The sequence below is a fragment of the Marmota monax genome, unplaced genomic scaffold (assembly GCF_021218885.2).
Source record: "Marmota monax isolate L192 unplaced genomic scaffold, Marmota_monax_Labrador192_F-V1.1 WCK01_AAM20220418_F8-fsc00061, whole genome shotgun sequence".
NCBI classification, from domain to species: Eukaryota; Metazoa; Chordata; class Mammalia; order Rodentia; family Sciuridae; genus Marmota; species Marmota monax.
In genome coordinates, this window is record NW_026695230.1 from 17,508,431 (window position 1) to 17,580,519 (window position 72,089).

Sequence of the window (72,089 nt, forward strand, 5' to 3'; positions counted from 1 at the left end):
GGAGAATAATGGTGAGCTCAGTGTGGGAATGACTGGTTCAAAAATGACTCAGGCATTATGTTTGCCTCCTAAGTGCCCATTCACTGCCATTCCATCCTCCCTTCAGCCTGACCCCTGTTTAAATGCAGCAGAGACCCTGAAGCCTGCATATTTTTTAAAGCAACAAATCAGAAATACTCATATTAGAACCAGAAAGCCTGTTTAGGGTTATTTGGCTGCTTCCAGTCAGGCAGATAGGAAACCTGCCTGAGGGAGAGGGAGAGACTCATCTTGGAGGTCATGGCAAAGACAGAACTGGCTCTCAACTCAGTAGAATTTCCAAGCACACAAAAGCCCTCAAACATCTATAGAATCTGGTATTACAAGTAAGCTCTTTTTATTATGCCTTTGATTTCTTTCAGGTATTATGTTCCTCAAAGCTAGAGTGTGGGTTTTCCAAATTTTAATATTTATTTCTCCATGCATTCAATAAATATTGGCTTAGCCTCTATTTATGTCATCTACTACCTGGTCTAGGCATTGTGAATGCAGCAAGGATTAGAAGGAAGTTCTCATCCTCCTAGAGCTTACTTCATTCTAGAAGGAGGATTTAGATACTAACATAAAAACCCAAATAAATATGTTTTATTTCAGTTGCTGGTGAGTGTTATGGTGAAAAAATAAACCAGGGAGATGAGAATTAAGAGCAGCTATTGCATACAGTGTGGTCATGGAAGGCCTCACTATTCAGTTTATGGCACAAGTTTATATGTAAGTGTACAGAGGCCCTCTGCAGTAGATGCTAAATCAGTGTTCATTGAGTAGGTAATGATTAATGAGCTTCCTAATATATGGGGGGGGGGCTGTGGAGAGGGGAAGGAAGAGAGAGAAGGAAAGAGAGGGATTAAACCACAGGATCAGAATGATCTTAATGATTTTCTGTAGCTCTAAAAGTCACCTCACCTTATGACATAATTATTGATAGGCTATAGAGAACAGACCTCTAAACTTTCTCACTGAGGCAAATTTCAATATTATTAGCCAAGTCCAGACTGACTAAAAATCAATATCCTTAAAGCCATTTTACTTATGTTCACCTAAGAAAAATGAATCTTCAATTCAACTCCTTTTGAACATTTTTATATCTGGGTATATTATTTTTATTTTTCATGTTTAATAAGATAATATAAATGCCTTTGAACTTTGGTATTTATAATAAATATTGACCAAAAAAGTGTTCAAAATTGGGATTATCATTAATTTTATTTTTTCTGCATTTATTGCTATTTGTATAATTTTAAATTTTATTTCAAAATGCACATATGATGATAAAATTAAAAAAACACAGATGCATACATTAATGTACTGGACAATGGATTCTAAATAACACAACATTCATACATGCTTTAAGAATAGATTTAATTTTTTGCTACAAAGCAAAAAAGTTGCCAGAGAATATCTGCTATTATTCTGTACATTTTAAATAAGATTTCCAAGCTAAAATTCTTCACTTCTTATTTTAAAGATTCACTGTTATGAGTTTTTGACCATTCTTCAAAACTGCCAACCTGATGTTCTCTCAAAATGTGTGTGTCATTATATCTTCTGACACAAAGAACAGACTTGATTTCTCAACATCTGGACTGTGATGTCAATTTTCATTTACTATGTCTGCAAAAACAATATAGGGCTCTAGCAGTACAATGAGAAGACAAAATCAAAGCTCTGTGGTTGAATTCATCCTCTTGGGCTTTTGTAACTTTCCTGAACTCCAAAAGCAGATCTTTGGGGTTTTCTTGGTTATTTATCTGGTGACCCTGATGAGAAATGTCATCATCATAGCTGCTATCTTTCTGGACCAGACCCTCTACATCCCCATGTACCTGTTCCTGCAGAATTTGTCTGTGGTGGAAGTGAGATTCAGTTCAGCCATCATGCCTGAAATGCTGGTGGTCCTGACTACTGAGAGAACTATAATTTCTTTTGTGGCCTGTTTTGCACAGATATATTTCATTCTATTTTTTGGTGTGACCAAATGTTTACTGCTGGGGGCAATGGCTTATGACAGATTTGCTGCCATCCTTGGACCTACCCCATGATTATGAACAAAAGGGTGTTTATGAAATTAGCAATGTTCTCATGGGTATCAGGGATCATGGTGGCTACTGTGCAGACCACATGGGTATTCAGTTTTTCCTTTTGTGGCCCCAATGAAATCAATCATCTGTTCTGTGAGACTCCTCCAGTGCTGGAACTGGTATGTGAAGATACCTTCTTGTTTGAAATCTATGCTTTCACAGGCACCATTTTGATTGTTTTGGTTCCTTTCTTGTTGATACTCTTGTCTTATCTTCGAATTTTTTTTGCCATCCTGAAGATGCCATCAACAACTGGGAGACCAAAGGCCTTTTCCACCTGTGCCTCTCATGTCACATCAGTCATGAGAGGCACAGCCAGTATGACTTATTTACAGCCCAAATCCAGCTACTCACCAGCAACCAACAAACTGATGTCATTGGTTTACACGTTGCTCACACCCCTGCTGAATCCACTAATCTACAGCCTGCGAAACCATGAGATGAAAAGGGCTTTGGTGAAGTTATGGCGGAGAGCACACAGTCTGACTTGTTGAGAAGCCATGTGAGATTTTCTCATTCCCCAAGTGAACTCTATTTGAATTTAATAAATGATAAAACAGATTCCATTTCTTGATATTTGTGTGTTCACACTGTTGAATTTGTTGAGTTTGAAAATATATCAAGAGATCCTTCTCTTTTAATACTGTAGTCTTGTCATTTGTTCTTAAAAGATACATAAGTTTCCACAACACATGATACAACAGTCTATTCATGCCTTTCTCTATTATGGGCATCGAGGTTACTATCAGAGTATTGTGATTAAGATGATGCTTTAATAAATATCTAGTTTAATAGGTTTCTATGTATTGATGCTTTTATTTCTGTGTGATGGACTGATAGGATGAGTAGTTTGGTGCTTATATATTTTAATAGCTATTATTTTAGGAGTACTAGGAAATGTAATAGGTTACTTTTCAAAATGATTGTCACTACTTCAGTTTCACTTGAGGGCCTACTGAGCCTCACAGAGCTTCAAGAGACCAACATGGTGATGTGATTTTTATTTCTGGAGTCAAAATTGGTTGCAGAAAAGACTAAAAATATGTTTATTTTGGGGGGTTCAAACTATATTTCTCTTGGTGCTTTTATGAATTTTTGTGTAATGTTGTTGATTAGAGAACTACATGGGAAGTTTCCTGAGTTCTCACCTGCCAGTGTTGGTATCATTTTCACTTACATACTGTTTTAGAGACTTTCTTTGTATTACCATTTCAATTGCCCTCAGATATTTTGTTTATAACAAAAAATAATTCTTTTTTGTGTGTTTTATTGTGGGAAACAAATGTAATTGATTAATTGTGGCCCTTGTATTACATCACTAATTTTGTGACATATTCAGAATGCATAATTTCAAGGTTACAAAATTTGCAACATTTCATGCTTGCTTTCTGTTTCAATGTTGCTCTTAGAGAGTAGAGAGGGACCAGTTTATCAACTTTGTTATCAAATCAGCTGTACTGCCCTTAATTTCTGCTTTAGGGATAGCAACAAAGGAGTAAAACACAATTCTTTTTCATGCTCTGACTCAGTTATGGGAAAAACCATCTTTATTTACAAGTATTTCTGCCCAAAATTAAAAGTGGAGGTATAACATGAACTGGATTTTCACTAAAAGCAATTTCATCAGAAAGTTGAAACCAGTTTGAGTAATATTTGAATGTTGTATATTCCTTCCATCACAGACTTCAGTAAGCATTATTATCCAATTCGGTTTTTGGATTCTGTCCATTGGTATCCTGAAATTTTCTCATTGCTTTTAAAGACATCAATGAAATGAGTCTATTAAGAAATAAAAAAATTTTTTGAAAGCTAAAAAGCCAAGAACAATGTACAACTTAAAATACACATCTTGGGCTGGGTGTAGCTCAATTGTAGAGCATTTGCCTGGCATGTGTGAGGCCCTGACTTTGATCACTAGCACTGTAAAACAAAGCACTAGCACTGTACCAAGCCCACAGTCCCTGATCCTCATGTATACATTGGGAGAATAATAACAATGTTTTCCTTTTACATAGAAAGTAATAGAAGGCAGAGAAATTCAGTGATGTGCTCCAAGTCCTATAAACCAGTCCAGATCTTTTTACTCTAGTCAAGAAGCTCTATGCATGAAATCAACTGTAATGATGCCTTCTCTCAAAAATATCAGTGGCTCTATATTTCTTCTGGAAAATATGCAAGTTCGGGGCTCAGGAGCATCCAGACTTAAATCTCAGAGGCTTCAATCTTCTTGCCTTTACTTAATTCCCACCATTGCCCAAACTGTGCATTCTGTCCAGTTGAATTCTTCATCTGCCCCCTGCCTTTGCTCACACCTCCCCTGACTCCTCTCTTCTTTCCCTGTTTACAACATTCATTCACCCTCTGATTTCACAAAACTCCTACTGGGAGAAGTCACATTGGAGTTGAGTCTCATGTGTACAAGACCTTCAATCCCTGTGGACACATGGAGGGCTGGCACTCCATGTGTGTTCTCTTGAGCTTTCTTCCCTGAAGGACCAGGACTGAATTCTTCAATTCTCTGTAGCTCTTATACAAAATATGAGAAGGTCTGTAGGAAGCATTCCAAGTTCTCTCTGGAGGGATTCTCTGGGGCACATGATTCTACGTCATAGGAGGTTAAAAATCAGTGCAGTGAATCACTGAATTGCATATATGGACAAGTGTGTCTTTTGATCAGTGGTGAGAGTGCTGTTAAAGTAGCAGGCAACTGAGAGTCAGAGTCAATGGGTAAGGCAGTGCAGCTCCTTCTTGTGTGCCTGTTAAAGTTTTTTTTTTTTTTTTTGCTGAGGGTTGGTGACGCTGTTGAAGACATGCCTCAGGGATCAGTAGGCACAGCTGAAACATTTGAATCAGAAGATTTTTTTTGGTTTGATGCTTGTCTGTTTCTTTTTTGTTTGTTTTCAGAGAAAACTGCAGACCATAGTACATGCTTAAGGACTTTGCATGCACTAATCATGAAATTCTAGGGAACTTTGTCAGTAAGTCCCACACTAACTGTATATGATTGGCAGGCTGAAACCTAAGGAAAGAAGCAAACTGCTTAAGTCCTACTTGTTAGTCTTTTAATATATGAGAAAAGAGGGAACATTTATGATCAATTGTTCTTTACCACTATTCATAGTTTTCTTCTTATTGTTGTTTTTGGTGTTATTTATTTTTTTAAATATATATATATAAATCAGAACATGTTAATTATACATACTTATAATGTAGTGTGACATTTTAAAACATGTATACAGGTATGCAATGATCATATCAGAGTAAGTGGCACTTCTATCACTTAAAATACCTATTAGAAAAAAAAAAAAACAACAAACCAAGCCAAAACAAAAATCCACTTTTTTTTTTTTTCTTTGTGTGTGTGTGTAAGATTCTAAATAATTTCTGCTAGGTATTTTGAGTTGTGCAATTAGTTACTGTCAACCAGTAACTACTTAAAAAAAAGATAATTTTATTATGTTATGTGCTTTTAATCAGTTCTATAAAAGTTTCCTAAGATTTTATAATAATCTAAATTATATAAATTTCAAAACCTGTCCATTTTTCTAATATTTGGAATTGAATACATGTTGTACATTTTTTTTTGCTACTAGAAATGTCTTGAATATTTTGTACTGTAGAGTGTACTTTACTAAATTTAGGAGGATTTTTCATATCAAAAATATGTAAATAACTTGAATTGAATACATGACTATGGTCCAACTCAGGAATAAAGCAATTTGCCTTCTGCTGTTGCTAATGCCCTTACAGATCTGCACTGAAGACATCATATACCTTCATCTGGCTGGGATTCTGGCTTCCTCGGCTCTCTCTTATATTTCCTCTGGTTTTCAGAACATCATAGAAGAAACAGTGTCTCCGCTCTAGCCCTATTGTCATCGAGGACCTCGGACTTAAGCAAGAGCATCCTGTGCTGTGCCTCCCTCCTCCCACCCACTGGCCCTTCCACCCACAGCATCCTGTGAATATGGTTGTCCCCATCTCCCATCACATGTAATCTTTCCCTGATTTAAATTGTCTAAAGCACTTATTTTTACTTGCCAGTTGTTTCCCTATTGTGTCATGTACTAGCTTTACTTTTCTTTTAGACACTATATTCTTTAAAGATAGAGTCTAATTTTCCTAATATCTTCTATTCAATTGTTTAAAAAAATACTGTCGTCCCCACCCAGTACTGGGAATTAAACCCAGGGATGCTTTACCACTGAGCTAAGTCCACAGGCCTTTTCATTTTTTAAAATTTTTTGTTTTGTTTTGAGACATGGTATTGTTGAGTTGCTGAAGCTATCCTTAAACTTTTGATCGTCCTGTCCAGCTTCTCAAATCATTGGGATTACAGGCATGAGCCACCTCCTATGGCAAAAACTTGGTGTTTTAACATCTGTCATGAGCCAGCTATTGTTGTAATATTGTGTAGTTAGCACAGAAATAAAATCTTCCCACTCTCAGGGATTATACTGTGGTTAAACTTTTACACATACATATATAATGTCAATGTAAAAATTAAAAAAACCTAGTGAGGTGTAAGAGGTTCATATAGAGTCCTGAGGTTTGAGGGGTTATATTTTGTAACTTACTGGTGAGGGTCATAGTTATTTTAGGTAGTGTGCTTAGGTCTCTGTTGAATGCTTGACTCTACAGTGTTCTTGACTACATAGAGTTTGGAAAAAGGTAGGTAGGTGGTCAATCATATCTTATTGAATAATTAGTGATTCCATGAACTTCTTAATGAGGATATTGGGGACAGGGAAAAGAGAGAGTGGTGGGAGAGAGTGGAAATTTTGAAATTATAGTTCCAGAATGACTAAAAAGTGGGCTTGTCCTTAAATCATCATGGTTGGAAGGATGGGCCTTGGAGCTCTGACCCTAAAAATTTTACATGCACAGAAATCTCAATAGAATTGTCCAGAAATAAAAAGAAATCAATAAGCCTGGAGCCAGTTCACGTAGTCTACAGGTGTCACCATAGGTAAATGAGTCTAAAATACACCCTCTCTAAATGTTCCTATGAAATGTTGTCACATTTTAATGTCGTATAAAACTCTATTCATTTTTTGAATCTAGTGACTATTTCAGCAAATTTACATAAAATTCACTATTACTGATTGTTAGGTTACTGTCAGAATTTTGAGGTTAGTTTTTTCCATCTATCTATTTTTTGTGTGACTTTATATATATTTACATAAAATTGATTAAAATAGATGATAGCAAAGATATGGAATTGAAACCAGTGTTATAAAATATTTGTATTTACTTTAAAGCTATATTTATTTACAAACTATAAAGTGTGCAAGCTGTAACAGAATTTTGATAGCATTTTGATTTCTAAACAAGAATTCTTCACGTTTTCTTTTGTATTTGATCCACTAATCCTAGTATTTTGATATTCTCCAAAATTTTCAGCATAAGTTTTTGTGAGGATGGATTCCTCTCTTCATTCTCTGCTAGAATTTCTGATTTAAATGCAGACTGTTGCTCTCAGCTATTGGACAGTGACTTCATTTTTTTTTTTTTTTTGCTTATTATATCTGCAAAAACAAAATAGGGCTCCAGTACTACAATGAGAAGACAAAATCAAAGCTCTGTGGTTGAATTCATTCTCTTGGGTTTCTCTAACTTACCTAAATTTCAAGAGCAGATCTTTGGGGTTTTCTTGGTAATTTATTTGGTTACCCTGATGGGAAATGCTATCATCATAGCTGCCATCTTGCTGGACCAGACCCTCCACATCCCCATGTACCTGTTCCTGCAGAATTTATCTGTGGTGGAAGTGAGTTTCAGTGCAGCCATCATGCCTGAAATGCTAGTGGTCTTGACCACGGACAGAACTACAATTTCTTTTGAGGGCTGTCTCGCACAGATGTATTTCATTCTTCTTTTTGGTGGGACTGAGTGTTTTCTCCTGGGGGCAATGGCTTATGACCGATTTGCTGCCATCTGCCATCCTCTGACGTATCCCATGATTATGAACAAAAGGGTGTTTGTGAAATTAGTCATGTTCTCATGGGTCTCAGGGGTCATGGTGGCTACGGTGCAGACCACATGGGTATTTAGTTTTCCCTTTTGTGGCCCCAATGAAATTAATCATCTATTCTGTGAGACTCCCCCAGTGCTGGAACTGGTATGTGAAGATACCTTCTTGTTTGAAATCTATGCTTTCACAGGCACCATTTTGATTGTTTTGGTTCCTTTCTTGTTGATAGTCTTGTCTTACCTTCGAATTCTTTTTGCCATCCTAAAGATGCCATCAACAACTGGGAGGCAAAAGGCCTTTTCCACCTGTGCCTCTCATGTCACATCAGTCACCCTCTTCTATGGCACAGCCAGTATGACTTATTTACAGCCCAAATCCAGCTACTCACCGGTAACCAAGAAACTGATGTCATTGGCTTACACATTGCTCACACCCCTGCTGAATCCACTAATCTACAGCCTGCGAAACCATGAGATGAAAAGGGCTTTGGTGAAATTATGGCGGAGAGCAGTGGTTTTACACACAGTCTGACTTGTTGAGAATCTGTGTGATATTCATTAATTACCCAACTGAAATGTATTTAAATTAATAAATAGTGAAAATATATTATATTTCTTCGTAGGAGTATGCTTAATTTATTTAGTTTCCCATGTTTGAAAATATATTAGGAGATACTATTTTTTAATACTGTACCATTATTATTTTTTTTACATTTCTATAACATATGGTAAAACAACCTAGTCATCAGTTTTGCAATTAGGAACATTCATGTCATTACTAGACAATTTTTATTAAGATGATGCTTCAGATTCTAGAGAGGGAGGGAAGATGGCGGCGAGGGGAGTGCATTACCCCCGTGTGCTGCTTCACTGTGTGGGAGTATGACAAGTCAGGACGGCTAAAGGATATCTTGTTAGGAATTTCCAGCAATAGTGGGGTGCGCCGGAACCTGGAGGAAGGATTTCCATCGCATGAGGATCGGCTACGGGGACTCAAACGCGAGAGGTTTGTCGCACGGAGGGTAATACTGCTTATTCAGCAAATCGCCCCGCGGCTAGAGTCTGCAAGGCGCGCTGGGATAGAGACGCAGGGTTACAGCGCTGCAGTTTCTGCCAGACGCGCAAGCACCGCACTCAGGGCTGAATTCTGGGTTCGAGACGGGGAAGGAAGCGGTCCATCTCGGTTCTCCACACCGGTCAGACCACAGAGGAGGCCAGCAGCCACCATGTTGGTAAACTGACGTCACCACACCTGTTTTTGACTGACCGCAGCTCATTCAGCCATAGAACAGGTAATTTCAGGCTGCAATTCGCCTGCGGCTTGCAGACAGATTGCTAGGGTTCAGCGCCTGGGGGCTTCTTAAAATCTGATCTTATCGGAGTGAACACGGAGCGCGGGGCGGCCGAGTCCCGGCTCCCGGAACCGTCCCGGAACCGCCCTGGCTCCGGGCTGCGGAGCCTGCGGAGGCTGCTTCTTGGACCCTGCTAATATCAGAGCAAACACGAAACACCAAGAAGCCGAATTCCAGCTCCCGGAACTGAGCCCGCGGGGGCTGCTTCTTGGAGCCTACACTTATAGGAGCTTACACCGAGCACGGAGCGGCCGAGTTCCGGCTCCCGGAACTTCCCTGGACCGGGGCTAGGAGCCCGCGGAAACTGTGTCTCGGTCCGGGTCCTGCTGAGGGCAGGTCAGGACTCACCCATTGCTTGGGTTGCCTGGCAAGGGGAACGAAATGCTGCCATTCGCATAGGATACCAACATGGCAGAGATCTGATGTCAGCAGAAAGCGGTGGAGGAGAGATCTTCATCAATACCAGCGGTGACATAAGCAGTTGGTCTCCTGGTAAGGGGGGTGAGGCTCAGTCACCCGAGTCTCCTCAATTTGTCCTCGAGCCAGAGGGGAGGAGCCGGGCCGCCGCCAGCGCCCGGAGCAGGCCCAGCGGCTCGCCAGCGTGGTGACCGCGTGACCCCAATTGGAGAGGGGGCGGAGCGGAGCCGCCACCCACACCCGCCAGGTGGGCAGACCCACGACCCAGTAGTACATGGGCGTGGTAGGAGGGGCAGGGCAGAGCCGCCCTTCCCGCTTGCAAGGTAAACAGACCTGTGACAGCCTGGCGGGTCAGGCCCAGTGGCCTGCCAGTGTGGTACACACGTCACCCCAACTCGAGTAGGGGCAGAGCAGATCCTTATCCCACGCCCGGATCAGGCCCTGCCGGTGTGGTGGTCACGTGACCCCAATTGGAGTGGGGGTGGAGCGGAACCGCCACCCGTGCCCGCAGGGTGAGCAGACCAGTGATCAACCTGCAGATCAGGCCCAGGGGTCCGCAGGCGTGGTAGGAGGGGCAGGGCAGATCCGCCGCCAGCGCCTTCAAGGTAGGCAGACCTACAACAGACCGGCGGATCAGGCCCAGGAGCCTGCCGGCGGGGTACAAACACCACCCTAATTGGAGTAGGGACAGAGCAGAGTCGCCTCCCTTGCCAGGAACAGACCCAGCATCCTGCAGGCGGGGTAGTCACGACACCCCAATTGGAGTAGGGGCAAAGCAGAGCCTCCACTCGTGCCCGAAAGGTGGGCAGATCTGCGACGGACCAGCAGGACAGGCCCAGTGGCCTGCTGGTACGACAGACACGACACCCCAATTGGAGTAGGGGCAGAACAGAGCCGCCACCAGCTCCCAGAACAGGCCCAGTGACCTGCCGGCGTGGTAGCCACGACACCCCAATTGGAATAAGGAGAGAGCAGAGCCGCCGCCCGCACCTGCAGGAAAGATACGCAAGCAGTATGAAAAGACAAGGAAAGAAAGGACCACAAGCAATGCAGGTCAACGCAACTTTAGAAGAGGTAACAGCTGCAGCAGATGGAATGTCAGATAAAGAATTCAGGATATACATGCTTCAGATGATCTGGAGTATCAAGGAAGACATTAAACAGCAAAATCAGACAATGAAAGATCACTTCGACAACGAATTACGCAAACAAATCCAGGAGGCAAAGGATCAACTATACAGGGAGATAGAGGTTATAAAAAACAAGCAATCAGAAATCCTAGAAATGCAGGAAGCAATAAACCAACTTAAAAACTCAATGGAGAATACTACCAACAGAGTAGAACACTTAGAAGATAGAACATCAGACAATGAAGACAAAGTATTTCAACTGGAAAAGAACATAGACAGCTCAGCAAGACTGTTAAGAAACCATGAGCAGAACATCCAAGAAATATGGGATAACATTAAGAGACCAAACTTAAGAGTCATTGGGATACAGGAAGGTACAGAGCTCCAAACCAAAGGAATGAGCAGTCTATTCCATGAAATAATACAAGAAAACTTCCCAGACTTGAAGAATGAGACAGAATCCCAAATCCTAGAAGCCTACAGGACGCCGAATGTGCAAAATCATAAGAGATCCACACCTAGACACATTATAATGAAGATGCCCAACATACAGAATAAGGAGAGAATTTTAAAAGCTACAAGAGAAAGGAAGCAGATTACATTTAGGGGCAAGCCAATCAGGATAACAGCTGATCTTTCAACACAGACTCTGAAAGCTAGAAGATCCTGGAATAACATATTTCAAACACTGAAAGATAATGGGTTCCAACCAAGAATTGTGTATCCAGCGAAATTAAGCTTCAGGATGGAGAATGAAATTAAAACCTTCCACGATAAACAAAAGTTTAAAGAATTCGCAGCTAGAAAACCATCTCTTCAAAACATCCTAGCCAAAGTATTACAGGAAGAGGAAATGGAAAATAACAATGAAAACCAACAGTGGGAGGTAGGACAGTAAAGGGGGGGGGGAAACAATCAAAGAGGAAAACAAACAATGTTTAGTAACAGAAATAAACAAATATGGCTGGAAGAACAACCCATATCTCAATAATAACCCTAAATGTTAATGGCTTAAACTCACCAATTAAGAGACACAGGCTAGTAGAATGGATCACAAAACAAGACCCAACAATATGCTGCCTACAGGAGACGCATTTGATAGGAAAAGACATACATAGGCTGAAGGTGAAAGGTTGGGAAAAATCATATCACTCATATGGACTTCGGAAACAAGCAGGCGTGTCCATACTCATATCAAATAAAATAGATTTCAAGCCAAAGTTAATCAAAAGAGATAAAGAGGGACACTACATACTGCTTAAGGGAACCATACACCAACAAGACATAACAATCATAAATATTTATGCCCCAAACAATGGTGCAGCTATGTTCGTCAAACAAACTCTTCTCAAGTTCAAGAGTCTAATAGACCACCACACCATAATCATGGGAGACTTCAACACACCTCTCTCGCCACTGGACAGATCTTCCAAACAAAAGTTGAATAAGGAAACTATAGAACTCAATAACACTATTAATAACCTAGACCTAATTGACATATATAGAGTATACCACCCAACATCAAGCAGTTACACTTTTTTCTCAGCAGCACATGGATCCTTCTCAAAAATAGATCATATATTATGTCACAGGGCAACTCTTAGACAATATAAAGGAGTAGAGATATTACCATGCATCTTATCTGATCATAATGGAATGAAACTGAAAATCAACGATAAAAGAAGGAAGGAAAAAGCATACATCAATTGGAGAATGAACAATAGGTTACTGAATGATCAATGGGTTATAGAAGACATCAAGGAGGAAATTAAAAAATTCTTAGAGATAAATGAAAACACAGACACAACATATCGGAATCTATGGGACACACTGAAAGCAGTTCTAAGAGGAAAATTCATTGCTTGGAGTTCATTCCTTAAAAAAAGAAAAAACCAACAAATAAATGATCTCATACTTCATCTCAAAATCCTTGAAAAAGAAGAGCAAAACAACAGCAAAAGAAGTAGAAGGCAAGAAATAATTAAAATCAGAGCTGAAATTAATGAAATCGAAACAAAAGAAACAATTGAAAAAATTGACAAAACTAAAAGTTGGTTCTTTGAAAAAATAAACAAAATCGACAGACCCTTAGCGATGCTAGTGAAGAGAAGAAGAGAGAGAACTCAAATTACTAGCATACGGGATGAAAAAGGCAATATCACAACAGACACTTCAGAAATACAGAAGATAATCAAAAACTATTTTGAATCCTTATACTCCAATAAATTAGAAGATAGTGAAGGCATAGATAAATTTCTTAAGTCATATGATCTGCCCAGATTGAGTCAGGAGGATATAGAAAACCTAAACAGACCAATATCAATTGAGGAGATAGAAGAAACCATCAAAAGACTACCAACTAAGAAAAGCCCAGGTCCCGATGGGTATACAGCAGAATTTTACAAAACCTTTAAAGAAGAACTAATACCAATACTTTTCAAGCTACTTCAGGAAATAGAAAAGGAGGGAGAACTTCCAAATTCATTCTATGAGGCCAACATCACCCTGATACCTAAACCAGACAAAGACACTTCAAAGAAAGAAAACTACAGACCAATATCTCTAATGAACCTAGATGCAAAAATCCTCAATAAAATTCTGGCGAATCGGATACAAAAACATATCAAAAAAATTGTACACCATGATCAAGTAGGATTCATCCCTGGGATGCAAGGCTGGTTCAATATACGGAAATCAATAAATGTTATTCACCACATCAATAGACTTAAAAATAAGAACCATATGATCATCTCGATAGATGCGGAAAAAGCATTTGACAAAGTACAGCATCCCTTTATGTTCAAAACTCTAGAAAAACTAGGGATAACAGGAACATACCTCAATATTGTAAAAGCAATCTATGCTAAGCCTCAGGCTAGCATTATTCTGAATGGAGAAAAACTGAAGGCATTCCCTCTAAAATCTGGAACAAGACAGGGATGCCCTCTCTCTCCACTTCTCTTCAACATAGTTCTCGAAACACTGGCCAGAGCAATTAGACAGACGAAAGAAATTAAAGGCATAAAAATAGGAAAAGAAGAAATTAAATTATCACTATTTGCAGATGATATGATTCTATATCTAGCAGACCCAAAAGGCTCTACAAAGAAACTATTAGAGCTAATAAATGAATTCAGCAAAGTGGCAGGATTTAAAATCAACACGCATAAATCAAAGGCATTCCTGTATATCAGCGACAAATCCTCTGAAATGGAAATGAGGACAACCACTCCATTCAAAATATCTTCAAAAAAAATAAAATACTTGGGAATCAACCTAACAAAAGAGGTGAAAGACTTATACAATGAAAACTACAGAACCCTAAAGAGAGAAATAGAAGAAGATCTTAGAAGATGGAAAAATATACCCTGTTCATGGATAGGCAGAACTAACATCATCAAAATGGCGATATTACCAAAAGTTCTCTATAGGTTTAATGCAATGCCAATCAAAATCCCAATGGCATTTCTTGTAGAAATAGAGAAAGCAATCATGAAATTCATATGGAAAAATAAAAGACCCAGAATAGCAAAAACAATGCTAAGCAAGAAGTGTGAATCAGGCGGTATAGCGATACCAGACTTCAAACTATACTACAGAGCAATAGTAACAAAAACAGCATGGTACTGGTACCAAAACAGGCGTGTGGACCAATGGTACAGAATAGAGGACACAGAAACCAATCCACAAAACTACAACTATCTTATATTTGATAAAGGGGCTAAAAGCATGCAATGGAGGAAGGATAGCATCTTCAACAAATGGTGCTGGGAAAACTGGAAATCCATATGCAACAAAATGAAACTGAATCCCTTTCTCTCGCCATGCACAAAAGTGAATTCAAAATGGATCAAGGAACTTGATATCAAATCAGAGACGCGCCGTCTGATAGAAGAAAAAGTTGGCTACGATCTACAGTCGGTGGGGTCGGGCTCCAAATTCCTCAATAGGACACCCATAGCACAAAAGTTAATAACTAGAATCAACAAATGGGACTTACTCAAACTAAGAAGTTTTTTCTCAGCAAAAGAAACAATAAGAGAGGTAAATAGGGAGCCTACATCCTGGGAACAAATCTTTACTCCTCACACTTCAGATAGAGCCCTAATATCCAGAGTATACAAAGAACTCAAAAAATTAGACAATAAGAGAACAAACAACCCAATCAACAAATGGGCCAAGGACCTGAACAGACACTTCACAGAGGAGGACATACAGTCAATCAACAAGTACATGAAAAAATGCTCAACATCTCTAGCTGTCAGAGAAATGCAAATCAAAACCACCCTAAGATACCATCTCACTCCAGTAAGATTGGCAGCCATTAGGAAGTCAAACAACAACAAGTGCTGGCGAGGATGTGGGGAAAAGGGTACACTTGTACATTGCTGGTGGGACTGCAGATTGGTGCAGCCAATTTGGAAAGCAGTATGGAGATTTCTTGGAAAGCTGGGAATGGAGCCACCATTTGACCCAGCTATTCCCCTTCTTGGTCTATTCCCTAAAGACCTAAAAAGAGCATGCTACAGGGACACTGCTACATCGATGTTCATAGCAGCACAGTTCACAATAGCAAGACTGTGGAACCAACCTAGATGCCCTTCAATAGACGAATGGATAAAAAAAATGTGGCATTTATACACAATGGAGTATTACTCTGCATTAAAAAATGACAAAATCATAGAATTTACAGGGAAATGGATGGCATTAGAGCAGATTATGCTAAGTGAAGCTAGCCAATCCCTAAAAAACAAATGCCAAATGTCTTCTTTGATATAAGGAAAGTAACTAAGAACAGAGTAGGGACGAAGAACAGGAGAAGAAGATTAACATTTAACAGGGATGAGAGGTGGGAGGGAAAGGGAGAGAGAAGGTAAATTGCACGGTAATGGAAGGAGACCCTCAGGGTTATACAGTGGAGGGGGTAGAGAGAGAGGAGGGGAGGGGAGGGGAGAGGTGGGGAGGGGGGAGGGTGGATGATGGGAAAGGCAGCGGAGCACAACAGACACTAGTATGGCAATTTGTAAATCAATGGATGTGTAACTGATGTGAATCTGCAATCTGTGTATGGGGTGAAGGTGGGAGTTCATAACCCACTAGAATCAAAGTGTGGAATATGATATGTCAAGAAATTTGTAATGTTTTGAACAACCCACAATAAAAAATTAAAAAAAAAAAAAAAAAAAAAAGATGATGCTTCAATAATTATCTATATGTTATATATTGATGCTCTTATTTTTTGTGTGATTAGATTTCTCAAAGTGGACTGAGAAGATAATTTTTTTTGTAAATGTATATATAAATATATGTATATATGTACACATACATGTGTCTATGGAGAGAGAGAGAGAGAGAGAGAGAGAGAGAGAGAGAGAGAGAGAGAGAGGGAGGAATTGGGAATCCAATCCATGGTTTTGTATATGGTAAGCATGAACACAATCGCTGTGCTATATCTTCCACCCTGTTTATATAATTTAATTGCTATAGCAGAATTACTTTTCTAATGCTTGTAACTATTTCAAATGGCCTGAAAGCCCACTGAGATTCACCAATTGCTTTAAGTTCAAGAGACCTACAAATATACCGATGTGATTTTTAATTCAGTAGTACAAATCTCTTCAGTGAATAAGTAAAAAAGAAAAAAAAGAATTTATTTTGTAAAGGCCCAAACTAGATCACTTCATGGAGTTACACATGTTATAATACCAAGCTGCTTTATACTGGTATTTTTTCAAAGATTTATGCAGTGGTGGTTGCTAGAGAGCTATATGGGAAGTTTCTTGAACTCTCACTTGGAAGGAATAATCATAGTTTTCACCTATAGGTGCTGTTTAAGAGACTTTTGTTGCATTTGCATCTGTAGGCCAAAATATACTCTCCAACATTTTATTTTAAAAAATGAATGATTCTTTTTTGTTGTTTACTGTTGAAACTAATGGAATTCACTGATTATTCTTTTATATACGGTCCTTGGATCACCTCCAGTCCTCGAACCCTATTTACTGCATGATTCCCCCAACTATATTGAATATTCTGTGCTGTTGGCATCTCTAGGAAACTGACTCTGAAATGCAGTGAGGAGTGCAAACATCTGGGAAGGAAAAGAACTGACAGGATTGGCAGGAGGAGTCCTCCTACTTCCCAACAGCCCTCCTTCTTGCCCAGTGGGGAGCTCTGGAGTATACATTAGGGCATCCCACATGGGTCAGAAGTGCTAGATCCTTGCCCAGTCATTGACTGGAGACTCTTTAGGAATTTCTTCTTAAAGAAAAAAAATTTTTTGCCCTTGACTCAAAAGCTGAGGTTGACCTGGAAATGACAGCAGTCAGCTAAAGACATGCTTGGTAACTATGCAAACCTTTTCTTAGAGAGGAATCTCGGGAGCATATCTCCAGCTCTGCTACAATGGTATTAAAAAATTTGGTGTTTGGAAGCCTCAAATTGGGAGAAGGAATGTTCACATTTGAAATTACACACAAGGCTTTTCCAGATGTAAATAAGTGCTGCTTAATACTGATTTGTTTTCAACTCTAGTGGTTAAGGTAAAACAACTTGTACTAGAATTATTTGCAAGTTGGTATAACTTATGTGGGTAAGAGCAAGTTTGTATGAATTAGAAATTATAAAGTAAGTATACATTTCTCATTATTTATAATTAAATATGTATAAAATATCATAGCAGTATGGCTTAATGGGAATGCAATGAACATGCAGCAAGAATAAAATAATGGAGGTTCAAATAATGTTTCTCCGATTGTATATGTTTATTTATATATATATGTTTGTCAGGTTACAAATACTTTGTAAACATTAGCTTCTTTGTGCATAGTATAAGGGTGATAATTATGATGGCATCAATGATGCTGATCACAATATTATTCCTTCCATTTAAAGATACTGTAAGAATAAGTCATAATAGAATTAGTTGCCTGGTGTGGTGGCATATGCCCATAGTCCCAGCTATGTAAGAAGCTGAAGAAGAAGTATTGCATGACTCCAGGTGTTTGGTGTCAGCTTTCACAAAATAGCAAGACCGTGTTTAAAAATAAGTTAAAAAACATTAGAAAAAGATAATTATATTAGCTGTCATAATAGTCAAAATCAGAAACATCTGTCACAAATTTTAGCTTTTTAATTATAGACACTGTTTGAAGAGCTTTATCTTTCTCTATAATTTCATTTTTGCAAAACTTTGTAAGATGGAGTCTATGCAAATCTCCATTCCTCAAGTCAATACTTTAAGTGTGTTTTGCTTTTGTAGGGACATCAATTATGTATGTACTGGATCTTTTTGTTAGCTTCCCAATCGCCAGTTTTTATTCTAATGACTCATTTTCATTTTATTTTGTTCAAAATTCTTTTCTGTCTTTAGCCCTTACTTCAGTATCTTCTGTCTTTATCAATATCTTTGCTATCAACATTGTATTTGAGATTTTTAAAACTATCACCTTCCTGAAATCTGTCCATGAAGGTGCTACCAGTTTCTTTTGTTTTGCTGCATTCTTCTGAGCAGGCATAGTTTTTATTTCATGCTTTCCTTCCATAGAGACAGTTACTTTATGAGCTTTAAATATATTTAGACACATTTTTGGGGACAATTTACATCTGCTCTGTGCTGTGTTAGTGAATGTTCTTTCTGTGTTGTTTGCTTTTCTCGTCTCTTCCCTCCTTTCCTTCTCCAGTTTCTGTGTATTACTGTGATGTGGGGCCTTTTAATCATCTCCCATGTTTGCTAAGATTGTGTCTTTCTTGAGCAAGTTATCTGTGAGGTGTTTGGTTATAGAAGGGGACAGGCTGTGTTTCAAGGCAGCATAAATTACCCATGAAGAACACAAAACATTCTTTACAAACTTGGAGCTCCATCTTGAGCCAGATTCCATGAATTCCAACCTGCTTTTAAATTAGATCCCCAGGTGACATGGACACACTTTAAAGTTTGAGAAGCTTTGCTGTACAATGCAGTGTAAATCTTCATGCTAACCATGAGTTAATTTTTTCTTCCACAGCTCCCCTGCCATCAGATGATTAGGATTCACATGTACCATATTACCTTACTGGCAAGATAGCTTCCTAAAACTACAGTAGGACTATGTGATCCTTTGGTCATCCATGCCCACCTGCTTCTCTCTGTTTTAAAACATGTCTGGGGAAGTCTTTACTACCAACCTTCTTATGCAGTTCTCATATCTCTAAACAAGCGATTATGGTCACTACAACGATTCCAAAATTTAGCGTACATTCAGAATGTAGAAGCAGAAAAAACACACCATCATACTTATAGTGTTCTGTCTGGATCTGAACATTAAACTGATGGAAATAGATTGGAAATAGATATCAGAAAACTCTCACAAAGCAAAGAATAACCAGAGAAGCAAAGTTGATTAGTTATATATTGAATTGGGCAATCATAGTAACTTTTGAAGAAACAGTTACATTATTTTTTATTCTTTTCAGTTTTATTACAAGGAATTCTGTATGGCTTAAAATGTGAGTTATTTATTTATTTATTTATTTTTTGAGAAAAGCTAACACCAAGAAAACATTTTAATTAAACTACAGAAACAATGGTTATAGTACAGAATATTCATAAGCAAAACGATACACCATGTTTTTAAGTACTTACAAAGTTACAAACCATTTGCTTCCTTAACATTTTCCATATTTTAAGTTCATACATGAGGATGATCAGATTTACCATGGGTGGGGGGGGGCAGGGGAATAAAGGTGTATTTATCATCTAGATGTGCTCACTGTATGCTCCGTTATTTATATGCAAGGCCCGGGTGACTGGAAGTGCAGTTGTCAGGCATTTTAATAAACTGGACAGCCATTCGTTTCTGCACGACAAGGCATCTTTACACAGGAGCAATCAGGAGAAAACAGGAAACAGCCAACCACTCTGCACTGCAACACGCCACCTTAACAGCTAACCAGCATTACTCAACTGCTACACAACTGCGCCTAGTGCACAAAAATATATAAGAGAAGAGATTAGAATTGTGTTTGGTAAACAATCCTTTTAAAAAAAAAAATCAAGTCTTTTCACCTGAAGTCTTTATACAAATTTGGATTCAGATTACCATTTAGGTCTGAAGGTAAATAACATATAAACAAATTTACACCAACTTTTGTAGGTTTTTAATTTTAAGGAATGAAGGCAATGTTGAGTCAATCTCTTGACAGCTTTAGGCTGTGTGTAATGGCTGCACACGTTTCCTTAAAAGTCAGGAGGCCACAAATTAGGTTACCAATCTGTTTAATTTCGAACAAAAAAAGTCAGCACTATATAAACAAAATGAAATTTTACCTCAAATATCCAATCCAATAATGAAATCTGAAGTCGTTCACCTCACTAAATACAAGAAATTTGAATAACAGCAACAAAATGGCACATAAAATGAAGTTTGCCACCTGAGGCAAAGATTAAAACAAGTAAAAAGTTAGACAAATGTTACAAAATAACCTTTTCAACAGCCAGTTGCTTGTTCCAAGGACTCTTCGATGGACCGACGGACTGAGTATGTAGTCCTTTTTTCCCCAAGTCCTCTGTTATGCTGCTTTCGGATACATCATGTGCTCACGAGGACACGGCGCCCTCCTCCTCCGGAGACTTGGGCGGGCTCTTGGACCGCGAGCGGGACTTGGACTCCCTCTTGGACACTGGCGGCGGACTTCGGGAGCGGGACCGGGAGCGCGAGCGGGACCGGGACACCGACGACGACTTGGACTTGGACCTGCGCGCCGAGCGGGACTTGGAGGTGGAGCGGCTGCGGGAGCGCGTGCGGGAGCGCGACTTGGAGCGGCTGTAGCGCGAGCGGCTGCGGGAGCGGGACCTGCTGCGACTCCGGGAGCGCGATCGGCGGCGGCGGCGGCGAGGGCTGCGGCTCTGCCGGCCGTAGCCACCGCCCCCGTACCTGCGGGGCGGCGGGCCGCGGCGGCTGTGGTGCGAGTCGGGCGGGCGGCCGTAGCGCGCCATCTGCACCCGCAGCTCGCGCCCGTCCAGCACAGCGCCGTCCATGGCGTCCATGGCGTCCTCGGCGTCGCGCTTGTCGTGGAAGCGCACGAAGGCGAAGCCGCGGGACTCCTTGGTGTAGCGGTCCCGCGGGATGTACACGTCGCCCACGCGCCCGTACTTCTCGAAGACGCGCCTCAGCGTGTCGGGCTAGGTGCGGTAGGTCAGGTTGTCCACCTTGAGGGAGGTCATGCCCTCCACATCGGGAGGCGGGCGGCCGTAGCTCATGGCTCCGAGGCGGCCCGGGGCCCCGCGAACTGGCGCCGAGACTCTAACGGCCTGGGCGGGCCCGCGCGCTGCAGGCAGGCAGCGGTCTTCTCAGACCCGGGGGCGACGCCGCGCCCTAGCAGCTGCTTTCCGCGTGGAGAGGCCGGGAAGAGGGGCGGGCTGGCGGGCGTGCTAGCTCCGCAACTGGGAGCACCTGAGCAGCAACTCGTGAGTTATTTTAACAATAGTTGTATGGAGTTATTTTGGTCTTGACTAACGTCCTTGAGGGTAAGGATGCTGCATGTCCACATGGGAATTTTATCTTCTGTTTTTCAGAATCAATGTGAAGTTCAGTGTGGTCTTCTGCACCTGCTGTTTTTCAAGAGCCTTTAATTTAAATACTGAACATCAGAACAGTATATTTTAACCCCTTCAAGAATCTGACTGATGCTAAGCCAGAGGGTTGGGCTCCATACAAAGTGTGTCTTGCAGCAGATCTGTGGTGGGGTCTGGTTGCGTGCTGATGCTGCCGACCTGGGGCTCACACTTTGGAACCACAGCTCTGGAGGAGGAGGCTGAACTGCCCATGTAGCATCCCTTTTGAATCACATGCATCTTATTTTCTCACTGTATCTGACTGTTCCTCTCTCATGTTATAACTTAGGTTAAGATATGTGCTGTTTTAAAAAATATGACATTTAGATTCAAATGTCTCATTGTTTTTTGGGGTAATTTCTTGGAGCACAGTGACATCTTTAACTTGTTATTTAAAAACCCGAACTTCACTTCCAATAAAAAACTAGCTTTAATAAATCCAAGAACTAGATGATTAAACAAACAAACTGCAAAAGGCTTTCTCCGAAACTCTCAAACTCTCATCCCCCCAAATTCTCTCAAAAGTAACTCTGATCCCCAGTCCCATTCCACGGAATAATTATTCTAAATTGGTGATATACATTCCTTCTGATATTTCTGATGGATGTAAAAACAGTGATGTCTATACATGTGTGTTATTCAAATTAGAATAAGAGTTTATACTCTATTTTAAGCTTGTTTTCTCTGCTTTTAAGACTTTACTTTTCCTTTTTGTTTTAAATAAGCAAATCAGAAAATGTTAGAGTAGAAGCCAAGAAGGAAGCTTTTTATGGAAGTTGAAAAAGAAAATAGGGAAAATATGAGATGAGTGCTACCATTTAAAAATCCATTTTTAATAGTTCAAAATCTTTCACAGCATCTAATTAAAAAGGAGGCAACAATAGTTTAATATTTGACAGAAATAAAAATAATTCTCAATAAGAATCTGACCTCATAACTAGAACTTGGACTGGTATACTTTCTAGTTATAGATGTAAATCTAAATCTTCAAAGTATGTATAATAAGTGCAAGTCATCCAAATACAAAACAGTGCCAGATCATCCTTTACTCTATATTCTTGAAAATGAAGAGACTAATGTACTCATGAGTTTTTCACTAAAAAATGACCTGTAAGCCCTCACAACTTCAAAGTTCTGGGACTTAAATCAGAGAATACTAATTTTCCAACTCTTATTCAATTCATCATGTATGTGCAACCATGACAACAAAATCATAATTATGTTTAAAAAGAATTATTGCTCTTCCAAACTTTTACTTTAAGTCAAGTCCTTGTTATTAGCAATATTTAAACTTTCTATTTCAAAGTAATAAACACTAAAAGTCATTAAGTTAGTATTTAGCTTGGCATGGTGGTGCACACCTGTAATCCCAGTAGCTTGAGAGACTGAGACAAGAGGATTGCCAAGTTAGAGGCCAGCCTCAGTGATTTAGTGAAGCCCTCTGCAACTGAGTGAGACCCTGTCTCAAAATAAAAAGCCAAAAGGGCTTAGTAGCAAAATGCCCCTGGGTTAAATCCCCAGTACTTTGGGTAAATGTCCAAATGATGAGTTTTAAATTCAGCATTATCTTATCCTTAAAGTTAAGTTTGTAAACAAACAGTAAAAGTGCAATAAGTTAAAAAACCAAATAAAACAAAACCTTAGTTTAGTACAGCTAAAGCTTATATAGACAGCAGATATAAAATCTTGTTCACCAGAACCAAGCATCAAATAATGTCAAAGAACATTGTGAACCAAAGGATGCAGCAGAAAATCCTTATAGTTGGGTTGTGTTCTTGAGAATTTTTAAATTCCATTGTTCCCACACTGTATGTGCCATATCCTGAACAAACTCTATGAATATAAAGTAAGGCCAAGAAATTATGAATTAATGGTTAGTAAGATGTAATCTGCCTTACTGCTAAAGCTTCTAAGAAAAGGAAGAGCAGCACACATGTCACAGAGCTTAAGCACTGAAAACTAAAAAAGAAAAATTGCCATGGCTAGAGAAAATTCATGGTAAATAAAGACTTATCATATAATATGAAAACTTTCTTATACATTGTAAAGGTATACTGAAAAGGCTGGTAATGAAAAACAGTGATAACTGTAAAATATCATATTTGGTATGAAATAAGAGCTTATAGATTGACAGAAAAATATTCAAATGTCAAATGTCAACTACATTATACCTGATTGCCACTAACAATTCCATCAAAGTAGGTACTCTTTTAAATCTGAGACTGGCAACAATATTTCAAGAATTCAGTCAAATAAGCCAAACCAAAGCAAAACAGAAAAATTAGGTAATATTTATGGTAATAGCCTCAACAAATGGTAAAATTTATTTCTCTTTTTTGTTTATATTTTAGTTGTTTTCAGACCCCATAAAGAGTAGCTGAAATTTATTTTTTTGCATTTTTTAAAAAATTATTTTTTTAAATTTTAATTTGTTATATATGACAACAGAATGCATTACAACTCATATTACACTTATAGAGCACAATTTTTCATATCTCTGGTTGTACACGAAGTAGAGTCACACCATTTGTGTCTTCATACATGTACTTAGGGTAAGGATGTCCATCTCATTCCACCATCTTTCCTACCTCCATGCCCTCTTCCTTCCCCTTCCTCCCCTTTGCCCTATCTGAAGTTCCTGTATTCCTCCCATGTTCCCCACCCACCATCCCCATTATGAGTTAGCATCCCCATATCATAGAAAACATTGGCATTTGGGTTTTTGGGATTGGCTAACTTTACTTAGCATTATATTCTCCAACTCCATCCATTTACCTGCAAATGCTATTTTATTCTCTTTAATGCTCAGTAATGTTCCATTGTGTATAAATACCACATTTTCTTTATTCATTCATCTACTGAAGGGCATCTAGGTTGATTCCACAGTTTAGCTGTTGTGAATTGTGCTGCTATAAACATTGATGTGGCTACGTCCCTGTAGTATGCTGTTTTTAATCCTTTGGGTATAGACAGGAGAGTAGGATAGCTAGGTCAAATGGTGGTTCCATTCCAAGTTTTCCAAGGAATCTCCATACTGGTTTCCACATTGGCTGCACATATTTGCAGTCCCACCAGCAGTATATGAGTGTGCCTTTCCCCCCACATCCTCGCCAACACTTACTGTTATTTGTATTCTTGATAGCTGCCATTCTGACTGGAGTGAGATGAAATCTTAGACTAGTTTTGATTTGCATTTCTCTAATTGCTAGAGATACTGAACATTTTTTTTCATACATTTGTTGACTGTATATCATTTTCTGAGAAGTGTCTGTTCAGGTCCTTTGCCCATTTATTGATTGAGTTTTTGTTTTTTTGGTGTTTTTGAGTTTGTTATATATCCTAGATATTAGTGCTTTATCTGATATGCATGTGGTACAAATTTGCTCCCATTCTGTTCACTCTCTATTCACCTCACTGTTTGTTTCTTTTGCTGAGAAGAAGGCTTTTAGTTTGAATCCATCCCATTTATTGATTCTTGATTTTAATTCTTGCATTATAGGAGTCTTATTAAGGAAGTCAGGCCTAATCCAACATGGTGGAGATTTAGTCCTACTATTTCTTCTAATAGGCACAGTGTCTCTGGTTTAATTCCTAGGTCCTTGATCCATTTTGAGTTGAGTTCTGTGCATGGTGAGAGAGAGGGGTTTAATTTCATTTTGTTGCATATGAATTTCCAATTTTCTGATCTTTCCGCGCCGGCCTCAAGATGGCCGCCTTCTGGCGTCTCCGGCGCTGTTGAATGGCGAAAGCTTTATTGTTCCCTTCGGGCAGGAGTGTTCGTGTCCTCTATGGCGCTGTCAATAAAGAACGGCAGTTTGAATCGGTGCAGAACAGGAGGAAGATGGCGGCGAGGGGAGTGCATTGCCCCCGTGTGCTGCTTCACTGTGTGGGAGTATGACAAGTCAGGACGGCTAAAGGATATCTTGTTAGGAATTTCCAGCAATAGTGGGGTGCTACGGAACCTGGAGGAAGGATTTCCATCGCACGAGGATCGGCTACGGGGACTCAAACGCGAGAGGTTTGTCGCACGGAGGGTAACACTGCTTATTCAGCAAATCGCCCCGCGGCTAGAGTCTGCAGCGCGCGCTGGGATAGAGACGCAGGGTTACAGCGCTGCAGTTTCTGCCAGCCGCGCAAGCACCGTACTCAGGGCTGAATTCTGGGTTCGAGACGGGGGAAGGAAGCGGTCCATCTCGGTTCTCCACACCGGTCAGACCACAGAGGAGGCCAGCAGCCACCATGTTGGTAAACTGACGTCACCTTCCCTGTTTTCGACTGACCGCAGCTCATTCAGCCATAGAACAGGTAATTTCAGCCTGCAATTCACCTGCGGCTTGCAGACAGATTGCTAGGGTTCAGCGCCTGGGTGCTTCTTAGAATCTGATCTTATCGGAGCGAACACTGAGCGCGGGGCGGCCGAGTTCCGGCTCCCGGAACCGTCCCGGAACTGCCCTGGCCCAGGGCTGCGGAGCCTGCGGAGGCTGCTTCTTGGACCCTGCTCCTATCGGAGCATACACCAAGCACTAAGTAGCCGAATTCCGGCTCCTGGAACTGAGCCTGCGGGGACTGCTTCTTGGAGCTTACACTTATAGGAGCTTACACCGAGCACGGAGCGGCCGAGTTCCGGCTCCCGGAACTTCCCTGGACCGGGGCTAGGAGCCCGCGGAAACTGCGTCTCGGTCCGGGTCCTGCTGAGGGCCGGTCAGGACTCACCCGTTGTTTTGGTTGCCCGGCAAGGGGAATGAAATGCTGCCATTCGCATAGGATACCAACATGGCAGAGATCTGATGTCAGCAGAAAGCAGCGGAGGAGAGAACTTCATCAATACCAGCGGTGACATAAGCAGTTGGTCTCCTGGTAGCGGGGGTGAGGCACAGTCACCCGAGTCTCCTCAATTTGTCCTCGAGCCAGAGGGGAGGAGCCGGGCCGCCGCCAGCGCCCGGAGCAGGCCCAGCGGCTCGCCAGCGTGGTGACCGCGTGACCCCAATTGGAGAGGGGGCGGAGTGGAGCCGCCACCCACACCCGCCAGGTGGGCAGACCCGCGACCCAGTGGTACATAGGCGTGGTAGGAGGGGCAGGGCAGAGCCGCCCTTCACGCTTGCAAGGTAAACAGACCTGTGACAGCCTGGCGGGTCAGGCCCAGTGGCCTGCCAGTGTGGTACACACGTCACCCCAACTGGAGTAGGGGCAGAGCAGATCCTTCTCCCACGCCCGGATCAGGCCCTGCCGGTGTGGTGGTCACGTGACCCCAATTGGAGTGGGGGCGGAGCGGAACCGCCACCCGTGCCCGCAGGGTGAGCAGACCGGTGATCAACCTGCAGATCAGGCCCAGGGGTCCGCAGGCGTGGTAGGAGGGGCAGGGCAGATCCGCCGCCTGCGCCTCCAAGGTAGGCAGACCTACAACAGACCGGCGGATCAGGCCCAGGAGCCTGCTGGCGTGGTACAAACACCACCCTAATTGGAGTAGTGACAGAGCAGAGTTGCCGCCCGTGCCAGGAACAGGCCCAGCGTCCTGCAGGCGGGGTAGTCACGACACCCCAATTGGAGTAGGGGCAAAGCAGAGCCTCCACCCGTGCCCGAAAGGTGGGCAGATCTGCGACCGACCAGTGGGACAGGCCCAGTGGCCTGCCGGTACGACAGACACGTCACCCCATTTGGAGTAGGGGCAGAGTAGAGACGCCGCCCGCGCCTGCAGGGTAGGCAAACCTGCAACCGACCGGCGGATCAGGCCCGGTGGCCTGCCGGCGTGGTACACTCGTCACCCCAATTGGAGTAGGGGCAGAACAGAGCCGCCGCCAGCTCCCAGAACAGGCCCAGTGACCTGCCGGCGTGGTAGCCACAACACCCCAATTGGAATAAGGAGAGAGCAGAGCCGCCGCCCGCACCTGCAGGAAAGATACGCAAGCAGTATGAAAAGACAAGGAAAGAAAGGACCACAAGCAATGCAGGTCAACGCAACTTTAGAAGAGGTAACAGCTGCAGCAGATGGAATGTCAGATAAAGAATTCAGGATATACATGCTTCAGATGATCTGGAGTATCAAGGAAGACATTAAACAGCAAAATCAGACAATGAAAGATCACTTCGACAACGAATTACGCAAACAAATCCAGGAAGCAAAGGATCAACTATACAGGGAGATAGAGGTTATAATAAACAAGCAATCAGAAATCCTAGAAATGCAGGAAGCAATAAACCAACTTAAAAACTCAATGGAGAATACTACCAACAGAGTAGAACACTTAGAAGATAGAACATCAGACAATGAAGACAAAGTATTTCAACTGGAAAAGAACATAGACAGCTCAGCAAGACTGTTAAGAAACCATGAGCAGAACATCCAAGAAATATGGGATAACATTAAGAGACCAAACTTAAGAGTCATTGGGATACAGGAAGGTACAGAGCTCCAAACCAAAGGAATGAGCTGTCTATTCAATGAAATAATACAAGAAAACTTCCCAGACTTGAAGAATGAGACAGAATCCCAAATCCTAGAAGTCTACAGGACGCCAAATGTGCAAAATCATAAGAGATCCACACCTAGACACATTAAAATGAAGATGCCCAACATACAGAATAAGGAGAGAATTTTAAAAGCTACAAGAGAAAGGAAGCAGATTACATTTAGGGGTAAGCCAATCAGGATAACAGCTGATCTTTCAACACAGACTCTGAAAGCTAGAAGATCCTGGAATAACATATTTCAAACACTGAAAGAAAATGGGTTCCAACCAAGAATTGTGTATCCAGCGAAATTAAGCTTCAGGATGGAGGATGAAATTAAAACCTTCCACGATAAACAAAAGTTTAAAGAATTCGCAGCTAGAAAACCATCTCTTCAAAACATCCTCGCCAAAGCATTACAGGAAGAGGAAATGGAAAATAACAATGAAAACCAACAGTGGGAGGTAGGACAGTATGGGGGGGGGAATAATCAAAGAGGAAAACAAACCATGTTTAGTAACAGAAATAAACAAATATGGCTGGAAGAACAACCCATATCTCAATAATAACCCTAAATGTTAATGGCTTAAACTCACCAATTAAGAGACACAGGCTAGTAGAATGGATCACAAAACAAGACCCAACAATATGCTGCCTACAGGAGACGCATTTGATAGGAAAAGACATACATAGGCTGAAGGTGAAAGGTTGGGAAAAATCATATCACTCATATGGACTTCGGAAACAAGCAGGCGTGTCCATACTCATATCAAATAAAATAGATTTCAAGCCAAAGTTAATCAAAAGAGATAAAGAGGGACACTACATACTGCTTAAGGGAACCATACACCAACAAGACATAACAATCATAAATATTTATGCCCCAAACAATGGTGCAGCTATGTTCGTCAAACAAACTCTTCTCAAGTTCAAGAGTCTAATAGACCACCACACCATAATCATGGGAGACTTCAACACACCTCTCTCGCCACTGGACAGATCTTCCAAACAAAAGTTGAATAAGGAAACTATAGAACTCAATAACACTATTAATAACCCAGACCTAATTGACATATATAGAGTATACCACCCAACATCAAGCAGTTACACTTTTTTCTCAGCAGCACATGGATCCTTCTCAAAAATAGATCATATATTATGTCACAGGGCAACTCTTAGACAATATAAAGGAGTAGAGATAATACCATGCATCTTATCTGATCATAATGGAATGAAACTGAAAATCAACGATAAAAGAAGGAAGGAAAAAGCATACATCACTTGGAGAATGAACAATAGGTTACTGAATGATCAATGGGTTATAGAAGACATCAAGAAGGAAATTAAAAAATTCTTAGAGATAAATGAAAACACAGACACAACATATCGGAATCTATGGGACACATTGAAAGCAGTTCTAAGAGGAAAATTCATTGCTTGGAGTTCATTCCTTAAAAAAAGAAAAAACCAACAAATAAATGATCTCATACTTCATCTCAAAATCCTTGAAAAAGAAGAGCAAAACAACAGCAAAAGAAGTAGAAGGCAAGAAATAATTAAAATCAGAGCTGAAATTAATGAAATCGAAACAAAAGAAACAATTGAAAAAATTGACAAAACTAAAAGTTGGTTCTTTGAAAAAATAAACAAAATCGACAGACCCTTAGCGATGCTAGCGAAGAGAAGAAGAGAGAGAACTCAAATTACTAGCATACGGGATGAAAAAGGCAATATCACAACAGACACTTCAGAAATACAGAAGATAATCAAAAACTATTTTGAATCCTTATACTCCAATAAATTAGAAGATAGTGAAGGCATAGATAAATTTCTTAAGTCATATGATCTGCCCAGATTGAGTCAGGAGGATATAGAAAACCTAAACAGACCAATATCAATTGAGGAAATAGAAGAAACCATAAAAAGACTACCAACTAAGAAAAGCCCAGGTCCGGATGGGTATACAGCAGAATTTTACGAAACCTTTAAAGAAGAACTAATACCAATACTTTTCAAGCTACTTCAGGAAATAGAAAAGGAGGGAGAACTTCCAAATTCATTCTATGAGGCCAACATCACCCTGATACCTAAACCAGACAAAGACACTTCAAAGAAAGAAAACTACAGACCAATATCTCTAATGAACCTAGATGCAAAAATCCTCAATAAAATTCTGGCGAATCGGATACAAAAACATATCAAAAAAATTGTACACCATGATCAAGTAGGATTCATCCCTGGGATGCAAGGCTGGTTCAATATACGGAAATCAATAAATGTTATTCACCACATCAATAGACTTAAAAATAAGAACCATATGATCATCTCGATAGATGCGGAAAAAGCATTTGACAAAGTACAGCATCCCTTTATGTTCAAAACTCTAGAAAAACTAGGGATAACAGGAACATACCTCAATATTGTAAAAGCAATCTATGCTAAGCCTCAGGCTAGCATCATTCTGAATGGAGAAAAACTGAAGGCATTCCCTCTAAAATCTGGAACAAGACAGGGATGCCCTCTCTCTCCACTTCTCTTCAACATAGTTCTCGAAACACTGGCCAGAGCAATTAGACAGACGAAAGAAATTAAAGGCATAAAAATAGGAAAAGAAGAACTTAAATTATCAGTATTTGCGGATGATATGATAATATATCTAACAGACCCAAAAGGGTCTACAAAGAAACTGCTAGAGTTAATAAATGAATTCAGCAAAGTGGCAGGATATAAAATCAACACGCATAAATCAAAGGCATTTCTGTATATCAGCGACAAAACTTCTGAAACGGAAATGAGGAAAAACACCGCATTCACAATATCCTCAAAAAAAAATAAAATACTTGGGAATCAACCTAACAAAAGAGGTGAAAGATTTATACAATGAAAACTGCAGAACCCCAAAGAGAGAAATAGAAGAAGATCTTAGAAGATGGAAAAATATACCCTGTTCATGGATAGGCAGAACTAACATCATCAAAATGGCGATATTACCAAAAGTTCTCTATAGGTTTAATGCAATGCCAATCAAAATCCCAAAGGCATTTCTTGTAGAAATAGAGAAAGCAATCATGAAACTCATATGGAAAAATAAAAGACCCAGAATAGCAAAAACAATGCTAAGCAAGAAGTGTGAATCAGGCGGTATAGCGATACCAGGCTTCAAACTATACTACAGAGCAATAGTAACAAAAACAGCATGGTACTGGTACCAAAACAGGCGGGTGGACCAATGGTACAGAATAGAGGACACAGAAACCAATCCACAAAACTACAACTATCTTATATTTGATAAAGGGGCTAAAAGCATGCAATGGAGGAAGGATAGCATCTTCAACAAATGGTGCTGGGAAAACTGGAAATCCATATGCAACAAAATGAAACTGAATCCCTTTCTCTCGCCATGCACAAAAGTGAATTCAAAATGGATCAAGGAGCTTGATATCAAATCAGAGACGCGCCGTCTGATAGAAGAAAAAGTTGGCTACGATCTACAGTCGGTGGGGTCGGGCTCCAAATTCCTCAATAGGACACCCATAGCACAAAAGTTAATAACTAGAATCAACAAATGGGACTTACTCAAGCTAAAAAGTTTTTTCTCAGCAAAAGAAACAATAAGAGAGGTAAATAGGGAGCCTACACCCTGGGAACAAATCTTTACTCCTCACACTTCAGATAGAGCCCTAATATCCAGAGTATACAAAGAACTCAAAAAATTAGACAATAAGAGAACAAACAACCCAATCAACAAATGGGCCAAGGACCTGAACAGACACTTCTCAGAGGAGGACATACAGTCAATCAACAAGTACATGAAAAAATGCTCAACATCTCTAGCTGTCAGAGAAATGCAAATCAAAACCACCCTAAGATACCATCTCACTCCAGTAAGATTGGCAGCCATTAGGAAGTCAAACAACAACAAGTGCTGGCGAGGATGTGGGGAAAAGGGTACACTTGTACATTGCTGGTGGGACTGCAGATTGGTGCAGCCAATTTGGAAAGCAGTATGGAGATTTCTTGGAAAGCTGGGAATGGAGCCACCATTTGACCCAGCTATTCCCCTTCTTGGTCTATTCCCTAAAGACCTAAAAAGAGCATGCTACAGGGACACTGCTACATCGATGTTCATAGCAGCACAGTTCACAATAGCAAGACTGTGGAACCAACCTAGATGCCCTTCAATAGACGAATGGATAAAAAAAATGTGGCATTTATACACAATGGAGTATTACTCTGCATTAAAAAATGACAAAATCATAGAATTTACAGGGAAATGGATGGCATTAGAGCAGATTATGCTAAGTGAAGCTAGCCAATCCCTAAAAAACAAATGCCAAATGTCTTCTTTGATATAAGGAGAGTAACTAAGAACAGAGTAGGGACGAAGAGCAGGAGAAGAAGATTAACATTTAACAGGGATGAGAGGTGGGAGGGAAAGGGAGAGAGAAGGGAAATTGCATGGAAATGGAAGGAGACCCTCAGGGTTATACAGTGGAGGAGGTAGAGAGAGAGGAGGGGAGGGGAGGGGAGAGGTGGGGAGGGGGGAGGGTGGAGGATGGGAAAGGCAGCGGAGCACAACAGACACTAGTATGGCAATTTGTAAATCAATGGATGTGTAACTGATGTGATCCTGCAATCCTTGTATGGGGGGAAGGTGGGAGTTCATAACCCACTTGAATCAAAGTGTGGAATATGATATGTCAAGAAATTTGTAATGTTTTGAACAACCCACAATAAAAAATTAAAAAAAAAAAGAATTTCCAATTTTCCTAGCACTGTTTGTTGAAGAAGCTATCTTTTCTCCAATATATGTGTTTGGCACCTTTGTCTAATATGAGATAACTGTGATTATGTGGGTTTATTTCTGTGTCCTCTACTCTGTACCATTGGTCTATAGGTCTATTTTGGTGCCAATACCATGCTGTTTTTGTTTCTATTGCTGTGTAGTGTAATTTAAGGTCTGGTATAGTTATGCTACTGCTTCACTCTTCCTGCTAAGGATTACTTTAGCTGTTCTGGGTCTCTTACTTTTCCAGATGAATTTCATGACAGCTTTTTGTATTTCTATGAGGAATACCATTGAGATTTTGATTGGAATTGCATTAAATCTATATAGTGCTTTTGATAGTATGGTCATTTTAACAATGTTAATTCTTCTGTCCAAGAACAAGGGAGATCTTTCTATTTCCTAAGGTCTTCTTTGATTTCTTTCCTTAGCATTCTGTAGTTTTCATTGTAGAGGTCTTTCACATCTTTCATTAAGTTGATTCCCAAGTATTTTATTTTTTTGAGGCTATTGTAAATGTGGTGGTTTTCCTAGTTTCTCTTTCTATTTGTCACTGATGTACAGAAATGACTTTGATTTATATGTGTTGATTTTATTTCCTGCTACTTTGCTGAATTCATTTACGATTTCTAGAAGTTTTATGTCTCCCAGATATAGAATCCTATCATCGGCAAATAGTGCTCATTTGAGTTCTTCTTTTCCTATCTGTATCCTTTTAATTTCTTTCGTCTTTGTAATTGCTCTGGACAATGTTTCAAGAATTATGTTAAATAGAAGTGGTGAAAGATGTGATGTTAAGATGTGTTCCTGTTATCCATAATTTTCCTAGTGTTTTGAACATGAAGGGGTGCTGTATTTTGTTGAAATGCTTTTCCTGTATCTATTGAGATAATCATATGATTCTTATCTTTAAGTCTATTAATGAGATGAATTACATTTATTGATCCCTGGGATGAACCCCACCTGATTGTGGTGCACTATTTTTTAATATGTTTTTGTATTCTATCCGCCAGAATTTTATTGAGAATTTTTGCATCTATGGTTATTAGAGATATTGATCTGAAGTTTTCTTTCTCTGATGTGTCTTTGGTTCTGGAATCGGGGTGATATTGGCCTCATAGAATGAATTTATTTCACAAAATAATTTGATGAATATTGGTATTAGTTCTTCTTTAGAGGTCTTGTAGAACTCAGCTGTATATTCATCAGTCCTGGGCTTTTCTTGGTTGGTAGGCTTCTGATGGCATCCTCTATTTCACTGTTTGAAATTGATCTATTTAAATTGTGTATATCATCCTGATTCAATTTGGGCAAATTATATGACTCTAGAAATTTGTTGATGCCTTCCATAATTTCTATTTTGTTGGAATACAAGTCTTCAAAACAATTTTTTTCTGTATTTCTGTAGTGTCTCTTGTGATATTTCCTTTTTAATCACATGTTAGTAATTTGAGTTTTCTCTCTCCTTCTCTTCATTAGCATGGCAAAGGATTTGTTAATTTTATTTATTTTTTCAAAGAGTCAACTGTATTTGTCAATTTTTTCAGTTATTTCTTTTGTTTCAATTTCATTGATTTCAGCTCTGATTTTAATTATTTCCTGTCTTTTACTGCTTTTGGTGTTGATTTGTTCTTCTTTTTTAGGGCTTTGAGATGTATTGTTAGGTCATTTATTTGTTGACTTTTTCTTCTTTTAAAGAATGAACATTCTTATTAGTACTTTTTCATAGTGTCCAGAGATTTTGATGTGTTGGATTAGTGTTCTCATTCACCTCTAAGAATTTTTTAATCTACTCCTTGATATCTTTTGCAACCCATTGTTCATAGATTAGAATATTATTTAGTCTCCAGGTGTTGGAGTAGCTTTTATTTTTTATTTTATCACTGACTTCTAATTTCATTCCATTATGATTTGATAGTATCTCTACTTTTTTTGTATTTGCTTAGAGTTGCTTTGTGGCATAATATATGATCTATTTTAGGGGCTGGGATTGTGGCTCAGTGGTAGAGTGCTGGCCTAGCATGCATGAGGCACTGGGTTCAATCTTCAGCACCATATAAATATAAAATAAAGACATTGTGCCAACCTAAAACTAAAAAATAAATATTTAAAAAATACATGATCTATTTTAGAGAATGATACATGTGTTGCTGAGAAGAAAGTGTATTCACTTGTTGAAGGATGAAATATTCCATATATATATCAGGTAAGTTTAAGTTACTGATTATATTATTGAGTTTTATAGTTTCTTTGTTCAGCTTTTGTTTGGAAGATCTATCCAGTGGTGAAAGAGTTAAAGTCCCCAGAGTTTTTGTGTTGTGGTCTATTTGACTCTTGAACTTGAGTTTATTTGATGAATGCAGATGTTCCATTGTTTGGGGCATATATATTTATAATTATTATGTCTTGTTGGCATATGATTCTCTTGAGCAGTATGAAGTGTCCTTCTTTATCCTTTTTGATAACTTTGGCTTGAAGTCTACTTTGTTTGATATGAGGATGGAAACCCCTGCTTGCTTCTGCAGTCAATGTGAGTTGTATGATTTTTCCAAACCTTTCACCTTCAGTCTGTGAATATCTTTTCCTATGAGATGAGTATCCTGGAGGCAGCATATTTTTGGGTCTTCTTTTCTTAAAAAATTATTTTTTAGTCATGGGTCGACACAATAACTTTATTTTATTTTTACGTGGTGATGAGGATAGAACCCAGTGCCTCATGCATGCTAGGCAAGCACTCTACCTCTGAGCCACCACCCCAGCCCCAGATCTTCTTTTTAAATCCAATCTGCCAGCCTATGTCTTTTTTTAAATTTAAATTTAAATTTTATTGTTTAGTTATCAATGGACTTTTATTTTTTAATTTTTATTTGGTGCTGATAATCAAACCCAGTGCCTCACACATGCTAGGCAAGTGCTCCACCATTGAGACACAACCCCACCCCAGCTATGTCTTTTGATTGGTGAGTTTAGGTCATTAACATTCAGGGTTATTATTGAGACATGATTTGTATTCCCACCCATTTTTGTTTATTTTTGGTATTTAACTTGACTTGGTTTCTCCTTTGATTCGTTTTTTTCTTTAGTTTAATACTTCCCTCTGCTGATTTTCATTGTTGTTTTTCATTTCCTCTTCATGGAATATTTTGCCAAGGATGTTCTGTAGTGCAAGCTTTCTAGTTGTAAATTCTTTTAACTTTTGTTTTTCATGGAAGGTTTTTATTTCATCATCAAATCTAGAGCTTAATTTTGCTGGATATAAGATTCTTGGTTGGCATCCATTTTCTTTCAGAGCTTGGTATATGTTGTTCCAGGGTCTCCTGGCTTTGAGGGTTTGGATTGAAAAATCTGCTGAGATATGAAATAGTCTTCCCCAATATCTGATTCCTCTCTCTTGTGGCCTTTAAGAGTCTATACTTATTCTGTATGCTAGGCATTTTCATTATAATGTGCCTTGGTGTATATCTGTTGTAATTTTGCACATTTGGTGTTCTATAAGCCTCTTGTACTTGATTTTTCCAATTCATTTTTCATGTTTTGAAAATTTTCTGATATTAATCATTGAAGAGATTGTGCATTCCTTTGGTTTGATACTCTGTGCCTTCCTCTATCCCAATAACTCTTAGATTTGATCTTTTGACGCTATACCATAATTCTTGGATGTTCTGATCATGGTTTCTTACCATCTTCACTGTGTGATCAACTTTATTTTCCAGATTGTATACTTTGTCTTCATTATCTGATGTTCTGTCTTCCAAGTGATCTAGTCTGTTGGTAATGCTTTCTATTGAGTTTTTTTAATTTGGTCTATTGTTTTCTTCATTTCAAGGATTTCTGATTTTTTTTTTCAAAATCTCCCTCTCTCTCTTGAAGTAATCTTTTGCTACCTGGATTTGCTCCCTTATCTCTTTATTGGTGTCATCAATGGTTGCCTGTAGTTGCTATCTTACCTCTTTGTTGGAGTGATCAATTTTTGCCTGTATTTGCTCATTTAGATCATTCTTTAATTCACAGATCATTTTAATTATGAACATTCTAACCTTCTTCCTTGGCATTTCATCAACTGCGCTGTCCATGGGTTCTGTTATTGTAGTATCCTGGTTTGTATGGGGCACTTTCCTCCCTTGTTTTTTCATGTTGTCTATGTGTCTTCCTTTCTTGCAGTGTGGATCTGAGGAATTACAGTTTCTACCCTGTAATCTTGTTGTATCTGTGCAGATTTATCTGTGTCTCACCTTAGTGTTGGGCTTCTAGACCCTCTGGTGTCCCACGATGGATGCTACTGCAACTAAAGGTGGTGGCAGCAATAGCGGAGGTAACTTGAGATAGCAGTGGAGGTGTCCCAAGATGGATGCAAGGTCTTTCAGAGATGGGGCTGAAAGGGTGGGCCTTACACTGGCTTTGGGATGCTTGCTCTTAGATGCAGATACTTCTAGTGCCTGTCTGTTGTCCCAAGGTAAAGGCTACTGTGTGGGGTAGGTTAGTGACTGCAATGATCCAAGATGGAAGTGGGTTAGGCCCAGGCTCCCAGGTGGTGGTGGGGACTCAGCCTACCCTGGGCATAGGCTTCCATGCAAGTCAGAGGAGGCATATCTGGGCCTGAGCTCCTCCAGGTGTCTGCTAGTTGGCAGAGGCAGTCCTGAGCTGGGCCGAGCTCCAGCAGTGTCTTCTAGTTGGTGGAGGTGGATCTGGGCTGGGGCCTGAGTTCTGGCAGGGGTTTGCTGGTGGCAGGATGAACCTGGGCCTACCTTGGGCCTGGGATCCCATGCAGGTAGGCAGAGGCCAATCAGTAACTGAAATTTCTAAAGCATTTTTTATTCTTTTCTTTCTTCTCCCTTAATAAATACTAAGTCACAGCAAAATACACTAACAGCATCATTTATCACACTGTTCTGAAATACCTTATAACCTGCTTATTGGCTCTTCAAACTGGTGGAGCTATTTAACTGATCCAAAAACAAAACAAAAAAAACAAACAAAAAAACCCTTGTATTTGCTCATGATACAACTGATTTGGTCTGCACTCAAATTAGTCTCAAGGAAGTAGATGTAAATCTAAAGTCCACCACCCTTGCAGAATCATTAATACTACTTTACCTGAATGAATGAAAACACAAAAGACAAGCTTTTACATTGAACTCTCTAATATTCCCAGTGTGAGAGGATTTGGAATGGCTAAAAGAATTTTTAAGACCTAACAGTGCACTTACACAGAAGTACTAGGTACTTCTGGTGAAATTGTGAGGATTGCCCCAGTACAAGCTTCTTTCAATTTGCTCATCAAATCTAAATCAGTTCCATCAATAAAAACAAATTTCAGAATGTTTCATAACAAAGTGTAACTCTCATAAATCAGGTTGTGACTCACTATAGAAGTTCTAAAGCAAATAGAAAACAAAGTCAAATAAGAGGTAAGCTCATGGTTTAAAGCTTGTAAGAAAAGAAAATAACATAAAATGAGAACTACATGGTGAATAGCTTGGGTCCAACATGCAATGATACTGTCACTACTGTTTTATCAACATGACAACTGAATCAATTTCTATGCTGAGAAAATAAACATGCATTACTACCATTTTTCTAATAAATCCACACACATTTTATATAAATTCACACTCATAGTAAATACTGTTTTTACATTAAATTGTTGTCTTCTGACAACAATTTTTCATTGAATCACAAACAATAAATTAACTCACTGTTATATACTTTAAATTGCTGGAAAAAAGTATTTTAGATATTAACATAGTGAAATATAGTAATATACAAAAACATGTCAATAAAAATTGGATGAATAGGGAGGGGAGGGGAAGGGGTATGGGAGCAGGAAAGATGGTGAAATGAGATGAACATCATTACCCTATATACATGTATTACTGCACATAGAGTGCGACGCTACATCATGTACAGAGAAATGAAAAGTTGTGCTGCAATTGTGTACAATGAATCAAAATGCATTGTGCTATAATATATAACTAATTAAAATAAATGGACAAATTTAAAAAAGAAAAAGAAAAAAATTGGATGAATGATGTTTAAAGTAATAATGTTTTATAACTAAGCAGTGCAGACATGGGGGGGTTAAGTCATAGCAATAGGCCTGTGGGTGTGTCAAAAACTAATTGCTCAGTCTTACAACTGAGACCACTGTTAGCACTGGATGTCCTGGAAACTTCTCTTCTCTTAATAGGCTGCATTGGCCAAGTGCATGTTCTTAGTCTTCTGGAGGATGGTGACCTTAGGAGGAGATGATCCCATATTACAATGGTAGTCCATTAGCTGTTCTGAGTATTTCATACCCATTGCTGGCTTCATAATTTCAAGTTTTTCAATAAAGCCACATTTTCTCTTTCAAACTTTTGTTGCTGCTTCTGGCATTGAGAGCACTATAACATAACTTAGAAGGATGATCAATGGGGATTGTACTTTTGCTTTCTGATTTTTCAGCCTGCCTTGACAGTTCTTTCAAAAGTCTCTGATTTTCCTGATCAATCTGTCTCACCTCTTCTCTTGTGAAAGAGTAGTTTTTCCTAGGTACTACTGAGGGTTGATCAAAATGAAGTTTTTGTGGTCCCTTTTTATTTAATTGCAGAAAAGATTTTAAAAGATGATTCAGGTTCATTGTGACATGCAAGACATTGTGGTCTAAATCACAATTGAACACTGATGACTTTGGGACAACAGCAGGCCCATGTTTTTCTTTCACTTTCTTGGCTGCTTTCAAATACCTTGAATAATTTTTTAAAACCTCAACATCTTCATCTGCCTCTTGACTCACATTTTCTTGCCTTTTAGCTTTGACTTTTTGGTCATTTGGTGTATTCAACTCAAAAGATGGAACAGGGCTGATATCTGGAGTTGATAAAGGAGTTATCAGAGACATCATCTGAACAGTCTGGACTTCAAGAGGAGGAAGGCAAAGACAAAGAAGAAGAGGGAGAGGAACTAACCTTGACATTCTTTTTACTCATGTTTGTATTTGGAGTTATTAGATGGTTTAGCTGACTTGGACCTCTTATGATGTTTGTGTCCATCATCACTGTTTTCCTGTTCATCTGTATAGTAATTCTCCTCACCTTCTTTTACAGTTTTTGGAATTCTATTTGGAATGGGCAAGTGTGTTTTAGTTCCTGTTGCAGCATACATAATGTTTTTTTGGATCCTGAAGAAATGGTTTGCATAATACGATTCTCTACAAGGTGTTCATCTAGAGAAATTTTTGCTTTTTTTTTTTTTTCATTTTCCTTCTCAGTAAGATAATATTCTCTCTTTTTTTGTACTCCAAATTTCAAATTTCTCTTTTCTATATCCTTATTTATTCTCTCTTCAGGGTTATCACTTTACTTGTCAAAAGTAACTTACTTTCATATTTCTTTACTTTTTCAAAGTCACTGTCAAAGCAAGAATGGTCTATGTCACCTTCTGATGTATCTCTAAAGCAATCCATAATGGTAAAATATCTCCCAAGTGCTTATGGCTGTCTGTCTATTGGGAGGGAAACTGAGCCCCAATGGCAGGGAAGGTTGCAAGCATGCTGCGGTGTGGAAAGATTAGTTTTTATTATTTCTTTTTTATTCTTTTTCAGTTTGATTGCAAGGAATGCTGTTTCTATGAATAAGATTTTGAAATTTATTGAGATTTTCTTTTGGAAAAAAGAAGTCAGATTTTGTAAAGTTTCCATAGATTTTTTGGGATGAAATGTACTCTGAAGGATATAAAATGTGTTTTTTATCCCATGTTTAGTCTCATTATCATTATTAAATAAAATAATATTAGTTAAATCTTCCCATATATATTTCTTTGCTATGTATTTACTTTCTTAAACTTTGAGTATACTGGGGTACTGTCTCTATATTTGTACTACTTATGTATCAATGATATAATAGCTTTGAAATAGAGATAAATATGAATATTATGACTTTTTATTATCTCAAAATGTGTCTGAAATTTTATTCACACACTTTTCAAGGAAATGTAAAATACAGGCAAAAACATGATGATTGTTTGTCTACATGACTATGACTTCTCACAAAGTGTGTACACCTGTGATACAGTCAATGGCATCTGGACATATAACATGGTGGTCCATCAGGGGGCCCTGTAGAATTGTAGGGGTGTGAATAAGGAAAGCACACTACACACAGCGGGCCCTTCTCCTGGAGAATGACTGTAGTGAGTGACTTGGGAAGGGTCCTTGGGTTGGATTCTGTAAATGAAAACCCCTTCTCTTAGGTTAGTGTTATTTTTCTTACTGGACACAGATTAAAGAGAATGTATCTGTAAGTGTTATTGGTAGCCTTATTGCTCCAAGGAGGAGAGAACAGTCTTGAGAGGGATGCTTCTCCTAGAAATCAGAGAGGAGAAATAGAAAAGGAGAACATTGGTCCAGGCACATTGTCTGTAGGTTCATCCAGCCCTGTTTTCTTCTGAAACACAGCACATGGTTTTCTTCAATGCCCTAGTCACTTTATACCAAGCCCAGAGTCCCTGATCCTCATGTATACATTGGGAGAATAATAACAATGTTTTCCTTTTACATAGAAAGTAATAGAAGGCAGAGAAATTCAGTGATGTGCTCCAAGTCCTATAAACCAGTCCAGATCTTTTTACTCTAGTCAAGAAGCTCTATGCATGAAATCAACTGTAATGATGCCTTCTCTCAAAAATATCAGTGGCTCTATATTTCTTCTGGAAAATATGCAAGTTCGGGGCTCAGGAGCATCCAGACTTAAATCTCAGAGGCTTCAATCTTCTTGCCTTTACTTAATTCCCACCATTGCCCAAACTGTGCATTCTGTCCAGTTGAATTCTTCATCTGCCCCCTGCCTTTATTCACACCTTCCCTGACTCCTCTCTTCTTTCCCTGTTTACAACATTCATTCACCCTCTGATTTCACAAAACTCCTACTGGGAGATGTCACATTGGAGTTGAGCCTCTGTGTACAAGGCCTTCAGTCCTCATGGACATATTGAGAACTGGCATTCCATGTTTTTCATTTTCCTTCTCAGTAAGATAATATTTTCATGTGTGTTCTCTTGAGCGTTCTTCCCTGAGGGACCAGATTCAAGTCTCTGTAGCTCTCATACAAAATGTGAGAAGTTCTGTGGGAAGCATTCAAAGTTCTCTCCAGAGGGATTTTCTGGGGCACATGATTCTATCTCATAGGAGGTTAAAAATCAGTGCACTCAATCACTAAATTGCATTTACAAGCAGGTGTATTTTAATAAGTGGTGAGAGTGCTGATAAAGTAGCATGTAAACGTTGCACAGTCAATGTCAATAGGTAAGATAGTGCGGCTTCTGCTCCTGTGACCGTTAGTGTTTTTTTTCATTGAGTGTTCTCAGTAAGAACTGGTGATGCTGTTGAAGACATGCCTCAGTGCTCAGGGATCAGTAGGCATGACTGAAATATTTGAATCAGATGTTTTAGTTTGATGGTTTGTCAGTTTCCTTTTTATTTTGTTCAGAAAAAGTGCATCTCATAATTACAATCATGAAGAATTTGGATATAATAATGAGCAAGTGAAAAGAGGGAGCAGCATTTGTGGTCAATTGTGACCATATCATAGTTTTGTTTTGTTCTTTAAGTATAGGTTTTGTTTGTAATTGACACATGGTAATTGCACATATTCATGATATATTCTGTGCCATTCCAATGCATGCACACAATCTTAATGATCAGATAAATGTAATTGTCATTTCTATAACCTCAGATGTTTATCATTTCTTTGTGTGGAACATTTAAAATCCTCTTCAACAAGTTTTTGAATTGTGCAGTTAGCTGTTGTCAACTATAGTTATCATACTGGGTTTTTAAACATAATTTTATTCAAAACATGCTTTTAATCAGCATTATAAATGTTTCCTATTTTAAAAGAATACTCCAAATTTTGTAAATTTTAAAACCTATCCAGTTTCTAACATGTGGAACTCAGTACACATTTCATTTATTTATTATTATAGCCATTTGAAATGAGTTTGAGTATTTTGTCCTACAAAGTATATTTTTTAATTTTAGGAGAGTTTTTGCTATTGAAAAAACATATAATTATCATGGCTTATGTAGGCTTTGGATAATATGTCTATGGTCCAACTCAGGAATGAAGCAATTTGCCTTCTGCTGTTGCTCATGCCCTACAGATCTGCACTGAAGACACCATATACCTTCAGCTCGCTGGGATTCTCTGTCCTGCTGGCTTCCTCATCTACCTGCTGAATATCCCCTGATTTTCAGAACATCACAGAAGACACAGTGGGCTCCATCTAGTTCCATTGCCATCAGGGACCTCTGACTTGAGCAAGTGTGTCCTGCCCTGTGCCTTTTTCCTCCCACTTACCAGCCCTTCTACCCACAGCATCCAGTGACTGTGGTTGTCCTCTCCAGCTCCCTGTCCACATGTAATCTTTCTCTTATTTAAATTGTCTAAAGCCCTTGTTATTACTTGCTATTTGTTTTCCAATTGTGCTCTGTACTGGCTTCCCTTCGCTTTTATACACTATTTTTTAGAGTTTAAGTTTCCTAATATATTCCATTTATTTCTTTAAAGTTATTATTTTAACATGTGTAATGAGCTGGGGATTGTTGGGTGCATTGTGTAGATACTAAAATGCAAACAAAATCTTTGCCTCAAGGATTATACTGTTGTGGGAATGATATTTGTATAAATGTGTATATAATGTCAATTGATAAAAATGAAAAAATACATGGCAATATGTGAGCGTTGTCGAGCTAGAGAGTTTGGGGGCATAATGGGGTACTATTTTATGTAGCTTAGTGGCGAGGATCATAGTTATTTTGGGTAGTGTGCTTATGTTTCTATTGAGATTTGGTCTATACTGAATTCCTTATATTGCAGAGTTTAGAAAATGGTAGGTCCATCAGAGCTTGTTGAATAATTAATGAGTCCATGAGGTGCTTGATGAGATTGGGGAAGGAAAGAGAGAGAAAGAGTGGGAAAGAGTGGAAACTTTGAAATTGTAGCCCCAGAATGACCAAAAAGTGGGCTTGTCCTTAAATCATAATGGTCACAAGGATGAGTCTTGGATCTTTGGGGCTAAAAATTTCACATCCCAGTAAATCCCAATAGATTTGGCCAGACATTAATAAGAAGTTAATAAGCTCAAAACCAATTTTCATAGTCTAGAGGTGTTACCTGAGACAGGTGCATTTAAAATACAACCCTCCCTGAGTATTCTTGTGGAATATTGTCAAACCATCAATGTCACACAAAGTTCTATTTGTCTTGAATCCAATGAATATTTAAGTAGATTTACATAAAATTCACTATTACTGAATTACTGTAAAAAATTTGGATTAGCTTTTTCTTATTTGTCTACTTTATCACATTTTATTTTCTATAGTCTTCATTGTTATATTTACAACAATTGAATAAAGAGAAGGATATCTGTGGTAATATGGGATTAGAACCTGTGTTAGAAAATATCTATATACTTTAAGGGTATGTTTACCTTAAAACTACATAGCATACAAATTGTGATAGAAACTTGATAGCATTTTGAATTTTAAGACCAGATTTTTAAGAATTGTTCACTTTTACTTTATATTTGACAGTTTGACTAATATTGTTAATCTTAGTATTTTGCCATTCTCCAAGTGTTCCAACGTAAGTTTTTTGGAACATGGGTTCCTCTTTTCATCCTCTACCAGAATTTCCATGCTGAATGCAGTCTGCTACTCCTAGCCTCTGGACTGTGACTTTATTCTTTGATCATGTCTACAGAAACAATATAGGGCTTTTGTACTGCAATGAAAACACAAAATCAAAGCTCTGTGGTTGAATTCATCCTCTTGGGCTTCTCTGATCCTCCTAAACTCCAAGAGCAGATCTTTGGTGTTTTCTTGGTAATTTATTTGGTTACCCTGATGGGAAATGCCATCATCATAGCTGCCATCTTGCTGGACCAGACCCTCCACATCCCCATGTACCTGTTCCTGCAGAATTTATCTGTGGTGGAAGTGAGTTTCAGTGCAGCCATCATGCCTGAAATGCTAGTGGTCTTGACCACGGACAGAACTACAATTTCTTTTGCGGGTTGTTTTGCACAGATGTATTTCATTCTTCTTTTTTGGGGGACTGAGTGTTTTCTCCTGGGGGCAATGGCTTATGACCGATTTGCTGCCATCTGCCATCCTCTGACCTACCCCATGATTATGAACAAAAGGGTGTTTGTGAAATTAGTCATGTTCTCATGGGTCTCAGGGGTCATGGTGGCTACTGTGCAGACCACATGGGTATTCAGTTTTCCCTTTTGTGGCCCCAATGAAATTAATCATATATCTTGTGAAACCCCAGCAGTGCTGGAACTGGTATGTGAAGATACCTTCTTGTTTGAAATCTATGCCTTCACAGGCACCATTTTGATTGTTTTGGTTCCTTTCTTTTTGATACTCTTGTCTTACCTTCAAATTTTCTTTTCCATCCTGAAGATGCCATCAACAACTGGGAGGCAAAAGGCCTTTTCCACCTGTGCCTCTCATGTCACATCAGTCACCGTCTTCTATGGCACAGCCAGTATGACTTATTTACAGCCCAAATCCAGCTACTCATCAGCAACCAAAAAAGTGATGTCATTGGTTTACACGTTGCTCACATCCCTGCTGAATCCACTAATCTACAGCCTGCGAAACAATGGGATGAAAATGGCTTTGGTGAAATTATGGCGGAGAGTGGTGGTTTTACACAGTTTGACTTGTTGAGAAGTCACGTGAGATTTGCTCATTCCTCAAGAAAACTCTATTTGAACTTAATAAATGATGAAAACAGATTCCATTTCTTGATATTAATGTGTTCACAGTGTTGAATTCCTTGAGTTTGAAATGTATCAGGAGATTCTTCTCTTTTAATATATGGTGTTGTCATTGTTTTTAAGGGATACTAAGTTTCCTTACCACATGATACAACAGTCTAGTCATGCATTTCCCTATTATCAGCATCCAGGTCATTATCAGACTAATGTGATTAAGATGATGCTTCAATAAATATCTAGTTCAATAGGTTTCTATGTATCGATGCTTTTATTTTGATGTGGTCATTTCCTCAAAGTCATTCTGTTAGAATGAATGTTATTTACACTTTTGTGTGTGTGTGTGTGTGTGTGTGTGTGTGTGTTGGTTGAAATCCTATTGAAGGCCTTGCATATGCTAAGCATGTGCTCAATCACTGTGCCACATGCCCTGCACTTTTTAATATATTTTAATTGCTATTGTAGAGTTACTTCCTTGTATTCTTGTAACCAGTTCAAACTGACCTGAAGGCTCACTGAAATTCAGTAACAGCTATAGCCTCAAGAGACCAATCAATAGTGTGTGTGATTTTTTTTTCTGGATAGAAAACCTTTTCAATGAATCAGAAAATGAATTATTATTTTCAAGCACAAATGAGCTCTACTTCTCCCAGTGGGATATACCAAAATTGTATTTTTCTTGGTGTTTTTTACATATATTTACAGAATGATGCATATATTTTCTGGATACTCATGTGGCAATATTAAGTATTGTTTTCATTATGACCATTATTTCAGAGTACTTTGAATTTTCCTTCATAGGTCAAATTGCCCTCAAATTTATCTGTGAACAATAAATGATTTTTTACAATTTATTTTGGGAAAATAATATTATTAATGAATTATTCCTATTTTCTATGGCCCTTACATCACATGACTTACAGTGTGAACTTTTCAGGGTTAATATTTTCACAGGTGTAAAATGTGGAAGTTTCATTCTTTGATGTTTTTCTATTCTCAGAGAATAGTAAGGTACCTGTTTACCTGTATCACATGTGTTTTAACACACACCATACTATTCTCTAAGATTATTCTTTTACCCTGAAATGTTACTTAATTCCTGCTCCAGGAATGGTAATAAAGGTGTAAAAGATTATTCCATTGTTAAAAGACCATTTTTAAGTTTATCAGTACTTCTGCCAAAAGTGAAAATTAGAGGTATAAAATGAATTGGATTTGCAGTAAAATAATTTCATCTGAAGATAAACACAAGTTTGAATCACATTTGAATGCTATCCAATGTTCTTTTCAAGAGGGCATTTGATTGGCATTAGCAAATTCTTTCATTGTATTTTTGTGACCTAAAGTTTCCTCATTGTTTATATAGAGAGAGTGATCAAATACTGCCTTTGAGGAAATAAAATATTCAAATGCCCAAATCTGAGTACAATGCACTTAAAAATACATGATTTTTATTTTAATCTTTATTTTTTTTTCATTTTTTCACTCATATACTGAATTAATATGTTTATATTATGAGTGAATCAATATTTTGAGGAAAATACAGTTAACAGGAAGATCTCTTTCAGTCAGGAGATAATTTCTTCCTTTCTGATGGTTAAAGAAAACTCCATTGTGTACATATACCCCATTTTCTTTATCTGTTATCTATTGATAGACACCTAGACTGGTTCTACAATTTGGCTATTGTGAATTGTGCTGTTATAAACATGGGAAAGCATGTATCTAAAATATGCTGTCTGTAATTCTTTTGGATAGATACCAAGAAGTGGTATAGCTGGATATTACAGTAGTTACCTGTTTAGTTTTTGGAGGAACCTCCATACTGATTTCCATAGTGCCTGTACTAATTTACTTTTCCCACCAACAGTGGATAACAGTTCCTTTTTCTCACATCTTTGCAAACATTGTTATTTCTGTTGAGATGGAGTCTCAGCATAGTTTTGATTTGCATTTCCTTTATGTGTAAAGATATTGAACACTTTTCACACAATTGCCATTTATTCTTCTCTGGAGGAGCGTCTGTTAGGTTCATTTGCCAACTTACTGAATTGGTTACTTGTTTGAATGGTGTTGAGTCTTTTGAGTTCTTTATATATTCTGGATATAAATCCTTTGTCAGGAGAGTTGGCAAAGATTTTTTCCTCCCATTCTGAAGGTTTCTCTTCCTGCTGTTGTTTCCTTTGTTGTGTAACTTTTTTGTTTGGTGTCATTCCTTTTCTTGAATCTTGGCATTACTTCCTGAGCTCTAGGAGTCCTTGTTGCCTGCACCTATAGGTTAGAGTCTCTCCTATGTCCTCTTCTAGCAGTTGCATGACTTCTGGTCTTATTCCTAGGACTTTGATCCAATTTGAATTGATTTATGTAGGGTGAGAAAGAGGGATCCAGATTGAACCTTTTACATGTGGATATTGTTTTTCAAGCACCGTTTGTTATAAAGGCTTATCATTTCTTCAACATAGGTTTTGGGCAATTGTGTCAAGAATCAGATGAGTTTTTTAAAAAAGGAATACGATGAGTGAAGCTACATGGGGTTACTTGTCTCTTCTTCTATATAAATTTGACAGAAGGACTTATTTTATGTTTCTACTCTTAATACCAACCATTAATTAATTTAACATTAACTTTAATTTTCCTCCCATTGTGAAGGTTAGTTAACTAACCTTCATTAACTTGAATCTCATGCCAGTTAGTGAGATGTATTCTTGAAATCACTTTCTGCTGGTTTTGAAGTTGACATACACAAGAAAGTGAACTTTAAAATGTAAATCTGTAATAACTATCCATTTAAATATTTAAATTGGTGTTTAGTGTCCACTCATACACTTGCTTATGTTTTCTGATGAAAATTCTGCTTTGAATTGAGTCACCTCCGTCTGGCCTGGAGCTGTCAAGTCATGCCTTTTTCGCTATCTGGTATGTTTGTAACTTGCTGTTTCAGCTGGATAATTCTTGCTGTTTCTTCAGATCTCCTTAAAATGTCATCTGCTGAAGGTGGCCTTCCATGATCTGCTCTCAACTACCTATTTCCTGTTATCTCTGAAACCTGGACCTTACTCCATACCCTTTTATCTTAATTTTATTTTATGAAGCAGAATACACTTTTCTTTTCCCTAAATGTACCTTGTACTTGTTGCTGGGATAATAAACAGAGGTAGTTTCCATGTGATAGAAGGTGGGGAAGGTGAAGGCCCCATTAGCCGAGCAGGATAAAGTGCAGGTATAAGCCTGAATTTACTATTAGTATATAGTTAGTATTTATGGCACAAAAAACTGCTTTTTTTTAAAAAAAAATTCATTCTGATTGCAGACCATTTTCCTCACATCTAGAGTTTTACCTGTCCCCACCCTTAACAGTGGGAAATGGAGGAGAACAGTAGAAGAAAGAAACAGCACATAAGTTTTGATGTGGGATTTGTAGTCCTATATTTATAAGTGCCTTTTTAAATAGCATGTACAGTTTGTAGATCAAAACACTCCCTCTGGTCCTTGTAGGACACTTATATCTTGAGTCTTTCTCAAGCATTTAAATGTGATCTGTGTAATGCTGGAAGTTTCATTTGATAAGTAGACAGTGAAGTCACTGATAACAGTGACTAAAAGAATCTGTCCACCACTGTGTCCCACCTGCCTAACACAGTGCCTGAGAGAGAGTTTGTACGTATCAAATACTTTCTTCATGAATAAGAAGAGAGCAGTCTGAGTCAAGATGTTAGCTTCAAGTCTTGGTCCCTTGGAGCAGGGTCTGGCATAGTCACAGAAATAATCAAGGAGAACTGGTAGCAGAGCAGTCCTCAGGAGGAAGCCCTTCCAGTGCTTCACACCTGAGGGCTAGTGGGTGGCAGGGTTTGTTTCCTCAGCTGCCTTCCTGAGTGTCCCTGTGTTGATTCAGCCCTCTGGACATGGAAGTCTCCATCAAGAGGTTTGACCAGTCACATGCAAAGATACAGGGTATCTCTTGGGACACTGGTGTGGCCAAGTAAAGGAGATATTCCATTTCTTGTGATATGAAAAATGATGTGTTTATCATGGAGTTTCCATATCTCAGAGTTAAGAGCAAGTTCTGGGTCTTAGAGATCCTCTGATGTTTGTAATATACTCACCAAGTAATTTTTTCAAACTTCTTGAACTCCTCTTGGGAGGAACTTGTATTCCTGAGGTCGCCCAGTTCACCTTTCCATGATGGGTGATGGGGCAGCTTGAGATGAAGGGGCAGCTTGAGAATTCTCTTAGAGTTGGAAGTTGGGTTGTTGTTCATAGTTTCTAGATGACTCCTGAATTTACAGGCAATCACACATGTGAGTTCAGAAGAGCAGCAACTTTTGTGTAAAAAAATATAGATACATATTTCTTTCTCTGTTTCTTGATTTGTTGTTCCAGCTTTCATAACTTGATAGCTTTTGTTAATGATACAATTGTACATCCCAATCTGGCTTGTACGATTGTTTGGGCTGTTGCTATTTGCATTTTGGTGGTAGCTGTGTGTGTGTTTATTGATTACTGTATATCACTTACTCTTCAAAGAAGATGCTATGGGGTTAAATTCGGAGGAAAATTGCATGGCCCCATAAGTGGTTTATTGGAAAAATGGGGATCATGTGTTTTTCAGCACTTAATATCTTGGCTGCATTTTATTGTGCATCACAATTGTGAGGAAAAAGGAAACATTGAACCATTAAGAATATAACAATCATGTCTAGTGGGAAATTAGTGAAGAAAAATTCTGATTAACTCTCAACATAATCTTAGTTTAATTAATATGGAATCTTCAATATTCAGTTTATCATGACTACTTTAAACTTAATATGAATAAAATTAATTGTGTGATATTATTTAAGATTAGGTATACATGTTCTGCTTCATTAGGGATGTGTGGAATATTTGTGTCTTTTTGGGGATAGATCATTCATGCTTCTAGTCATGAACTATGTGCACTGTTTTTGGGGTTTATGATGGTTAACCTAGATCAAATTTATTTTTGTTGAGTCTTTATTACATAATAAAATTGATATAAATATTTAAATTATGCATTGGTGTTATTTGCATTCATATAGAATTGGATAAATTTGTGTTTAAAAAATTACAAAGTGAAATGAGATCACATTAATTCTAGCATGGTTTTAAGTGTGTGTATGGCTGTAGTCCTACACTGCCTACTCAATGGTTTGTGATGTATTTTTGAAGAGATAGTAAATTGAAGGGGTCTTGGTAAATGGTGACCATGTAGTTTGGGCCAAGGGATAACCTTCTTCTCTGCTGCTATGGCCACTTTGTTCTATGGCAGCATGACAGCAAGGGAGTAGCTGCTGAGAGAGGCTGGTTAAAATCAATAACTGAGTCTCTACTACATGGTTGAATGTTAACATGGGATGCCAGGACCTTCACACTCTATATCCACTCAGTATGTCTTAACCCTAGGCCTTGTGGCTGCCAGATTTTCTGTCTTTTCTTTCAGGACCAAGTCCGTAAACTCTCCATTATCTTGTTGCATTACCAACCTCCACATCCACACCCTCATATTCAGTTCCATGACTTCTTCCTGTCCTTTTTGGTACAGGCTGACCAGATCATGCAGGTCTTTACGGGTGTAGTTCCTTTGTTCTTTAGTCCCCTTCAGTGCTTCCCTAGCTGTGCAATGCTGTGATGTACCCTCTTTTATAGGCCTGGTATAAAGGAGATAAGGTGAATTCAGTACCCTTCTACTTCTCTGCAAACCTGATGCCACACCTATGGTATTGTCTTATTGCTCTTAATTGTAAGAGGTTGGTTACTGTTGCAGTGTCAGAATGGTCAGAGATGTCTTAGCAAACAAAATCTTTGTAGGCATCCAGCCAGCATCCCCATACCATGTATCAAGGCCTTAGATTTTTTCCAGCTCTAGCTCCATCCTTGATTAAATAGTCAATTTTCTCTGAATTTCAGGTACTGACTAGAGAACTCTGCAATTGATATCATGTCCCCTTCACTGTTCACTTTACATTGAGCCAAGAGTCCCTGATCCTTATATATACCCTTTGGGATTAATAATAATGCTTTTCTTTTTCATAGAAAGTAATAGAAGCAGAGAAGTTCAGTGGTGTGCTCTAAGTCCAGATCTTTTGACTCTAAGAAGCTCTATATATGAAATAAACTATAATGACACTTTTTCTCAAAAATGTCAGTGACTCTATATTTCTTCTGGAAAATATGCAAGTTCAGGGCTCAGGAGCATCCAGACTTAAATCTCAGAGGCTTCAATCCTCTTGCCTTTACTTAATTCCCACAATTGCCCAAATTGTGCATTCTGGCAGCTGAATCTTCACCTGCCACCTGCCTTTGCTTACACCTCCCCTTCTCCTCCCTTCTTTCCCTGTTTACAACATTCATTCACCCTCTGATTTCACAAAACTCCTACTGGGAGTTGAGTCATTGGAGTTGAGTCTCATGTGTACAAGGCCTTCAATCCCTGTGGACATATGGAGGACTGGCACTCCAGGTGTATTCTCTTGAGCTTTCTTCCTTGAGGGACCAGGTTCAAGTCTCTGTAGCGCTCCTACAAAATATGAGAAGGTTTGTGGGAAGCATTCCAAGTTCTCTCTGGAGGGATTCTCTGGGGCACATGATTCTATGTCATGGGAGGTAAAAAAACAGTGCACTCAATCACTAAATTGCACTTATGAACAGGTGTCTTTTTACCAGTGGTGAGAGTGCTGATAAAGTAGCATGCAAGTGACAGAGTCAGAGTCAATAGGTAAGACAGTGCAGCTTCTGCTCATGTGTCTGTTAGTGGTTTTTAAATTGAGAGTTCTCAATGAAGGCTGGTGATACTTCTGTCTTAGTGCTCAGGAATGAGTGGGCATGGCTGAAATATTTGAAGGCAACTTTCTGGTTGATCCTTCAGTTACTTTTTTGTTTGTTTCAAGAGAAAAGTGCAGCTCATAATTACAGTCATAAAAACTTTGTATAAAGTAATGAGCAAATGAAAAGAGGGAGCAGCATTTGTGGTCAATTGTGACCACATCACAGTTTTATTGCTGCTCTTTATTATTTATGTTTTGTTTGTAATTGACATGTAGTAATTCCACATATTCATGATATATACTATGTAATACCAATACATCCACACAATTTTTATTCATCTGCTAAATATAATTGGCATTTCTATAACCTCAGAGGTTTATGATTTCTTTGTGTGGCAACATTAAAATTCTCTCTAGTTAAGTATATTGAATTGTGCAATTAGGTTTTGTTACCCATAGTTATTTTACTATGTTTTTAAATATACTTTTATTCAAAACATAATTTAAATCAGTTTACAAAATTTTCCTTTGTTTTAAAATACTACTCTAAATTTTGATATTTTAAAACCCATCCAATTCTAATATTTGCAACTGAGTTCACATTTTGCTTATGATGATGATTATTAGTAGTATTTTTATTTTGCCATTAGAAATGAGTTTTGATTATTTGGTGTCCTACACAGTATATTTTACTAATTTTAAGAGAGTTTTTGCTATTAAAAAACAAATAACTGTCATGGTTTATACAGACTTTTGATAATATGACTATGGTCCAAATCAGGAATAAAGCAATTTGCCTTCTGCTGTTGCTCATGCCCTACAGATCTGCACCGAAGACACCATATACCTTCAGCTCGCTGGGATTCTCTGTCCTGCTGGCTTCCTCATCTCCCTGCTGACTATCCCCTGGTTTTCAGAACATCACAGAAGATGCAGTGGGCTCCATTCTAGTCCCATTGCCATCAGGGACCTCTGACTTGAACAAGTGTGTCCTGCCCTGTGCCTTTTTCCCACCCACTGCCCCTTCCACCCACAGCATCCTGTGACTGTGGTTGTCCTCTCCAGCTCCCCGTCCACATGTAATCTTTCCCTCATTTAAATTGTTTAAAGCCCTTGTTATTACTTGCAATTTGTTTTCCAATTTTGCTCTGTACTGGCTTCACTACGCTTTTGACACTATTCTTTAGAGTCTAATTTTCCTAATATATTCCATTTATTTCTTTAAAATTATTTATTTAACGTGAGTAATGAGCTGGGGTTTGTTGGAGGCATTGCATAGATACTAAAATGCAAACAAAATCTTTGCCTCAGGGATTATACTGTTGTAGGAATGATATTTGTATAAATGTATATGTAATGTCAATTGATAAAAATGAAAAATACACAGCAATATGTAAGGGGTAGAGCTAGAGAGTTGGGGGAATAATGGGTTCTATTTTATGTAGCTTACTAATGAGGGTCAAGGTTATTTTAGGTAGTATGCTTAGGTTTCTGTTGAGATTGTGTCTGTACCAAATTCCTATATTGCAGAGTCTAGAAAATGGTAGATCCATTAGAGCTTGTTGAATAATTATTGAATCCATGAGGTGCTTGATGAGGAGACTGGGAAATAAAGAGAAGAAAGAGTGGGAGAGAGTGGAAACTTGGAAATGGCAGCTCCAGAATGACCAAAAAGTGGGCTTGTCCTTAAATCATCATGGTCACAAGGATGAGTCTTGGATCTCTGGGACTAAAAATTTTATATCCCAATAAATTCCAACAGAATTAGCCAGACATTAATAAGAAGTTAATAAGCCCCAAACCAATTCACATAGTCTAGAGGTGTTACCTGAGACAGGTGCATTTAAAATACAACCCTCCCTGAGTATCCTGTGGAACGTTGTCACCCTTCAATGTCACACAAAGTTCTAGTAGTCTTGAATATAAAGAATATTTAAGTAAATTTACATAAAATTCACTATTCCTGAATTATTATCAAAAGTTGGCATTAGCTTTTTCCATTTATCTGCTTTATTTTCTGTAGTCTTCATTGTTATATTTACAAATAATGAGGAAATGAGATATGTGTGGTAATATGAGATTAGAACCAGTGTTAGAAAATACCTATATTTCTTTAGGGTATGTTTACTTTAAAATTGCATAGTGTACAACTAACAATAGAAACTTGATAGAATTTTGCATTTTTAAGATCAAATATCTAACTAAGAATTTTTTATTTTTACTTTTATGTTTGATAAGATTTACTAATATTATTAATCTTTGTATTTTCCCATTCACCAAATGTTTCAATGTAAGTTTTGGAAGATGGGTTACTCTTTTCATCCTATGCCAGAATTTCCATGGTGAATGCAGATTGTTTCTCTCAGTTATTGGACCATGACTTTATTCTTTGATTATGTCTGCAGAAACAATATAGGGCTCCAGTACTGCAATGAAAAGACAAAATCAAAGCTCTGTGGTTGAATTCATCCTCTTGGGCTTCTCTGACTTTCCTGAACTCCAAGAAGAGATCTTTGGGGTTTTCTTGGTTATTTATCTGGTGACCCTGATGGGAAATGCCACCATCATAGGCGCCATCTTGCTGGAGCAGACTCTTCATATCCCCATGTACCTGTTCCTGCAGAATTTATCTGTAGTCGAAGTGAGTTTCAGTGCAGCCATCATGCCTGAAATGCTGGTGGTCCTGTCCTTTGAGAGAACTACAATTTCTTTTGCGGGCTGTTTTGCACAGATGTATTTCATTCTTCTTTTTGGTGGAACCGAGTGTTTTCTCCTAGGGGCAATGGCTTATGACCGATTTGCTGCCATCTGCTGTCCTCTGACCTACCCCATGATTATGAACAAGAGGGTGTTTGTGAAATTAGTAATGTTCTCATGGGTCTCTGGGATCATGGTGGCTACTCTGCAGACCACATGGGTATTCAGTTTTCCCTTTTGTGGCCCCAATGAAATCAATCATCTGTTCTGTGAGACTCCCCCAGTGCTGGAACTTGTATGTGCAGATACCTCCTTGTTTGAAATCTATGCCTTCACAGGCACCATTTTGATTATATTGCTTCCTTTCTTGTTGATACTCTTGTCTTACCTTCGAATTCTCTTTGCCATCCTGAAGATGCCATCAACAACTGGGAGGCAGAAGGCCTTTTCCACCTGTGCCTCTCATATCACATCAGTCACCCTCCTCTACGGCACAGCCAGTGTGACTTATTTACAACCCAAATCTAGCTACTCACCAGCAACCAAGAAACTGATATCATTGGCTTATGCGTTGCTCACACCCCTGCTGAATCCCCTTATCTACAGCCTGCGAAACAAAGAGATGAAAAGGGCTTTGGTGAAATTATGTCAGAGAGTGGTGGTTTTACACACAGTTGTACTTGTTCAGAAGCTATATGATATTTGTTCATTACTAAAAAGAACTACGTTTGAATTTTGTAAATGTTGATAACCTTACATTTTTTGTAATAGTTCACATTGTTGAATTCCTTGAGTTTAAAAAATGTATCAGGAGATTCTTCTCTTTTACTACTGTGGTGGTGTTATTTATTTTTCATAGATAAAGTTTCCATAGCACTTGATACAACAGTCTTGTCCTTCTCTATTATAGGCATTTAGGTTATTATCAGAGTATTGTGATTAAGATGATACTTCAATAAATATCTAATTCTATAGGTTTCTATGTATTGATGCTTTTATTTTGATGTGATCAATTCCTCAATGTCATTCTGATAGAACGAATGATACACATACACATGTATATATATGTGTGTGTGTGTGTGTTGGTTGAGATCCAACCCAAGGCCTTGCATATGCTAAGCATGGAATCAATCATTGTGCTCTACACCCTGCCCTTGTTTATATATTTTAATTGCTATTTTAGAGTTACTTCCCTGAATGCCTGTAACTAGTTCAGACTGACCTGAAGGCTCACTGGGATTCACTAACCGTTATAGCCTTAAGAGACCAACAAATAGTGTATGTGATTTATATTTCTTTAAAGATATTTTTTTAAAGAGTTTGTTAGAAAATGAAGTATGTATTCAGGCTCAAATGGGTTCTACTTCATTATCTCTACCACACAGGAATAATCTAAAACTGTATATATATATATATATATATATATATATATATATATATATATATGTATATATATTTGATGGATCTTTATTTTATTTATATGTGGTGCTGAGAATCATACCTAGTGCCGCATGTATGCCAGGCAAGTGCTCTACCACTGAGTTATAACCCTAGCCCCTCTCTTGGTATTTTTTACACATATCTTTTACATAGACTTGTGCAATGATGCATACATTTTCTGGATTCTCATGTGGCAATATTAAGTATTATTTTACTCATAACCACTATTTTAGATTCTCTCTTTGAATTTTTCTTTGTAGGTCAAAGTGTCCTCAAAGTGTTTATAAACAAGACATGATTTTTAAAATTTTTTATTGTGGGAACACAATATGATTAGGGAATTATGTCTAATTTCTGTGTTACTTCCATCACATTACTTATAGTGTGAATTTTTTAGAGGGAATAATTTAACTGGTGCAAAATCTGGAACATTTCATACTTTGTCCTATTTCACTGTCCTATTTACTATTCCTGGAGAATAGTAAAGTACCAGATAAACAGTTACCTCATCATTCTCCTGGATTAACACTGACATAGTGTTACTTAACTCCTGTGCCAGGGATGGCAATAAAATGTAAAAGACTATTCTCATTTGAAGTCATCATTCAGTGTGGGAAACCCATTTTTAAGTTTATCAGTAGTTCTGCCAAAAGTGAAAAATAGAGGCTTAAAATGAGTCAAATTTTCACTAAAAGAAATTTCATCAGAAGATTGACACCAGTTTGAACCCTATTTGAACATTGTCTTATATTCTTTTCATCAGAGCATTTGATTGGCATCAGCCAATTTTGTGTCCTAAAGTTTCCCGCTTATATAGACAGACTGATCAAATGCTGACTTTGAGGGAATAAAATATTCAAATGCCAAAATCTAAGCACAATACAAAACTTAAAATACATAACTTTATTCTTTTTCCATTTTTTTTCACTCATATACTGAGTTAATACGTTTACATTATGAGTGAATCAATGCTTTGAGGAAAATACAGTTAACTGGAAGATCTCTTGACTTTCAGTCACTGAAGTCAACCATTAGGTATTTCTCTGTCCCTGGTAAGAAATAGCAGTTGAACTCCAATGATTTAATCATATACATGAGGATTCCAGAGACATATTGAATCTCCATTTAGTCATAACTTTGACAACAAACAGCTGGTCCGAAAGGATCCATTTGTTTTGTTTATTTATTTATTTTAAAATTAATCTCAACAATCTTGGGAAATATAATAACGTATCTGTCATTTGTTTTGGGTGCATGTTAATGATACCAAATGGTGACTTTTATTGTGGCATATTAGTAAATGTATATTACATGATTTGATCAATTTAATTCCCCAGTACCTCCCCTTGCCCTCCCCTCCTCCCTTCCTCTGAACCCCTTTCTCTACCTTATTTATAGCTCCCTTCTAGTTCCATGAGGTCCTTCCCTGTTTCTTTTTCCTCTCTTGCTTCCACATATGAGAGAAAGCATATAGCACTTTTCTTTCTGAGTCTGGATTATTTTTCTTAACATAATTCTTTTCAATTCCATCCATTTTCTTTCAAATAACATAATTTCTTCCTTTCTGGTGGTTGAATAAAACTCCATTATGTACATATACCCCATTTTCTTTATCCATTATCTGTTGACAGACACTTAGACTGATTCTACAATTTGGCTATTGTGAATTGTGCTGCTATAAACATAAGGGAAGGCATGTATCTAAAATATGCTGTCTGTAATTCTTTTGAATAGATACAAAGGAGTGGTATAGCTGGATATGATGGTAGTTCCCTGTTTAGTTTTTTGAAGAACTTCCATTTTGATTTCCATAGTGCCTGTACTAATTTACTTTTCTACCAACAGTGGATTTTTCCTCACACCTTTGCAAAAATTTATTGTTATTTCAGTTAAGATGGAATCTCAACATAGTTTTGGTTTGCATTTCCCTTATGTGTAAAGATGTTGAACATTTTTCATACAATTGCCATTTATACTTCTCTGGAGGAGGGTCTGTTAAGTTCCTTTGCTCATTTACTGAATCGGTTACTTGTTTGTATGGTGTTGAGCTTTTGAGTTCTTTATATATTCTAGATTATATATATAATCCTTTGTCAGGAGAGTTGGCAAAGATTTTTTCCTCCCATTCTGAAGGTTTCTCTTCCTGCTGTTGTTTCCTTTGCTGTGTAACTTTTTTGTTTGGTGTCATTCCTTTTCTTGAGTCTTGGCATTACTTCCTGAGCTCTAGGAGTCCTCTGGGGAAGTTGTTGCCTGCACCTATAGGTTAGAGTCTCTCCTATGTCCTCTTCTAGCAGTTGTATGACTTCTGGTCTTATTCCTAGGTCTTTGATCCAATTTGAATTGATTTGTGTAGAGTGAGAAAGAGGGATCCAGATTGAACCTTTTACATGTGGATATCCAGTTTTTCAAGCACCATTTGTTAAAAAGGCTTATCGTTTCTTCAACATAGGTTTTGGGCAATTGTGTCAAAAATTAGAAGAGATTAAAAACAAAAGAATCATCTGTGTGAGTGGACACTAAACACCCATTACTAAACAAAATATTTAACCAGAGAGTCGTTTGAAGTTGGTTGGGCTTATCTCTGTCTTTTATTTTTGGTAGCATTGAGATAAGGACTCTTTTTAAGTTTCTACTCTTAATACCAGTAATTCTGGCAACATTAACTTAAATCTCATGCCTTTTAGTGAGACCAATTCTGGAAATTCTGCTGTGTGGGTTTTGAAGTTGGCCCCAAATTTTCAAACACAATCAACATAAACAAGAAATAAGTGAATTTTAAAAACATAAATCTATAAAAATACTTTGATAAGTGTTCAATGTCCACTCACACATTCATTAATCTCTTCTAATGAAAAGTCAGCTTTTAGTTTGAGTCACCTCATTCTGACCTGAAGTTGTCAGTTCATACCTTCTTCTCCATCTGGAATGTTTGTCCCTTGATGTTTCAGCTGGATAATTCTTGCTGTTTCTTCAGATTTCCTTAAAATGTCATCTGCTGAAGATGGCCTTCCTGGATCTCCTCTCAACTACCCATTTCATGTTTTCTCTGAACTCCTGGATCTTACTCCATACCATTTAATTTTAGTTTTATTTTATGAAACAGAATGCACTTTCCTTTTCCCTAAATGTACCTTGTAATGGTTGCTAGGACAATAAACAGAGGTATTTTCCATGTGATAGAAGGAAGAAGGGATAGTGCAGGCACCATTAGCTGAGCAGGATAAAGTTCAGGAATAAGCCTGAAATTTACTATTAATATATAGTTAGTATTCTTGGCACAGAATCTGTTTTTTTTTTAAATCTTCATTCTGATTGCAGGCCATTTTCTTTATGTCTAGAGTTTTACCTGTCCCCACTCTTGCTTAACAGTGGGAAGTGGAAGAGACAGTAGAAGAAGGAAACAGCACGTAAGTTTTGATGTGGGATCTGTAGTCCCACATTTACAGCTGCCTTTTTAATATCATGTACAGTTTGTAGATCAAAATACTCCCCCTGGCCTTTGTAGGACACTTATATCTTGAGTCTTTCTCAAGCATTTAAATGTGATCTGTGTAATGCTGGAAGGCTTCATTTGATAAGTAGTGATAACAGTGACTAAAAAAAAATCTGTCTACCACTGTGCCCCACCTGCCTAACACAGTGCCTGAGACAGAGTTTGTGCTTATCAAATGCTTTCTTTCTTAATAAGAAAAGGGCAATTGACTTTTGGTTTCTAATGTGTTTCTGACGAGACAGTAAATTGAAGAGGTCTTGGTAAATGGTGACCATGTAGTTTGGGCTAAAGGATAACTTTCTTCTCTGTTGCTATGGCTGTTGCTATTATCCAGCTGAAACATCAAGGGACAAACATTCCAGATGGAGAAGAAGGTAGGAATTGACAACATCAGGTCAGATTGCGGTGACTCAAACTAAAAGCTGACTTTTCATTAGAAGAGATTAGTGAATGTGTGAGTGGACACTAAACATCCATCAAAGTATTTAAACAGAGAGTTCTTATGGGCAGCATGCCAACAAGGGAGTAGCTGCTGAGAGAGGCTGGTTAAAATCAATAACTGAGTCTCTACTACATGGTTGAATGTTAACATGGGATGCCAGGACCTTCACACTCTATATCCACTCAGTATGTCTTAACCCTAGGCCTTGTGGCTGCCAGATTTTCTGTCTTTTCTTTCAGGACCAAATCAGTAAATTCTCCTTTATCTTGTGGCACTACCAACCTCCTCATCCATACCCTCATATTCAGTTCCATGACTTTTCCCCTGTCCTTATTGGTACAGGCTGACCAGATCATGCAGGTCTTTACGGGTGTAGTTCCTTTGTTGTTTAGTTCCCTTCAGTGTTTCCCTAGCTGTGCAATGCTGTGATGGACCCCCTTTTTATAGGCCTGGTGCCGCAGTCTGGCTGAGCACAATCAGGAGCCACTTGTCAAAAGAAACTAACTTTATTTTTAGAACCACACACGACAAACAAAATAGCCTCTCAGGAAAAACCCTCAGAGCCTCAACTGCCACCACCGGCTTTCCCCAAGCCTCTCTCTCCCACACAAGCTTCTCCCCACCTCCCACAATCCTCCTGCTCTTGAGGCCGATTGGCTGGGTCACGTGGGCGGAGCCAAAAAAGTCCCCCAATGAGCAGCTCCGTGGTCTGAAAGGGCAGGGAAACAGCCCAATGAGCATCACCGCAGAGGAGCCAATCAGCTAGATGTTGCTGGGGCCGAGGAGCCAATCAGCTAGATGTTGCTGGGGCCGCTGTGAGCCAATCATCAGCCAGCAGCTGGAAGTTTGCTGGCAGCTGGAAGTTTGCTGGGGCCCCTTTGGCTGTGGCTCTCAACATCTCCCCCTCTCTGTTTAAACAACAAGCATGTGGCTTAGGGACCGTGCCTGTTAGGCAGTCCAATTCAACATATGGTCCTTACCCGTCATCAGATGAACTGACCTCTAGGCGTCAGCCTCCTGTCTTAGGTTGGTACCACTGCAATTGGATCATACCCGTCACTGACTACCGGTCCAGCATACAGCCATACTTGTGGATAGGCCTTTGCACCTGTGGGGGGGTGAGGTTCTTTGCCTCACCTCTGTTGGCCCCCAAATTTTAGACCATCACTAGTAGAGGAGGATGCAAAATGCCATGACATTAAGCCAATTGAGGGCTCCTTTGAAAAATTGTACCACCGGTGACAGCATCAGCAAAAATACTCCAGCACTACCACAATTCGCTGTACCAACAGATAGTTCACAATGCATACAGGTGAGCTCACAATGTGTCCAGGCAAGTTCTGCAAGCAGTTCAGTGATGGCTATTGTAGAAGCTGTAGATTGGTTTTATCTTTCACTTCACCAGCACTGGGATGAAGATAGGAATTCTGGCAATAATGGCTAAAGAAAAAATTATGTAACATTCCAGAAGGCACTAAAAGAAAACAATTTTCTTAACAATTTACATTGTCTTCACCGGCACTGGGATGAAGATAGGAATTCTGGCAATAATGGCTAAAGAAAAAATTATGTAACACTACAGAAGGCACTAAAAGAAAACAATTTTCTTAACAATTTACATTACCTTTAAGAGAATTATTAAATATAATGAAAAGGAAAGGTAAAAGTAAACAAACAGATCTGTTAACCTTCTTTTTTGTTTACATATTAAAACAATCCTCAACAGTTGTTTACCCAATTTAAATTAAACCATATAAATCACGTGAAAAAAAAAATATTTGGATCCATTTTATCATGAGCGCTCATCATATATGATATATGGACATACGTACATTCAAACATATAACACAAAACACAAGTGTGCACACATAATATAATACATACAACACATAACATTATAGTAAAGGCCTTATAACTTTTTACAGGTGAAATCTCCATTGCAATGCTTAAAAACTCTATAGTCAAAAAATAGAACTGATCAGCAAAACATTAACCTAGGTCTGTATGAGCTCAAAAAACAAAATAGAACTTCATGATATGGCAAAGGGCAATAATAAAATAGATATTGAAAAAAGCATCCTGGTTCTGTTGCAGATGTAAGAATAGCCAAACTGGAGTTTTGGATATCAGTTGTTATGGATTTGAGCCAAATCATCTTCTTTTTGGTCTGTAGAAATTGCTTTAGTTAATCTTTCTGGAATCCAAATCGGCTGCTGTTCTCCCTGTGGAAACACATAAACAGACCCCCGACTCCAGACAATCACTGGGTCAGGACCTTGGTTAATCTCTCTGGAATCCAAATCGGCTGCTGTTCTCCCTGTGGAAACACACAAACAGACCCCCGACTCCAGACAATTACTGGGTCAGGACCTTTCCATTGTCCTGTTAGAATATCCTTCCAAAGTACCTTGGGCTTATGTACATTTTTTGGACACATATGCCTTTCCGCAGCACTAAGTCCTGATGAATCCAAATTTAAAAAGTTTAGAGTAAAAAGGGTTATTTTAAGTTTATCTTTGGGGAATATATACCCCTTCCCAATTCCTTCTTTTTGCTTTAATAAGTACATTTTAATAGTTTGATGAGCTCTTTCAACTATGCCTTGTCCCTGTGGATTGTATGGGATTCCTGTTATATGAGTAATGCCAAATGTTGAGCAAAATTGTTTAAAAGAGGTAGAAGTATAACCAGGGGCATTATCTGTTTTTAACTGTTTTGGAACACCCACAGTGGCAAAATTTTGTAAGCAATGAGCTATAACATCTTTAGTTTTTTCTCCGGCATGAAGGGAGCCCATCAAAAATCCAGAAGAAGTATCAACTGTAACATGCAAATATTTTAATTTTCCAAATTCTGGCAAGTGTGTGACATCCATCTGCCAAATATGGTTAGGTATCAATCCTCTAGGATTGATTCCAAGATTAACTTGTGGTAAAAAGGTCACACAATTTTGACATTGTTTTATTATTTGTCTAGCTTGTTCCTTAGTTATTTTAAAACGCTTTTGTAAAGTATTAGCATTGACATGGAACTTTTTATGAAAATTTATAGCTTCTTCTAGTGTAGAGAAAATATGTATGTCATGTGTAGTTTTATCTGCTAAATCATTGCCCAAACTAAGGGCTCCAGGCAATCCTGTATGTGCCCTGATATGTCCTATAAAGAATGGATCTTTTCTGTCCCAGATTAGACTTTGTATAGTGGAAAGCAAAGAGAAAACAGTAGAAGAAGGGGAAATCCTACCAGCATCTTCAAGAGATACTATAGCATTAACTACATACTGACTATCAGAAAATAAATTAAATACAGAATCTTTAAACATCACAAAAGCTTGTAAAACTGCATTAAGCTCTACCTTTTGAGCTGATTGTTTGGGTACTAAAAATGTAAAAGTTTGATCAGGGGTAACTACTGCTGCTGTACCATTATTTGACCCATCAGTGAATATATTTGGAGCATTCATGATAGGTGTTTTTCTTGTCATTTTTGGAAAAATTACAGGATGCAATGACCAAAAAGACAATAAAGGATTAGATGGTAAGTGGTTATCAAATGAAACATTAGATTTGCACATGATTATTGCCCAAGTATTTAACTCATTAGCTAACTCATCAATTTGATTCATAGTATATGGAGTAATAATTTTATTGGGAGAAATTCCAAACACTCCCTTTGCTGCTTTTATTCCTTTGAGTATTAATTGTCCTACAGCCTCAGGATACCTAGTAAGAATAGTGTTAGGAGAATAAGATAAATGTATCCATAATAATGGACCTTCTTGCCAAAATACTCCTGTAGGAATATTTTTTGTTGGTAGTACAATAAATAATAAAGGCAAACTTATATCAATTCTATCCAAATGCATATTTTCCATATATGTTTCAATGATTTTTAATGCCTTTCTTGCTTCAGGTGTTAACATTCGGGGTGAATTTGGATCTGATGGACCTTTTAGGATATCAAATAAAGGTCCCAACTCTCCTGTTGGTATACCTAAATAAGGCCTTATCCAATTTATGTCTCCTAATAACTTTTGAAAGTCATTAAGTGATTTGAGTTGATCTACTCGTATTTGAATTTTTGGTGGACGGACCATGGTTGAGGATAATAGAACTCCTAAATAATTAATTGGAAAATTTAATTGTACTTTATCTATTGCTATCTCTAGATTATAATTTTTTAATAAGTTTGTAAGTGTGGCATAACATTCTAGCAATGTGTTTTTATCTTTGTGTGCTAATAATACATCATCCATATAGTGAAATATTTGTAGTTCAGGATTTTGATTTCTAAGTGGCTGGATTACTTTGTTAACATAAATTTGACACATAGTTGGGCTGTTAGCCATCCCTTGAGGGAGTACTTTCCATTCATATCTCTGATCAGGACCTTCATGATTCAGTGTAGGGATAGTAAATGCAAAACGTGGACTATCCTCAGGATGAATTGGAATTGAAAAAAAACAATCTTTAATATCTATAACTAAAACATACCAGGTTTTTGGCAAAGCAGACAACTGAGGAATCCCTGATTGAGCAGGTCCCATAATAACCATCTCATTATTAATGGCTCTTAAATCTTGCAATAATCTCCATTTACCAGATTTCTTTTTGATGACAAAAATGGGAGTATTATGGGGAGATACAGAAGGTTGTATATGTCCTTCTGCTAATTGTTGTTTGACCAGGTCATGGGCTGCTTGTATCTTTTCTTTAGTCAGGGGCCACTGAGGAACCCATACTGGTCTTTCTGATTTCCAAGTAATTTTTATTGTCTCAGTGGCCCTTTCTGAAAATCCAACCCATGTCTGTCTGTTCCTTGATCTATTTGTATTGGTGCTGCTATACCTTGTTCTTGTTTTTCTAATCTTTTTCCTTTCCTAAAACCTTGTCTAGTCATAATAGTGGGTGCATTTTGGTTGATGTTATTTGTTAATGTCAAACCTAATTGATCTAGGACATCTCGTCCCCATAAATTTATAGGAAGATGATCCAATACATATGGCTGTATAGTTCCTTCACATCCTTCAGGATCCTTCCAATCTAATACCATTGCACTTCTATGGGGATTAATTGCCACTCCTAGGCCTCGAAGCGTTTGAGTGGCTTGTTGTAATGGCCAATGTTTTGGCCATTCTTGACGAGAGATGATGCTAAGGTCTGCACCTGTATCCAGTAGCCCATTAAATTCATGTCCTTGAATATTTAGTTTTAGCATGGGGCGAGAATCTAAATTTAAAGAAAGCATAGCCCAATCTACACCTGTGGAGCCTAATCCCTTGGAACCTCTTTCTACAGTACGACTGGAAAATTTATCATGTAGGCTGGGTATTATTAGTAACTGTGCTATTCTATCTCCTGGTGAAATTACTGATATACCCTTTGGAGAACTGGCTATAATTTTTATTTCACCTTCATAATCGGGATCAATTACCCCAGGACTTATCATAAGTCCTTTTAGAGTAGAAGAGCTGCGTCCCAATAATAAGCCTACTGTTCCTTTGGGAAGAGGTCCTTTCACCCCTGTGGGAATGATCTGAACTCCCATCTCTGGAGTTAGTACTGCTCTGGCGGAGGCGCAGATGTCCAACCCTGCGCTCCCTCTGGTTTGTCTGATGAGGGATCTGATGGACAATGTGTCCTGGGCACTACCCTGATGGGGTTGCTGGGTTCCTCCAGTGCTCCGTATATTTGTGGTTTTGGGCCCCGGAGCATTGGGCCCCCCTGTCCGTTTTTTGGCAATGGAGCCCGATGCCTTTCTCCAGGATATCGTGGATAAACACCTGGTCCTTGTTCGTTTTTTGATAATGGAGTACCCTCTATGGTGGTTTGAGAACGGCATTCATTAGCCCAATGTCTCCCTTTACGGCATCGTGGGCAAATACCTGGTATTCTACTCCTTTGATACCTAGTTTTGTTAAACCCTCCTCCAATGGGGCAATTCCTTTTAAAATGTCCTGTTTGTTCACAATTGTAGCATGTTCTTGGCCTGGCATCTAAAGCCTGTTTTACTGCAGCTGCCACAATTTGCCCTTGTTCATTAATGTCTCTGGCATCTAAAGCCTGTTTTACTGCAGCTGCCACGACTTGCTCTTGTTCATTAATGTCTCTACATAATTTAATATATGTGTTTAAATCTTCATGTTTCCATGGTCTAATGATATCTCTGCACCAACGATTCGCTTGCTCATAAGCCAGGTGTTTTAGTAATGGCATTGCTTGTTCTGTATTCCCAAAAACTCTGGTAGCTGTTTGAATAAGCCTATCTACAAATTCAGCATAAGGTTCATTAGCTCCTTGTATTACCTTAGATAATTGACCTTGTAAACCTCCATGTCCTTGTAAAGTCTTCCATGCCTTAATTGCATCTGCAGCAATTTGTGCGTATACGCCAGGATCATATGCAATTTGTTGCTGCTGATCCTCATAAGGTCCCTTTCCTAACAACATATCTAGATTTCTCTGAGGATAACCAGCTGCTGCATTTCGCCTAGCCGTCTCCTTGCAAAATTCCTCATTGGCAACCTTCCATAACAGGTATTGTCCTCCATTTAGCACAGCTTTACACATATTAGCCCAATCTGCTGGCGTCATGTTCAAGTTGTTAATGGATTCGACCAAGCTTACAGTGAAGGGTGCTTGAGGACCATAGGTTGTTACAGCCTCTTTTAGCTGCTTCACTGTTTTGAAATTTAAAACTTGGTAAAATCGCTGCCCTCCTGCCTCAAATACAGGGCATGTTAATATTTGAGACCTTGTCTCAGGATCCCAACTATCAACTGCGGGGGTTGGGGGCCTCCCAGCATATGGAGGTGGCGCTGTTGGTTGGACACTTACGCCCTCTGGTGATAGAAAGGTGTTAGTAGCAGTCTCCTGTAGAGGTGGTGCTGTTGGTTGGACACTTACACCCTCTGGTGATAGAAAGGTGTTAGTAGCAGTCTCCTGTTGTAACTTTCCCCCTGATGGCTTTTTCTGTTTTACACTTTCTTTCTCTGTCTGACTAGCTTGAGAGGCCTTCTCTTTTACTTGAATCTTTTCCTCTGTCTGACTAACTTGAGAGACCTTCTCTTTTACTTGAATCATTATGTCTTCTCCTTCCTCTACCATTGTCTGAACTGAAGGCTTTGGACTAAGCAAACAAGATACGAATGTCCACAATGGCAATGTGCCAACTGGCAGAGTCCCTGGGCTTTTCTTTTCTATTCTTTTTAAATCTTCACCATGATGGTTCCATTGTGATATATTTAACAACTCCTCCTTAAAAAGCCATGGGCTACATTTTTGTATTGTATCAACGTATGCCCTGATTGTTCTTGATTTTACTGAGATGCCTCCTTCCTCTAACAATTTACTTAACACTCTTTCAGTTTGTTTTTTACTAATTTCTGATCCCGTATTTCTACTATAATACAACCCAACAAGATAACGCCTAACAAAACTGAAACTGAGTGAAACAAAATTGGAACAACACAAAATCATTATAATAGCCTCCTGAAATGTCCATCCGTCCTTTCTCCCTATCTGTTCCTCAGATGTGAGCGGTTTTTCTTCCATCTTACACATCTCCAGGGACAGGCAACTTAAAACAAAAGTGAAACAAAATAACAAAAGAAGAATCTTAAAATGGCTACCCATCCTCTCGCCCTGCCCTCAGGGGCGAGCAGTTCACTTACCCTCAGTCGCTCCCCGTGCGAGCCACCAAATGCCGCAGTCTGGCTGGGCACAATCAGGAGCCACTTGTCAAAAGAAACTAACTTTATTTTTAGAACCACACACGACAAACAAAATAGCCTCTCAGGAAAAACCCTCAGAGCCTCAACTGCCACCACCGGCTTTCCCCAAGCCTCTCTCTCCCACACAAGCTTCTCCCCACCTCCCACAATCCTCCTGCTCTTGAGGCCGATTGGCTGGGTCACGTGGGCGGAGCCAAAAAAGTCCCCCAATGAGCAGCTCCGTGGTCTGAAAGGGCAGGGAAACAGCCCAATGAGCATCACCGCAGAGGAGCCAATCAGCTAGATGTTGCTGGGGCCGAGGAGCCAATCAGCTAGATGTTGCTGGGGCCGCTGTGAGCCAATCATCAGCCAGCAGCTGGAAGTTTGCTGGCAGCTGGAAGTTTGCTGGGGCCCCTTTGGCTGTGGCTCTCAACAGCCTGGCATAAAGTCGATAAGATGAATGGGGTACCCTTCTACTTCTCTCCAAACCAGATGGCACATCTATGCTATTGTCTTCCTGCTCTTAATTGTAAGAGGTTGGTTACTGTTGCAGTATCAGAATGGTCAGAGAAGTCTTAGCAAACAAAATCTTTGTAGGCATCCAACCAGCATCCTCATACCATGTATCAAGGCCTTAGATTTTTTCTAGCTCTAGCTCTATCCTTGATTAAATAGCCAAATTTCTCTGAATTTCAGGTACTGACTAGAGAACTCTGCAATTGATATCATGTCCCCTTCACTATTCTAGCCACTTTACACTGAGCCAAGAATCCCGGATCCTCATATATACCCTGTGAGATTAATAATAATGCTTTTCTTTTACATAGAAAGTAATAGAAGCAGAGAAGTTCAGTGGTGTGCTCCAGGTCCTATAAACCAATCCAGAACTTTTGACTCCAAATCAAGAAGTTCTATGCATGAAATCAACATTATGTAATGACACTTTTTCTCAAAAATGTAAGTGACTTTGTATTTCTTCTGGAAAATATGCAAGTTCAGGGCTCAGGGGCATCCAGACTTAAATCTCAGAGGCTTCAATCCTCTTGCCTTTACTAATTCCCACCATTGCCCAAACTGTGCATTCTGTCCAGTTGAATTCTCCACCTGCCACCTGCTTTTACTCACACCTCCATGGACTCCTCCCTTCTTTCCTTGTTTACAACATTCATTCACCCTCTGATTTCACAAAACTCCTACTGGGAGAAGTCACATTGGAGTTGAGTCTCATGTGTACAAGGCCTTCAATCCCTGTGGACACATGGAGGGCTGGCGCTCCATGTGTGTTCTCTTGAGCTTTGTTCCCTGAGAGACCAGGTTCAAGTCTCTGTAGCTCTCATACAAAATATGAGAAGGTTTGTGGGAAGCATTCCAAATTCTCTCCAAAGGGATTCTCTGGGACACATGAATCTATGTCATAGGAAGTCAAAAATCAGTGCACTGAATCAATAAATTGCATGTATGAACAGGTGTCTTTTGATCAGTGGTGAGAGTGCTGTTAAAGTAGCAGGCAAATGACAGTCAGAGTCAATGGGTAAGACAGTGCAGTTTCTTTTTGTGTGCCTGTTAGTGGTTATTTTCATTGAGAGTTCTCAGTGAGGGCTGGTGATGCTGTTGAAGATATACTTCAGTGCTTAGGGCTCAGTAGGCAAAGCTGAAATGTTTGAAGCAGACTTATTGGTTTAATTATTCAGTTTCTTTTTTGTTTTTTTCCAACAGAAAAGTGCAGATCATAATTTCAATCATGAAGACGTTGCATAAACTAATGAGCAAATAAAAAGCGGGAGTAGCATTTGTGGTCATTTGTGACCACAGAATAGGTTTTTTGTTGTTGTTCTTTATTATTTAAGTATATGTCTTGTTTGTAATTGACACATAGTAATTTCATATATTCATGATATATTCTGTGCCATTCCAATGCATGCACACAATATTTAATGATCAGATAAACTCAATTGGCATTTCTATAACCTCAGATGTTTATCATTTCTTTGTGTGGGCACATTTAAAATCCTACTACATTTTTGAATTGTGCAATTAGCTGTTGTGAACCATAGTTATCTTACTCTATTTTTATACATATTTTATTCAAAAGATACTTTTAATTGGTATTACAAAGGTTTCCAATTTTTTAAAAAATGCTCTAAATTTTGGAAATGTTAAAATCTATCCACTTCAAATATTTGGAACTAAGTCTGCATTTTGCTTATTATTATTATTACTGCCATTAAAATGAGTTTTGATTATCTGGTCCTGCAGAGTATATTTTACTATTTTTTAAAGGCTTTTTGTTATTGAAAAAAACATATAAATTTTCATGATTTGCACAGGCATTTGATTTGAATATGTGACTAAGGTCCAACTCAGGAAAAAGCATTTGCCTTTTACTGTTGCTAATGCCCTACAGATCTGCACTTAGGATATCATTCATCTTCATCTCGCTGGGATCCTCTGTCCTGCTGGCTCTTTCAGCTACTTCCTGAATTCCATCTGGTTTTTCAGAACATCATAGAAGATACAGTAGGCTCTATTCTAGTTGTATTGTCATCAAGGACCTTTGCCATGAGCAAGGTGTCCTGCTCTGTGCCTTCCTCCTCCCACCTACTGCCCCTTCCACTCATGGCATCCTGTGACTGTGGTTGTCATCTCCATTTCCCCATCCACATGTAATCTTTCCCTCATTTAAATTGTCTAAATCCCCCATTATTACTTGCCAATTGGTTTTCAATTGTGCTGTGTACTGGTTTCACTTTGCTTTAACACTATTCTTTAGAGTCTAATTTTCCTAATATATTCCATTTATTTGTTTAAAATTATTGTTTTAAAATGTGTAATAAACTGGAGTTTGTTGTGGTCATTGTTTAGATATCAAAGAATCAAACAAAATCTTTGCCCCTGGGATTATACTGCTGTGGGAATGATTTGTATAAAAGTATATGTAATGTGACTTGGTAAAAATGGAAAAATACAGAGCATTGTATAAGGGGTAAAGATAGAGAGTTTTGGGACACTATTTTTTGTAGCTTACTGGTGAGGGTCACAGTTATTTTAGCTTGTGTGTTTGGGTTTCTGCTTATGATGCAGAGTACAGAAAATGGTAGGTCCATCAGAGCTTGTTGAATAATTAATGAGCCCATGAATCACTTGATGAGGAGATTGGGGTGAGAGAAGAGAGAGCGTGGGAGAGAGTGGAAATTTTGAAATTGCAACTCCAGATTGACCAAAAAGTGGGTTTGTTCTCAAATCATTATGGACACAAAGAAGAATCTTGAATCTTTGGGGCTAAAAATTTCATATCCCAGTATATCCCAAAAAGAATTGGCCAGAAATCAATAAGAAATTAATAAGCCTATAGCCAATTCACATAGTCTAGTGTTGTTTTCTGAGATAGATGCATTTGAATACAACCTTCCCTGAGCATTCTTGTGGAATGTTGTCACCTTTAAATGTCACACAAAGTTTATTGGTTTTGAATCTAATGAATATTTACATAAATTTACATAAAATTCACTATTACTGAATTATTATAAATATTGGGATTAGCTTTTTTCCATTTATCTACTTTATTATACTATATTTTCTATACTCTCCATTTTTATATATACATAAATTGAATAAAATGAAAAATACCTGTGGTAATAATATGTGATTAGAACCAGTGTTAGAAAATATATATATTTACTTTAGGGTATGTTTAGTTTAAAACTACATAGCGTATAAGTTGCAATAGAACTTGATAGCACTTTGCACTTTTAAGATCAAATTTCTAAATAAGAATTCTTCAGGTTTCCTTTTATATTAGACATAGTCATTAATGTTAGTATTTTGCCTTTCTCTAAATGTTTCAACCTCAGTTTTTTGGAAGATGTTTTCCTCATTTCATCCTCTGCTAGAATTTCTATACAGAATTCAGGCTGCTATTCTCAGCCTTTGGAGTGTGACTTTATTCTTT

General features: G+C 38.6%; 4 protein-coding genes and 3 pseudogenes across 4 annotated transcripts; 4 read left to right on the plus strand and 3 right to left on the minus strand.

Annotated features, from left to right (window-relative positions):
* Nucleotides 1–1,646: 1,646 nt before the first annotated feature.
* On the plus strand, nucleotides 1,647–2,611 carry LOC124088397 (olfactory receptor 10A3-like; annotated as a pseudogene).
* A 5,057-nt stretch (nucleotides 2,612–7,668) lies between these two features.
* Nucleotides 7,669–8,622, plus strand: LOC124088638 (olfactory receptor 10A3). The gene has a single exon (XM_046438372.1). The coding sequence runs from the start codon at nucleotides 7,678–7,680 to the stop codon at nucleotides 8,620–8,622; it is 945 nt and encodes a 314-aa protein (XP_046294328.1). The 5' UTR covers nucleotides 7,669–7,677.
* Nucleotides 8,623–19,515: 10,893 nt separating this feature from the next.
* On the minus strand, nucleotides 19,516–21,860 carry LOC124088512 (basic proline-rich protein-like). Its single transcript, XM_058576873.1, has 3 exons — nucleotides 21,837–21,860; nucleotides 20,453–21,272; nucleotides 19,516–19,950 (listed from the first exon to the last, which is right to left on the minus strand). Exons 1-2 carry the CDS (start codon nucleotides 21,858–21,860, stop codon nucleotides 20,559–20,561), a joined length of 738 nt encoding a protein of 245 aa, XP_058432856.1. The 3' UTR covers nucleotides 19,516–19,950; nucleotides 20,453–20,558.
* A 17,039-nt stretch (nucleotides 21,861–38,899) lies between these two features.
* Nucleotides 38,900–39,696, minus strand: LOC124088398 (cilia- and flagella-associated protein 97-like; annotated as a pseudogene).
* A 19-nt stretch (nucleotides 39,697–39,715) lies between these two features.
* LOC124088399 (cilia- and flagella-associated protein 97-like) lies at nucleotides 39,716–40,260 on the minus strand (annotated as a pseudogene).
* A 4,089-nt stretch (nucleotides 40,261–44,349) lies between these two features.
* On the plus strand, nucleotides 44,350–45,531 carry LOC124088400 (olfactory receptor 10A3-like). Its single transcript, XM_046437947.2, has one exon. The coding sequence runs from the start codon at nucleotides 44,581–44,583 to the stop codon at nucleotides 45,529–45,531; it is 951 nt and encodes a 316-aa protein (XP_046293903.1). The 5' UTR covers nucleotides 44,350–44,580.
* A 9,248-nt stretch (nucleotides 45,532–54,779) lies between these two features.
* LOC124088401 (olfactory receptor 10A3-like) lies at nucleotides 54,780–55,802 on the plus strand. Its single transcript, XM_046437948.1, has one exon. The coding sequence runs from the start codon at nucleotides 54,789–54,791 to the stop codon at nucleotides 55,800–55,802; it is 1,014 nt and encodes a 337-aa protein (XP_046293904.1). The 5' UTR covers nucleotides 54,780–54,788.
* Nucleotides 55,803–72,089: the final 16,287 nt, after the last annotated feature.

Bases quoted from the DNA above. Each gene is read 5' to 3' on its own strand.
- LOC124088512 (XM_058576873.1), bottom strand. From the start codon at position 21,860: ATGAGAGAGGAACAGTCAGATACA. The intron at 21,273-21,836 runs GTGAGAAAATAA...CCAGGCCGTTAG, and splicing joins GAGAGGAACAGTCAGATACA to AGTCTCGGCGCCAGTTCGCG.
- LOC124088400 (XM_046437947.2), top strand. From the start codon at position 44,581: ATGAAAACACAAAATCAAAGCTCTGTGGTTGAATTCATCCTCTTGGGC.
- LOC124088401 (XM_046437948.1), top strand. From the start codon at position 54,789: ATGAAAAGACAAAATCAAAGCTCTGTGGTTGAATTCATCCTCTTGGGC.
- LOC124088638 (XM_046438372.1), top strand. From the start codon at position 7,678: ATGAGAAGACAAAATCAAAGCTCTGTGGTTGAATTCATTCTCTTGGGT.